Source organism: Pinus tabuliformis, chromosome X (genome assembly GCF_031772625.1).
Source record: "Pinus tabuliformis cultivar Carrire ecotype Pingquan chromosome X, CPIR1, whole genome shotgun sequence".
NCBI lineage: Eukaryota > Viridiplantae > Streptophyta > Pinopsida > Pinales > Pinaceae > Pinus > Pinus tabuliformis.
This window is the reverse complement of record NC_142308.1, coordinates 1180841247-1180913335: the sequence shown is the minus strand read 5'-3', so window position 1 is coordinate 1180913335 and position 72089 is coordinate 1180841247.

Below are 72089 nucleotides of genomic sequence, written 5' to 3'. Positions count from 1 at the left end.
TGAAGTATTCCATCATTGTAATAATGTATCTAGCCCCCAGATTTTTTCCCTATTGATTGTATTGGACCCATATAGTTTATTGCTCACTTATCAAACACGTAGAATGTCACTTGTGGATTTAGGGGAAATTCATCTCTTGGCGATGGTCTCCCTGTCCTTTGAAAAAAATCGCACACCCTGCAATAGGTCTTAGAGTTCTTATGCACAATAGGCCACCACAGTCTTGCACGTAGGATTACCTGTGCAGTTTCTCATCTTGTGTAATGGCCTCCTGCTATTCCTCCACATGCTTCTGCAAGAATTCTTGGCTGCTCATACTCTGGGACATATCTCCGCAATATTTAATCAGAGCCCATTTTGTGTAAGTGTCCGGAAATCACAGAAAAATCAGCTGCCTAGACCACTAGTCCTTTCTTTTGTTGCATTGAATATCCTTCTAGGGCTATACCTATAAACAAAAACTGAATTATATCTATGAAGTGATTGTCTACAACGCGAACAACAAATAGTTGCACATCGGGCAATCCTTCCTCCAAACCCGTAGGATCATCATTAGTCTCAATCCATGAGAGGTGATTAGGACCAACATTTAGGAATCCTAGCTTCACAATTACCTCAAAATTGTATTCCTGGAACAAAAACAACCACCTGCAAATATTCCCCCCCAACACATGCTTGTTGAACAAGTATTTCAAAGCAGAATGGTCTGTATACATCTTGAAGTGTGCTCCTAATAGATAGTTCCAAAATTTCTACAGTGCATAGACCATCACTAGTCCTTTGTGCTTTGTGGTCGAGTAGTTCTTTTCTACCTTCAACAACTTCCTACTCACATATTCTATTGGGTGGTCAATATCTCCTTCACTTGGTTAGGTCAGTACCAAACCTAGCACAATATAGGACATGTCTACATGAACATGAAACTCCTTCTTCCAATCCGAGAATACTAAAATCGGCGTGGTGACCATTTTCTCCTTTAAAATATCCAAACTTCTCTGATAATCCTCGTCCCAACAAAAGGTCACATCCTTTTTCAACAGTTTCTCCATTGGTGAAATTATTTGTGCATACACTTTGATGAACTTCCCATTATACCCAGTATGGCCCAACGTTGCACACATTTGCTTAACATTCTTCGGGGCCTCAAAATTAATAATGACTTCTATCTTGGAAGGGTCGACCATCAATCCCTGCTTACAAACCACGTGACCCAAGAGTATCCCATAACGTACATAGAAGATGTACTTCTTCATATTAAGGGCTATGTGATGTCTTCGATAGGTATCCAACGTGAGGTGCAGACTAGCAACAAGGCACTTTACTAATCCAAACACTGTCCAGTCATCAAAGTAGACCTCCAAATATTTGTGGATAAATTCCTTGAAGACCTAAATTACCACTCACGAAAAGATTGTGGGCACATTCTTCAATACAAAAGGTATCACTGTGTATTGAAAACAACCCCACTCAGTGACGAAGGTAGTCTTACTCTGATCCTCCGGTGCAATCTTGATTTAATGGTACCTTGAGAGCCCATATGTGAACGAGTAGACTTCCTGCCCTACAACATTCTCCACTACCTCGTCTGTAAATGGTGTAGGGAATGGATCATGGATGCACGTGTCATTCAACTTCCTCAAGTCTACGCACATCCAAATATCATCCTGCTTCTTTTCTTGAACCACCATGGGGCTCACCCAATCTGAATCCTACACAGGTTCAATGATCCCAACTTTCAGAATCTTATCTAACTCCTTACGCACATTTTCTTTATACTTGGGATTTAATCAATAGGACGCTTCTTTATTGGCTTCACATCTAGCTTCAAAATGATCTTCATGACATCTAAATCCCCTACTATCCCTTTCAGATCAAATAACTTGGTGGGAAACAAGTCCTGATATTCGTGAGATTACTCCATGACTTTATCAACTGTATCTTCATCCTAATAGTCGCCTATCTTCGCAAACTTCGGTTGCACTTTTGATCCAATATTCATTTGCTTTGTCTTTAAAGGCTTTGATATATCAAGGATTTCCACCTTAGGTCCCTTAACTTCGCGTTGTCCTTCAGACTTGGGAATGTTGATGTTTTTGGGATCTTCTTCACCCTCCTCTATGGTCACATTATAACATTCAAGTGCATGACACAGTTGCATACTCCAATCTGGTTGTACCCACACAACTGGTTCTTCAGGCATCTTCAATATCACAACTTCGTTTGTCTGCAATGCTTCATTTATACATTCAAACCCATCTTCAAATCTAAAAATTAACAGAAAACTTTCTTTCAAAACATCCCATTCTGTGGTCCCATGTCGCAGCTCCATTTCCAAATACCAGTTCATTGGTATTGTATCCAACGCGTGGAAGAAGATATGAACCCACTCCAGCTATGGTTCTTCTCCCCATGTTTTCATCCGTCGTGCCAAATGCTCACGCAGATTGGCGTACCCAAACGTCAACTTCATCATTCTTTGGTACTCCTTCCAATCAGAGAAGTTGTCTTTATGCATACTCCACCATTGAGCAGGCATAGCTCGTAGCGCAATATCTAGAACTTAGAACTGATGTTCCTCCAGTACATCACTTTCAAACTTATCCAAAAACAAATTGACATCTTCTAAACCATCATAACAAGGTAAATTTCGGTACCTCAATGGATATGCATCGAAGGGACTTTGTAAGCCTATTATAGCACAATGATGATACTTCATGTAGTCGGTTCTATCAGTTCTCAAGCTCCTCATCAGAATCTAAAGTGCAGGAAATATCCTTATCCCATGTGATCCATCCATCCGCAGTGGGGTTGATCTAGTCCTCATCATGCGTAGTGATATTATATATCTAATCAAGGTTTTCTTCTTCTTCATAATCATGGACCGGTTCAATATATCATGCACCTTCAGTCGGATCTAATGGAACAATAACCCTGAGCGCCTTCCTTTCGAACGTCATTTTGATATTAATTACTACATCCATATCAAAGGCCCAATCGATGCGACATAGTGCAGGGTAAGGGTTTATATCGTCAACTATCTTGATCACTTCAAAATCATTGAGAGCGCTTGCTCCTTCAATATCTATCGTTACCCCATATAGGAAGCCCATGGGAATTATAGGAGACCATTGCAGCGCAGGTCTCCCCATTCTCTCCCAAGTTTTCTTTGGAAAAACTTTCACATCAGATCCCAGATCAAGAATTACCTGATCCATTTCGTACTCTCCAATTTGTGCAGTCAGTCTCATCTCGCCACTGGTTCACTTCTTGCTTTTTCCCACTTTGTATACTATGTGCTATTTCAGAAGAGTTTTATTTTACCTGTATAGTTATCTATTATTTCTTATAGCCCCTCTTTCACCTTCCTATCCCTTAGAAGCTTCATGAAATTCTTCAAAAATGTCGCTAGCAATGAAGGGTCTACATCCTGCATATTATCACTTCCTCTGGATTTTCCCTAACTTCCTAATGTAGAAGCTTCCGTGAAGCTCTTCTTGGCATCCATAAAGGTTTCCTTTTCTTTTCTTAAATGGAACCCAACTTATACCCATCCATCAACTTCTGGATGCTTCCCCTTATCTTCTCCAGTGGCGATACTTCTTCACGTAATGATATTAATACTAGGCTCATCTTCACGAGGCTTCGACCTCATCATTTGGATATTCTGTGTGTGCTACTGGGTTTGAGTCTTATTTTATAACACATTCACTAAAAGTATCGGGAAATCTTCTATTACATGGTCAAACTACCTACAATACTCGCTGGAGGGGTGTGTTGGATTCTGACAGTCATGCACGAAATGACCTGCTTCCCCACAGTTGTAACAGATAATATGTCCCTAACACCTTCCAACTCCTCCTCCTCGCCCTCTTCCTCGGCCTTGGAATCCTCCATGCGCCACAATTGTACCCTAATCCTAAGGCTGATTTTCTTCCTACACCCCATACGTAGCGGTCCACTCCATCATTAGTTCATAACTCTGTCAGTTGCACTCATCATGACCTACCAATTTGCAAAAAGTACAAAACATCTGTTGCGGGGTCTGTACAAACTTTTTTAGAAGATGACACTTATTTGTCACATGCTTCCCATAAATTTGACAAATAGCACACCATAATGCTACTCCTACACTTGGCCCAGTAGTATTTTCTAGCTTCAGGGGGACAGTGCCTCCCCCTATAAGATAGTTCTGATAGACCAGGAAATGGTCCTTATTGTGACCATGGACTTTGCATTTCAGACACCAGACTTCTACACGCACCTCTGGATGAACTTCATTTCCCTTCTTGGAGCTCTACAACTCCATGTGTAAGCTAGCCAACTGTGATTGAATTTGTTGCACCCCCAGATTTGTATCCTTCATGGGTGAAGCCTCCAATCTCATTACAATCTCCAAGGCTTCAGCTTGCGTTCCTATTTTCTACTCAGACAGTGGCAATATCAGATGAGGCAATAATGAAGCAATGTACCAATCTCTGTGTTAATCATCTGTGATCTTCATATTAGCCTTCTAAATCAGACACTTCAATCTTTGATCAAAGTCCAATGTAGACTCATTTACACTATGCTGTGTCTCTTTAAATTCGATCACTGACTGGGCTTGTGATTTAGGCTTCCTAAACTCATTTTTTAGCACTTGTTGTGTTTCCAGCATAGTCGCATTGGGTTTACCTGAGAAAAAATTGATATACCAGCTCAACGCTTTGTCCTATAGCACTATAACCAACTGTGCTTTCTTCATGTCATCATCCGTAATCTACTATGCCTTCCATACAACATCTGCTACAAACCAGAATTGTTCAGGGTCTTCAATCCACACACCCTTAAAGACATGCATCTTCATCATGTTTTCCATGTTGAATGATGGAGGGGTAGGTGGAGGAGGAGGTGTGGGTGTATGTGTGTGAGGCAGAGGTGATGGTGGAGGTTGAGTGGATGGATTTGTTATCCCTGTGATACCCTGTCTTACTACTTGTAGCTCACGTAGTGGTGTCCTCAGAACACTAGTTTCTTTGTCACTATCAGACACTCCTAACAAAGTTCAACACCTGAATCTAGGTCTATTTTGAATGTTTTTCCACTCCATGTAGCTCCCGTCAGATCCCTTCTAAACATTAATTTAGTGGCATAACCCTCTTTTCGCACAATAGCATTTTAATCCATGTCTTCAGGGATTTCAGATACTTACCTCTAGTTCCCTTAAAGAATCATTGTTTAGCTTCGCTATAACTTATAGATGTATCGATCACAAACTCAGTGATGAATCCATCCAAAATACTATCGGTCTAGTAGTCGACAGCTCGCACGATTTTTTTTTCTGAAGCCTCTAAGAACTTCACCAGTTCTGGGGTCCACACAATAGGGTCGTCAAGCTTCCACGTACCCTAACTATCCGCCAATTTAGACAACCAATCTTGTAATTCACATGGAAAGGAGCAGAATAATATCTCATTTTCGTCTCTGAATGGGTATCTGTTTAGCCACTCTTTTTCTGGTAGGCGTGGATTCCTGATTTCTTGAGTCACAAATCCATTCAACTTCCGATCTATCCACTTCTTGATTTCTTTCTTAGTTGCGAACATTTTATTTGACATCACACATTACTTAGATAGATCCTAGTCCCAGCAATGAAACCATTTGTTCACTTGAGGGGTCCTAACCTAGGTTTAGATTTAGCTACGCCAACCAACAAAACCCTAACTGTGGGCCCTTTTGGCAACAAGCCATGTAGAACAGGTTGCACTTTCACCCGAAGCAGTATTAGGGGATGACAAAAAAAAGTTTCTGCATCCAGAGGTCAGTGTGATGGGTTCCTGCAATTTCTAGGGCTTATTTCAACCTTTGTGAACCCCAACCATTATAATATAGATACTTTACAGTAATGCTCATAAACTGAATCTAGGTCTTCGCAAAATGTTTTAAACATTCATAACAGTAATTAAATAAGAATATCTACTACTTTCGTGAATCAATTAAGAATTTCTTAATATAATTTCAGAATAACAGAACTAATATACAAAAATTGCATAAGTAAACACAAATGCACAAATACACAATTATGGCTCAAAATAGTCTTTATTAGATGTATTCTTTGCTATTACAAAATCTTCTTCCCTGGGCACTCAGTTGCAGGGGCCTGCACACTCATCCTACAGACTTGCCAAGGTCTCTGCGCACTCACCAGTAGGAGCCTTTCCCTTCACCTAAGTACAGGAAAAAAACTTTCCTGCCTTAGCTTACTTTCCCATACAATGATCTTCTATTCTATGATGATCTCCTAGACTCGCTATGACTCCTTTATATATATTTCTCCTTTACAATACGATGGTCCGCGAACCAAGGGTGGGTCACAAAACTCCCTATTTTATAACAAATTAAGGGACTACAACCCCTTTTGACTCCTATGAGCTTCGTGCTTCGCTCCCACAACACCCGAGACTTCACAAGTATACAAAAATTAATTACAAAATTTACCCTAGGGGACCCTATCCCAACACTAGACACCTAGGGGATTGAGAAGCTAGGAAACTTCTAAAATTATGGACCCATCACCAACTCATACACAAGTGGATCAATTTGATCTCCTTGGGTATTGAAAACTATAGAAACCTTTATCGTAAATATGAACTTTTTCTCAATTATCTCAATTATGAAGTAATTATTATCTCATAATTATAATATTTTAAAAAATTAGTTATGAGAAATAACTCAATCATGTAATTCCACCCTTTTATCATAGGATAAATCTCACATAAGTAAAAGAAAAGTTGAAAAGGGATGCATTTTATCCAAACAAATGAGGTAAGTTGATATTGAGTTTTTGTCTCTATAATGGAGTGACAAATAGGGTTTTAACACCTTCTTCTTCACAAATAACACTGGTGCACCCCACAACGTTACACTTGGCCTAGTGTATCTCTTTTCAACCATTTCCTTTAGCTGCAAGTTCAATTATACTAACTCTAGAGTTATCATCGTGTAAGGTGCCTTTGATGTTGGTGCCAATCATGGTACCAACTTAATAGAAAATTCCACTTCCTAGTGAGGAGGTAACTCTGAAACTTCTACTAGAAACACATCTTGAAACTGCTGCAATACATGGTACATCTTGAAGATTTATGCATACTCAACATCCTTACCCTTGTCACTGGACATATGGAATGCAAATAGTACGCAAACCTTTCTGCGACTGCACTTAGCCTGCATAGGTGTAATCATCCTCACTGATGTAGGATTCTTCTTTCCCTGCAATATTCTCTTTTCCCCATTATCATCCAGACACTCAAAAGCCTTGTCATAGCAATCTACTTTGGTCATGTGGAGGTACAACCAATCAATACCCAAAAGCATACCATATGACCCTAATGGAACCACATTTAGATGTACTGATGTAGGCATACCATTCCGCTCAAATGAAGAAGCTTTTACCCAATGATTAACTCTCTTCTTAGTACTTGTATCCAACTGCACCAACCAAAAATTTGCATCCACTTCTTTTCTCAAACCACACTTATCCACTAGGTCAAGATTAACATAAATACAATTAGATCTAGGTTCAATCAAAATAGAAACAAATTGATGACAAATCTTACCATCCATCTCAATCATGGATGCTTGGTGATCTTCCTACTTGTTGTCCACAACTACAAAAATCCGAGGAATTCTATGGCACACATCTCCAACCGTTTGCGCCTCCCGATCGTTGTAGGTCTGAGGCCTTCCACCCTCATACAATGGACAATCCTTATTATGATGATATTTTCCACATATTTGTTAGGTCCCTATAATACTAGTGATTACCCCATTACTATTGTAGTTGTATCCCTTATTAATATTGTTGTGCCCCTATTTTCCCCATATTGTTATTACTGTGCCCCATAGAATCCCTCTATGGTTATTTGTGTGCCTTCATATTATTATTGTTAGGTCGGCCGGGTTATATTGTGACTCCTTACACTCCTATATATGGAAAGGAGGTTTTGTCATTTGAATCATCAAAGAATCATTCATTTGTGTAATGTAAAGTAGGTTGCCCCCTCGAAGAGGCTGAAATCTAAGGCATTGATCTATCTTTTCTATCTTTTTGTGAGCTGGTTTCATAACATTTGGTATTAGAGCTTTTGGATTCTAGGGTTTCGCTGCTCCAAATAGGTCATCGTGGAATTTTCACTATAATTTTTTTTGTGACGTTTCAGAAGTGAAAAAAACCCATTTGAGATGAAATCTCAATGAACCTTGAGTACGAATTTCAAAGCTTTTCGCGCAACATTTGCGGAGATATGATCTGAGGAAGTTGGTCTTTTTGCAGACTCCTGAATTACATTCCAAATAGGTGACCTGGGGAAAATCATCATAACTTTCTCTCTGAGCATCAGATTGAAATTTTGTAAGAAGGTATAGAAGGAGGATGGACTGTAGTTTCTTGTGTATATTTTTCAGAGCCAAAGGTCGAAACAGGGACACGTGGCACGTCATACAAATTCACTTTACTGAACTAGTCTATAATCAGTTCACTGTGGGAGATTTGACATAACTCTTCCTTGGAGAATCCAATTTGGATTAGACTGGTGGAATTGGAAAGAGGACACAGAGGGCTACTACAGGTCATAATTTCAAAACTAGATGATCCGAAATTACAGAGATACATTAGAGGTAATACTGAGCTACTACAAAGTGAAAAAAGTGTGTAGATTTTTTTAAATTCTTGTTTAAGCTTGGTTTGAAAAATTATTTTGAAGGAATTCAAAGGGCATAGTAGAGCATTATTATCGGTAACTGATGCCCCAAGGAAAGAAAATGCAAACACCTAGTAAGCAACCTGAAATCTCTAGCATGACTCATGAAGAAGAGGAAGAAATGCTACATGATATATCAAAATTACAAGACCAAGTGCAACAAATGTCACTCTCACAAAAGCTAACAGAAGCTAAGATAAATGGCATAGAAGCTAAGATGAATGGCATGGAAGCTAAGATGGACAACTTGAAGATAGATTTGAACACAATTTTGAAGACAGGCATGACAGATTTGACAAATTTTCTACAAGAAATACTTACTAATGGTGAAAGGGTAGTAAAGGAAACTCATGATGCGAACAAAAGAAATGTTAATCATGATTTCATAGACTCTAATGTTGGATTTAAGACCCACCATATTCCAAAAATCGATATGAGGAAGTTTGATGGCAAGGATCCTGCAACATGGATATTACAGATGGAGCAATTTTTCGATCTCAATAATGTGCAAAACACACAAAAGGTAAGTATTGCAACTTTATATTTGGAACCAAATCAGTTTGTATGGTATCAATGGTTTTGATCTCGTAAACAAATTATCACTTGGGCAATTTTTACGAAAGAATTGACAACACATTATGAGGATACAAAAAGCAACACTTTTTTTAGCCAATTGATAAGTCTCAAACAAAAGGGTTCAATAATGAAGCACATTGAGGAGTTCCAAAAATTGAACATAAGGGTAAAAAATATTCCAGAGGAGCATAGGATTGATGTGTTCATAGGGAATTTAAAGGATAATATCCAACATGATGTTTGCCTTTGGGAACCTGATTCATTAGAGAAGGCATTTAGGTTAGCAAGAAAAATGGAAAACAAAATTATGGCAACCAGGAAGAATACTACTCACAACCATAAAGATGGAAGTGTTGTTGCCCTAGTCTTCCACAACCTATAAGGTTGAAACCACAAAAATTGGAAGAAAAAAGAGCAAAAGGGCTTTGTTACAGTTGTGATAACAAATACACTAAAGGTCATAAGTGTGCTGAGAAGAAATTATTCTACATAGATTGTGAAGAGGAAGAAGAAAAGGAGCAAGAAAGGTCAAAAGAAGAGGATATACTCTAGGAACAAAGCCTAGATAAAGAAGAAATGAATCTGACCATATCTTGTAATGCATTGGCTGGAATTACCACTCCTCAAACCATCAAGATAGAAGGACAAATCAAGAAGAAAAAGGTAATAGTGTTGATTGATTCAGGAAGTACCCACAATTTTATTCATTGTAAGGTAGCAAAAGAATTGAATTGCTTCCTATATCCAGCACTAGAGTGTCAAGTGATGGTTGCAAATGGAGGAACAATAAATTTCTCTGGAAAGTGCCATAATATCAAGCTATCCATGGGAGAATATGTATTGACTAGCCCAATGCTTTCCATTCCAATGGGAGGTGCTGATGTTGTACTAGGAGTCCAATGGCTACAACCCTTGGGTACAATAGCTTTTAATTTTCAATAACTTTTCATGAATTTTTCTGCGGAAGGAAAGGAAGTTGAATTAAGGGGTATTGCAGGGAAACTGGGAAAGATAATTAGCTCTAACGATATGACAAAGCTTCTAAAAAAGGAATAAAGAGGTGTAATTGCACAATTATGTTCGCTAGATGTTTCCACATTGAAATCATCTATTTCTCCAGATCTCCAAAAAGTCTTGTACAATCATTCCAAGGTATTTGAGACTCCCAAAGGTCTCCCACCTATTCGTGATCATGATCATGCTATTCATCTGATTCCAACAAGTGTTCCTTCAAACATCAGGCCGTACAAATATCCCTATGCACAAAAGAGTGAAATTGAACGTATGGTTGCATAAATGCTAAAGACTGGTATAATTCAACCTAGTCAAAGTTCTTTCTCTGCTCCAGTAGTATTGGTGCACAAGAAGGATGGATCATGGCACATGTGTCCGGATTATAGGGAGCTCAACAAGCTCACTATTAAAGATAAGTTTCCCATTCCTGTCATTGATGAATTACTGGATGAATTGCATGGATCAATTTACTTCACCAAGTTGGATCTTCGTTCAAGATATCATCAAATTAGAATGAAGACTGAAGACATTCCGAAAATAGCATTTAGAACTCATCAGGGTCATTATGAATTTTTGGTCATGCCTTTTGGCCTTACCAGTGCACCTTCTACATTTCAAGGTTTGATGAATTCCATTTTCAAACCCTTCCTTAGAAAATTTGTGTTAGTATTTTTTGATGATATACTAATCTACAGCAAGTCTTGGAAGGATCACGTTGAACATGTTGACAGGGTGCTACAACTATTGGAGGAGAAACAATTATATGCAAAAAGATCCAAATGTTTCTTTGGAGTACAAGAGGTGAAATATCTGGGTCATATTGTATCTCATGAAGGAGTTAAGGTAGACCCTAGCAAAATTAAATCCATTAAGGAATGGAAAATCCCCACATCCATAAAGCATCTGCGAGGATTTCTCGGGTTGACAGGGTATTATCACAAGTTTGTTAAAAATTATGGGAGAATAGCAGAACCTATAACAACATTATTGAAGAAAGATGCATTTTCATGGACTCCAGAAGCAACAAAGGCCTTCGAACATCTTAAAGAGGCAATGTGCCAAGCACCGGTCTTAGTTACACCGGACTTCACAAAAACCTTTATTGTGGAATGTGATGCTTCAGGAAATGGAATTGGTGCTATTTTAATGCAAGATGAAAACCCATTGCTTTTGAAAGTCGTCCAATCAAGGGAAAGTTTTTACACAAAGCTATTTATGAGAAGGAAATGTTGGCAATACCACATGCACTTAAGAAATGGTGACCCTACCTAATGGGAAGACACTTCAAGGTAAAAACGGATCATGATAGCCTTAAATACTTTTTAGAACAAAGATTATCCTCTGAAGAGCAACAAAAGTGGGTCACAAAGATGTTGGGTTATTACTTTGAAATCATCTACCAAAAAGGGAAGCAAAATGTGGTGGCAGATGCACTCTCAAGAAAGGATGAGGATGTGGAAGCATTGTTGTGCGCCATTTCTATTATCCAACCAGATTGGATAAACGAAGCAAGGGAGGAATGGAAGAATGATGAAGAAGTGTGGGCACTTATTCGAAAGTTACAACCAGATTCCAGTACATTTGATACATTTAGCTGGCAAAATGATTCGTTAGGGTACAAAGATCGCTTATACCTCTGTAGGAATTCCCAACTCAAGCAAAAGATTCTTATGGAATTTCACACTTCTCCCTCAGGAGGGCGCTCAGGATTTTTAAAAACTTACCACAGGGTTAAGAAGGAATTTTTTTGGGATGGCCTTAAATTAGATATTCAAAAGTTTGTGGCGTAATTTTTGGTTTGCCAACAAAATAAATTTGAAACAATTAAGACCCCAGGTCTATTGCAACCTTTATCCATTCCAATCCAATGTTGGGAGGAGGTTTCAATGGATTTTATCACAGGTTTACCCAAGTTTGAGGGAAAGAGTGTAATCATGGTGGTAGTTGACAAACTTACCAAGTATGCACACTTTTGTGCATTATCACATCCATTTAAAGCCAGTACAGTTTCTACTGCATTTATGGAAACAATTCAAAAGCTACATGGAAACCCAAAGATTACTGTAAGTGACAGAGATTCCATTTTCACTGGAAATTTTTGGACATAATTATTTTCTTGTCTTGGTACTCAGTTAACTCATAGCTCATCTTATCATCCTCAATTTGATGGGCAAACTGAGATAGTAAACAAATGTTTGGAAGGATATCTTTGTTGCTTTGTATCTGATAAACAGACACAATGGGTCAAATGGTTGCCTCTGGCTGAAAGGTGGTATAACACTTCCTTCCATACAACAACAAAAATGACCCCATTTATGGCACTTTATGGATATCAACCACCATCCATCACATCATATTTAAAAGAAAATTCTAAGGTTCAAGCAGTGGAACACCACATCGAGCATCAACAACAAGTCCTCCAACTCTTAAAGGATAACCTCGTGTTGGCGTAGAATAGAATTAAACAACAGGAAGATCAACATCACAGCGAAAGAAGTTTTGATGTAGGTGATTGGGTATTCCTACGACTACAACCATATAAACAAATGTCCCTCAAGCAAGCTAAGAAGGATCATAAATGATCACCAAAGTGTTATGGTCCGTACAAGGTGTTGCAAAAGATTGGTACTATGGAATACAAATTGGAGCTTCCTGCAGCTTCTCGAGTGCACCCAGTTTTCCATGTTTCATGTTTAAAGAAGGTTATAGGCGACAAGCTCCCAGTTCAAACAATATTGCCAGAACTTGACGAGGAAGGAAAAATTATATTGGAACCAGAAGCAGTCACAGAAACAAGAACTCGACAGCTACGAAATCAATCAATTTCGGAGTATCTCATCAAGTGGAAGAACTTATCCATTGAAGATTCCACATGGGAGGATGAGAATTTTATACAAAAGAATCCAAAACTACTCAAGCGTTGGAGACAACACTTTTTTGAAGGAGAGGGGCATGTTAGATCCCTATAATACTAGTGATTACCCCATTACTATTGTAGTTGTATCCCTTATTAATATAGTTGTGCCCTTATTGTCCTGATATTGTTATTATTGTGCCCCATAGAATCCCTCTATGGTTATTTTTGTGCCTTTATATTATTATTGTTAGGTCGGCTGGGTTATATTGTGACTCCTTAGACTCCTATATATGGAGGAGGTTTTGTCATTTAAATCATCAAGGAATCATTCATTTGTGTAATGTAAAGGAGGTTGCCCCCTCGAAGAGGCTGAATTCTAAGGCGTCGATCTATATTTTCTATATTTTTGTGAGCTGGTTTCATAACAATATCCAACACTGCAAAAATCCCCTACCATCACCTTTGTTCTACTGCTCTCCAGGCTGCGACCCATGTCCCTTCTCAACTGCATTAAACTTCTTGTAAGGAGAAACATTTTCTTTCTCACCTGCATCTTTAGTTCTTCCCCACTTTGGTGCCTACTTCCCTTTAACTTTCTCATTCCCCTTCAATTCAAGCTTAGGCTCAGATTTACATTTTGACTACTTATAACAATTCTTCAGTTTCTTGATGGGTTATTCTAATGACTATGGCTCATAAAACTCAATCTAGTCTCTATATGCTGCTGGAAACCCACTGGTGAAACTTTGAATCTTCACTTTCCCATCCTTGATGCAGGGAACATACACCAATAAATCCACGAACCTGATAGTATACTTATCATCTGTCATGGAACCCATCTATAACTCATAAAACTCCTTAGCTCTGTCATCATAATATATCTCAAACATGTACTTCTTCTCGAAGAGTCACTTGAACTCATCCCAAATCAACTCTTCCTCTCGAATGCTTCTGACATTTTTCACATATTCCCACTAGATATATTCTTTCACTTTAAAACTGAAGGTGGCTATTTTGGATTTCATGTTCTCTGAGTAGTTATGAAATATGAATAATTTCTTCATCCCAAACAACCATTCCTCTTTATCTTTTGACTTTTTGATCTCTCCATCAAATGTAGGCAGCTTAACTTTCTTGAATTCCTCAGGAAAGTGCTTACTCCTCCTTTAAGGATGATGGTGGTGATGAGGATGTATCCTATAAGAGGAACTAGATTGATACCCATACATACCAATCCTCCTATCATGTGTGTCCAATGATTTTCTACATCTGACTGTGTCCCCTCTATCCAACATGCATCTTGATTGAGACCTACTACCATAGGCACCATTAATCTTCTCTTCCTATTCTTGACTAATCCTTAACTGCCCCTATCTTTGCAAGTATGACAAAATATGAAGGATGATTTCATTAACCTCTTCCTTCTTTTCCTGATCTCGTGCAAGTATTTCGAGATCCTTAACCAACTTGTATTTGTCTACTTTGCAACTCGTTATTTCTGCTTTCAAAATCCTCAACGTATCTGCTATATCAGGAGAATACTCATCTCCTTGCTACCCAACTGATCTGTAGGGAGAGTCACATGAACTGTAGTGTACCATTTTTCTCATCATATTGGATTCACTTCTTCCTACAAGTGTACCATGTCAGATAACCAAATAGATACCATAATCAAAATCATACCTCAATGGCACTAAGGGGGAGCTTATCTCATATTCAAAACTAGTCCACATAGGCATTTGCAAGTATAATCATAATCATATCAATATATCAACATCATGCATGACAACCATGACCATGAAAATGCATGCATAACCACGTGCACCTATCCCATGAGGTCAAATTATTTAAACCATGCTCTGATACCACTCTGTAACATGCCTCCTCTCATATCTACCTAATTTTATTGGCTTTCCCTAGGTAAACATGAGTTGAGTGGATACTATGACATGAGTCAACCTGGTAGATGACCTTAAGGAAATGGAGCTGACAAAACAAGACCTTACAGACTTCCCTTAGGTGCTACAAGACCCTCAAGAACCAACCAATAATTCCAGGTGTTCGAACCCTGAGATAACTTTATTTTTTAGTGAATTAGACCCTAAGTCGCTCCCATGACAAGGCCTCCAAGTGACTGTGACCCTCCATTCACTCCCATGGGCCTACTTCCTAGTCATTGTAGTCTCTTTTAGGTAGTTATGTGCTAACAACTGTGAGATTTAAGCCACTTTTTCAGGGCTAGGATCCAAACTCTTTCCTAGAACTTGATGAAACTTCCAGAAATGATAAATAAGATAGAGACAAAGTGTTTAACATAAAACTTACTCAAGGAATTAACCTAACCTGGTTTAACCATGACAATCATTTCACCAAACACATAATGAACATGCAACTTACAGGTCATGAATGCATATAGGAACATAGAGATCTGAAACTTATCTGAGGTTTACCAATAAGGAATAATGCCATCTCACAATAGTTGCAATAATACCAATTAGGTCATACATTCATTAACTAGTCATTCAACAATTAAAATGTGATAAGAGCCATACTTAAACTGTCATAAAACCATGCTTATAACTAACATATAACCAAATAAATAACAATGATAAAACAATTATTAAATCCACATAATAATAATTACATTTACTGATAAAGATAAGAGAAATTAACTCTTATTAATCATATGCAAACACCAACCAAGCCAAGGACTTCCATGTACCACCCGATAATAGATTGGGATGAACCAAATCTTTCTTTCATCCAATCATCCCCGTGCCATATTCTAAGCATGAATGTGGGATCTCGTGGGATAAACCAATCCATAAACAATGAAGGGAACCTAGAGGTTAAACCATCTCCACTCTCAAACTATCATGATATAACCTAAATCGGTCTCGTGATCACAAAACCAAACTGAGATTGAATGCTTCAGAATTCCTTCACCATCCCTTGAGAAAGTTTTCTATCTCCACACACCTATTAAGGGCTCCCTAGAGAAAACCATCTCCACCCCCAACCCTTGGGATTTTCCTGAGACCACCTCACTCGGATCCAAAACCTATCGGTAACCCAAAGCTCAACCAAGAATGAATCCCATCACACCACGGTTATCTGAAAATGGTAAGGAAAGGCTAAAACCATTGTCGAAACCTGGAAAATACATGCCAATGACAAAAAATGAACGAAATACACACATGCATATACCATGCATGCTAAAACTAGCTAAGAAATCATAGAGGCACCCTATTATTCGCAAGTATTCCCACTAAAGTCACTTGATCCAACCTTTCCTTGCTTGATATTGCTTTCCTTGTCCTTCCTTTGCTTGTTTGATTTCCTTCTCCTCTTGGTGCTCTTCTCCTTTCTAAGACTAATTCCAAAACTAAACTGACAAAAGAGGCCCCAAATTGGTTTAGAGATGTCCTTTTATTTTTTGTTTGTCTCTAATTTCTTCATTTTCCATTATTTTTCCTTCAATTTTCCTCTCATGCAAAGTTGCGACTCTTCACCTTCCTTTTCTCCTATTTTCCTAAAATAAATTCCAATAATGCCTTATTTCCTTTTCAAATCCTTGTCCATTTCCTTTACCAATTTCCCTTAGCCATAATAAACAACAAGTGATGTCCACTAGGATGCTTTTTCCAACATTCATGTTGGAATATGTGGCCCATGACCTTGGTCTTATTTTTCTTTTATTAACTTTATTACATGAACTTTTAACTTGCGGCTATTACATAATTGAAACCCCAAAAGAAGCATAAATTCAAGAAAACATGGCTAATCTACTTTTCATTTATAAATCAACCCTTAATCACTATGATCAAAGGAACTTAGCCTTAGTGACACAATTCATTAGGCATTTCATAATAAAGTCGTCATTATTCTTCAAATTCATATATTTGTCCTCTAATCCTAATTGCATAGTTGTGTTGCAGTTTTGAAAGGGATGGTTTAAAGTGGTCTTTGGTCCTCCTTAATCATGGCTTAAGAGCCTATGGGTGATTATTTAAGCCTAATAAACAAAAATCAAGCTTTTGGAGCAAATCTGGTCGAGTTTACATGGTGCTACAAGATTGCTATAACATTGCCTTATTTTACTATAGGATTGTCCCGTTTTGCTACAGGATTAGATCTGTGAGATTTTTGAGAGTATAAAAGGTGGTATATGGGTGGTAAAGCATAGATGAAGGTATATTAATGTTGTATGAATCTTTTTCCAAGCCTAACACCCCTCAGAGGCACATCTTGCACAAAAACAAATGCACACAGTGTCCTTCAATGACCTAGAAATGAAATTTCGGTGGTAGGGTTTTGAGGCAACTGTAAGATGAGAATTAAGAGGTTGATGATGATGGAAGGAATCTAGGATGAATTTTCCAACCATGTAGGCCACTAATAGTACCTATAAACCAAACAAACAATCCTCTTTGCAACTTGAAAAGAGTGCCAAACTAATGAACACATTGCAACAATAGACACTAACTTAGAAAGGAGTTAAATTTTATGAAACTAAGTAGAAAGGAGGATGAGTTGAATTTTATTACATCAAAATACAATCTCACTTGTAGCATGCATTTGACCTACGTTGATGAAATCTTAAAGAGAAATGTGATTTAACTCCTAAGCATGCAAAAAAAGAGTATGTAAAAGAACATTAATCTAAGGTCTAATAACTACAAATGAAAATAACCACATGTTTTTGGCTTGCTAATGCATAATATTCAACCATAGTTCCCACAAGAGTGGTGGTAACCATACCTGCACCAATAAATTTTGCAAGTAAATTTCTCTCAAGTAAGACAAGAGATGTTGCTAGTCAAAGGGAATGCATGAATAAAATATAGAAAGAGAGGCTAGAGCCTCAGGGTTGGGCCCTAACCTAGGGTAACTCAACCCTTTGAAACAAACTCAGATGAAACATAACAATGATCTTTTCATTAGCATAAAACAAAGTTCAATTACATCGTGGAATGAAAATGACAGTCTCAAGCTTCCTAGCTCTCAATAGCTTTTTTTTATCTAAACATTTGAATCCTATTGAGCCCTTGGGCTTGTTTATTTATAAAAAAATGACTGAGGGGAAGCCTCCTTGGAAAGAGGATTGCTTCCCTCCAAAATCTCAAAAAAAATGGATCTAGCTCCCTTAGATCCTCACAATTCCTTGAGTGCATAAGTTGCTAGTAGATCCTTGAGCTATAGGTGAGTGATTTTAGGGATCAAGTCAAGTTGTAGGTGAATAAATGTAGGGGACAAACCTCCTACATATCCTCTAGCTACCTCTAATGTACCTCTGCATAGTAAATGCACTCAAAAATTCTATTTTCATGCATATTAACCACATTAGGCCATGAAGTATGAAAAACATCCTTTTATCTCCCTATTAAGCACATTAGAGCCAAAAAGATGTTAATTAATGTAAGAAAATAGGAAATTATAGGCTGGAGGATAACAAAATAAGCCTTATAATATCCCTATTAACAGGGCTCATCACCTGCCTATGCAGGAATTTAGCAATTGATTTGCATATTGACCACTATTAGTTTTGTATTAACCATGGAAAGTTATAATGTTTAACTTTATAAATAATCAAAATATATATATTTTTAATTAAAAAGAATAATTTGTTAGCATTTCATTGGCTTAAAAATTTGTATGTCTTATTTGAGGGTTCTTGACATGTGTCCCATGTCATCCATGAAATTTTCTCACCCTAGGAACTCACTAGTTTTTATTGGAATAACCAATTATCATAAGATCTTGTAACATGATTAAACAAATTGATAAAACACAATACATATATGAGCATATATTATTAGCTTGACAGTCATAGTCTTCCCAATTTTTGAACCAAATCATAGCGGAGGTCGTTACTTCATTAATGTAATTGAAATTCAATTTCTTATATCCAAACTTGTGTTTTTATAATTCAATTAAGTTTGACTGTGAAGTGAAAATTGATGCTACTAAAAGGTAATGCCATTGACTGCAGATTGTTGGAGAGTATTATGGGAAATAATGTATTCTATAGATCCGAGAGCTAGCAATGTAAATGTTTTTTCTGATGTAGTGTGGTCCACTACACCATAGTGATTGATTCAATTTGTAGTGATTCAATCCTAATTCATTCGCCAATAAGGAAGGCTAGGCATTATCCAAATCGAAAATGGCATCTACCCATGGTATTCATCAACCCATTGTATTCATCCACCCATGGTATTGTAAGTGGCATCCACTCATGCTATTCATTCACCCATGGTATTTTCTCATGGTATTGTATGTGACATCAACCTATGGTATTCATTCACCCATGGAATTTACCTGTGGTATTGTAACAAAAAAGACTATAAGTAACAAGTCACATTTGTAAAAGGACGGATTGTCCACCACAATGCAACTTTTATAATTATTCTCTATTTTAATAAAAAATTTCTTGGTGATTTTGTTTAATCCGTGTTCTCCCCTTTTTTTCTTGCATCTCAGTTTTTCAAATCTTGAAATTCTTTTCCCCCAAAATCCATTTCAATTTTTTAGATCTTGAGACCCTCCTCCAAGATCCATTTCAATTTTTTAGATTTTGAGGCTCTCCCCAAAATCCAAATCAACAAGCACATCTTTCTTTCTACTAAACATGATTTTTGCAAGATAAGTAGATCTATAAATTAAAAAAATCTCATGCTTACCTTTGTTGATCTTCAATGAAGCAACTATAATGCAATATGGAGTTGATAAAATGACCAAAAGAATTACTTGCCTGTGTTGCGTGACAACTTTTGGCCATTAAAAAATTGTTGTAAGATTTGTTTTTGCCCGGATTAATACAAAAGTGTGATTTGAATTTTCAAGTTTCAACTAACTTGCCTAAGCCGTTTATTATTTATAAATAATAATACACGATGTTTCTCGATTGAGTGTGGAATAGATTGTCATCACTGTGTAAATCCATTGATGCCTTGTCTAATTCAATCTTTTATTATAATACAAACTATGCAAATTTAATATTATTAGGCAATTACATCTCATAAATTTCATGTTTTCCATAGTTTGTAGTTAATAATCCACCAATTGAAAATAAAAAATTCTTTACTGTCACACTCACTCAACTATTTAGAAACAAAGGATACCGTTAATAAACTAAAAACATATTTTCCATAGTTTGTAGTTAATAATCCACCAATTAAAAATAAAAATTCTTTCCTGTCACACTCACTCAACTATTTAGAAACAAAGGATACTGTTGATAAATTAAAAACATAGAGACAAAAAAAAATTGTGATGTTTAAGTCATAGAATGACCCAACAAGAATCTGCATGCTCATAATATTGCTTAACTGGTACCATATATGATGCAATTCATGAGATTTAGATGCATATTATGCATTGGCGGAATGCCCACACATGGATGTGGTAAACCAATTCTTGCGAGAGAAACCAGAGAAACATGGTGTGGAGCATCCTTCCTTTTGTATTCTTCTTGATTGTTGCAAGGATGCATTCTTTTACCCTAACGAATATATATATACTTTTAATTTCTACCAGAATAATGTATATACTTTTAATTTTTACAAGCATAATGTATTTGCACACATTTATAAAAAAATTGGAAATATTTTGTGTAAGTTTTTTTTTCAAAAGAATTATGCTTGCAATTGTATTTCAAATTTTTTATAGAAGTTCACCTTATATATTTATTTGCGAGTGTTATTTTATAATTTGTCTATATTTTAATTTATATTATTGCTTTGTAAGCATTTTCTTAAAGAATAATATTCTAGTCATGTTTTATTTTAATAAATAATTTTATTTCATGACTTTTTCGTCTAATTTAGTTATTTAATTTTAGTTAAATAAAGAATTTTAATCCTGGATCTTCTTTATCTAATTTTCAATTATTTTATTTTATATGTTTATAGTTATTAAGTGTTACAAATAATTTTTATAATATCGATAGGATTTTTATATATTTTGAAATTTGTTAGCAATTTTACTTAGGTTCATGATATGAATGGATATTTTTTTTAGCATTTATGATATTTCTTAATTTGCATGCAAATTTTCTATATATTTTCCTTCTCCTTGAGCACATTTTTTTTCTCTTTTAATTTATGGACTACTTTAATTAATTTAACTTGTAAGCATTTTTTAATTTTTAACGATTTTTTATGATTATTTATTTTTTTCCAACCATTTAATTTAGTTTATATAATCAGATGTGATTTTGTATTTCATTATTCCCTTGATGGTCACAAAGTTTATGTACAAGAATATTGAATATTGAAAATTAGGTTGAAATAGAAACCATACAACTAAATAAATTATAATGTTTATGCTAGTATTATATTTAACAATTTTTATTTCACTTTTGCATATATATATATATATATATATATATGGGGTGCTACATCCAACCACACTTGTTCTTATTACGAAGTAATTGATGTTTTTAATTTTATTTTTAACTTTCAATTACTTTTTTCCTTTAGCCATGGAATATTTTATTATATACATTATTAAAAAAACTTTTAATATACATAAAGTTGATATCGATATAAATTAATTAACATATATATTCAGATAGTTTATTTAAGTCTTGCGTTGAAATCATTTTGAAAAGTATAATATCTAAACATCTGACTCATATTTTTTATAACTTAGAGTGAATAAAATATTCTTACCACATTGAGTTCTAAATATCAACAAGAAATGGAGTGACAATAATGAGATTGGGATTATTGATGTTTTATAATGCTTTTAATTAAAACTAACTAAAAGCATATATTCATTTTTATTTTTTATTATAGCTAACATTTCTTTTCTATTTACAATTTCTTTTTCTAAATTTGAAGAGGGACATGTGTCAACTCTAAGTTGAGCACTGATAGAAGCACTTATCGCCCCCATAATGGGGTGTACAATGTGCCTATCAAAGCAATAATTTATCATCTATTTTAATATTTACTACATTTTAGATGGAAAAAATTGGAGCTAAAAAATAGCAGGGTCCATTTTAAATGTTTTTCTTGTTTTGGTGATTTTAGACTAAAGACCATTTGAGGCATTAAATGGTTGTTTTAGGGTCAAACTTTATAAAAAGAAATTCTAGCCCCTCAATATTGTGCTACACATTGAGACGTTTTAGCAATCAAATGTTAAATTTGTAGAAATTAGGTTGTAGATTTTCAACTGCTCATGAAATTTTAATCAAAATCACAAGACACAAACCTACTATACTACGTTGTGGACATTAATTCACAATATAGAACAAAAATTTCAGAAATTCAATAAGAAATCACACACAAGCAAATAGTATTTTTCCCAGGAAAAAGAAAATTGCTAAAAGCCCCAATGTCTGCTTGCATTAATCAAATAAATAGAGATGTATTACAATTTATTTACTCAACTGAGCTCACCCTACAAGTGCACAACCTATCTCTCTACTCACTAAAAGCCTCTTATCTAGGCTTAGTCAAAATTTTCCTCTACTTGAGCCCCTAATTTCTTGCACAATTAATAAGGAAATAGGCCCCTATTAATGAGAAATTTCCTCCAAAATGTTTGTGAAATTCCTCGAGGTTGATCACCCAACCTCATGCAACACCTATACACTCAACTAGTTTACAACTGCCTATTATCTTCCTTGGAAACTCCACCACAATTAGGAAACTCATATTCTTTGCACGCATGAGCTAATTATGAGTTGATTGATCAGTTAACTAGATGATGTATGAGTTAGATTGATGTCCCACTACTTGACTAACCACCAAGTAGTTCTATTAAGAGTTAGAACTAGTTTAACTGATTACAACTAAAATTAACTCAACCTAAGCTCCTAAAATTTAGGAATCACTACATATAACTGAACTTCATGCCCCTAATTCGAATTAACTGAGCTAGACTCTTATTTCTTAGGAATAAACACAAGCAGATTGAACTTCAACTCATTAAATTGAATTGAGTATTCGTAACTGAGTGACAAGAGCCATGTGATCTCAATTAACTCCTCCAAATTGTCTGTTGATGTGGAATTTTGAATTTCCTTAATTAAATTAAGGCAAAATCAAAATTAAGACTTTCTTGCTACATTTTCAACACTCCATGTTAACAAGAAATAGATTATCAACCACCCCTATCCTACACCTGTGGAATGTACTACATGCAACACCTCTCACTATTGTTGCTTCTACTGCAACATCTGTAACTGAGAAGCATCCAGAAAAATGAATCAATTGTGTCTGCAACTATCTACTAGGAAAACTTTGCTATTGTTGACTCTGCTACTAAGCCTCTTGCTCTACTATTAACACTCCTCTTCACTCCTCAGTATTTGACTGACAAAGATCCTCTTGCTACTGAATATTGTGGGCCCCTATAGAAAGGTAATGATCCATGAGGATAATGCCTCAATGGATCTTGTCCAAATTTCTACAACTCTTGGACTAAGAATCTACATCACTCCACCTCACTTTTAGTGGTATAGCTGCATGTAATGCCTCTACCCACTTGGCTCAAACTATCCCCTTACTGGAGGTATTTTCTTTAGTGGATGTTTCCATACGTCCTCATCTCTGCCTCTCCATTTGTGGCTGCTCATCAACTTCTTGAGGCTCCTTTTGAGGTTGCATGTTGAGAGGTCTAACATGCTCCATATCAACCACCAAATTTCTATTCTCTGCCTTGCTCCTCAAGGTTGTGCATGCATCTTCTACCTCAAATTCATACAGGTTCTTGACTCGAACCCTGATTTTCTTCACTTGTCGCATGGATATGTGTCTCAGGAATGCCTTTCCTTTGTTGAAGGTCACATCATAACCACGGTCTTCCATAACTGTAACATAGATGAGATTTTTATTTAACCCTGGGATGAACATGACATACTTGAGCTTGAGGAGGGAGCCCAAATCCCTTTGAAAGGTGACTATACCAATCTTGGTCATTTTGTACCTTTCATTGTCTCCAAACTCAATATTCATCTGGAGATCTTTCTCCTCCCGGTCACTCAAAAATATCTACACCCAATAATGTGGAACGAGGCACTCGAATCCAAGTACCACACACTCTCCATCATAGTGTTGTCCATGCATATGATAAGGGTGATATCTAGCTCAAATTGTGAATCCAAAGCTTAACCTACTGTTTATACTACAACCTCCTTCTTGCTAGACATTTTTTGTGGACACTTAGTAGCATAGTGCCCAAATTCATGACAATTGAAGCATTTAATTTTTGATGAATCTTTGTTCTTGCCCTCTTGGATGGACTCAGCTTCACCTTGGGACTTATTTCCCTTGGCCTTCATTCCTTTGCTGACTAGAGAAACATCCTCTTCCTCTTCTTTGGATGAGGTCCTATATCTGGCATTCTGCCTTATTTCCTCATGTACAAAATTAGACCATAAGCGCTTCCAATTCAGTGGTTTCTACCCCCTGTTCACCGAATATTGATAGATATGCCAACTCTTAGGAAGGACCAGAAGAGATAGGCTTAGCAAGTCATCTTCAGGTATAGTAACACCAACCCCACCTAGTTCATCATGACATTGTGTGAACCTGCTCAAATACTGCAGTATAGTGACATTCTTCTGCATGTTCATACTTCGAATTTTATCCTTGAGCACCAACTTCCCATGGTCACTACTATTCTCAAACAATTTTGTCAATTCTTTCCACATCATGAACGAAGTTTCTTTTCCATGGAGATTCGAGACAATATGATCTCGTTGTCCCTTCAATATTATTCTTCTTTCCTTGGCTACATCTTTCTTCCACTGAGCAAGTTTTTGGGGATTAGATGCCTGAGGTTTCACAACATATGTCTTGATATATTCTAGAAATCCATTGTCATCCAATACTACCTCCATGCGGTCCTTCCATGCAACAAAATTTGAGGTGCCTTCCAAAGCATACGATAGCCTTAATCCATTGAAGGCCATCTTCTCAGCTCTGAAGTAATCCTGCTACACTAATCTTAAAATTTGAACCTCTAAAAAACAACTTCAAATTTCCTGCTCTAATGTGAATGCAACTTTGATACCATGTAGAAATTAGTTTGTATGTTTGCAACTTCTCATGAAATTTTAATCAAAATCACAAGACACAAACCTACTCTACTTCTCTGTGGACATTAATTCACAATTTATAATAAAAATCTTAGACATGCAATATGAAATCACACACATGCAAGTAGTATTTTCCCTGGGGAAAGAAAACTACTAAAAACCCCAATGCATGCTTGCATTAATAAAATTAATAGATATTTATTACAATTTCTTTGCTCAATTGATCTGACCCTATAAGTGCACAACCTATCTCTTTTCTCATTGAAAGCCTCAGACAGAGACTTAGTCAAAATTTCCTCCGCTTGAGCCCCTATTTTCTCGTGCAATTCTTGAGGAAATAGGCCCCTATTAATTAGGAATTTTCTCCAAAATTCTTGTACAATTACTCAGAGTTGATCACCTGACCTCATGCAACACCTGTACACTCAACTAGTTTACAACTACTAGTTAACTACCTTGGAAACTCCACCACAACTGGGAAACTCGTATTATTTAGATGCAAGAGCTAATTATTAGTTGATTGATCAGTTAGCTAGATGATCTATGAGTTAGACTGATGTCCCACTACTTAACTGACCACCAACTAGTTCTATTAACATTTATAGCTAGTTTAATTGATTACAACTAAAATTAACTCAAGTTAGGCTCCTAAAATTTAGGAATTACTACATACAATTGAACTTCATGCCCTTAACTTGAATTAACTAAGCTATACTCCTATTTTTTAGGAATCAACACAAGCAAACTGAACTTCAACTCATTAACATGAATTGAGTGTTCTCTACTGAGTGACAAGAGCCATGTCACCTCAATTAACTCCTCCAAGTTGTTTGGTGATGTGGAAATTCGAATTTCCTCAATTTGATTAAGGAAAAATCAAAATTAACACTTTCTTGCTACATTTTCAACAAAATTTTTAGATTGTTCTATGTTGTACCAATTACTTTAGCCCAATTCAATAATTCAATTACCAATATTTCCAATAACAATTAGTCTTTCCATTCATCAATAATAATTGAAGATAGAACAATAAATGCAATGACAAAGGAGACAATAAACACATCCTCAAGAGATACCAGGCTTGGTCAAAGACCTGGGAAAACCCATGCAAGGGGGAAAACCCTTTTAAATTCTTCTTCTATTAGATTGTCATAAAATGTTCCGCAAAGAGTAAAATGAGACCAATATAATATCATCCAACAAAATAACCCAATAACATTCATAAATAAGTTTCTGGCATCAGAATATATCAGAGACAACGTTTCCTGTCTCCGATCAACTGTAGTCAACTTTGGTCAATGATTAAACTTCATTAAAACTTTTCGGTCGCTTGGAGGAGTTGTGTGAGTGAAAGAAGGTTTTAATTCGCTCCCTTGATCCTGCAAGCTAGCAACCATGGTCAAATTTTCCTTGTGACGAGCCAGAAACTGTAACCCAAAACACTAGAAACATATGCGAGCCTCGGACCTTTCAATTTTAGACTTTTGCAAACTTCTTTTGTTGACCGAGCCTCAGAACTTTGTGAACAACCAATGAAGAAGAGAATAAGAAGATGCTTAGTGATGTCCAAATGAGCTTGTGGTCACTTGTATTTTTAGGCTTCCAAGGGTGACCAATTTACCATTAGGGTCAACCTATGAAAATGTGCATATATGGGATTTTCTTCATCAGTACACTTCTCCTTGTCCAAATTTCATGATCTCTAGGTTAATTGTGGTCCTCTAGAAAAGAGGAATTCAATGTAATCATCATCTCCATCAAATGATCCATCCAAAGTGGAATTTTAGCCTAGTTGCATAATTTAACACCCCCTCTCAACTAGGGATAATTCCACCTATCAATATCAGATCATTGATCAACATGTCATCCTGTCATCATATCATGTCCCATCTCTACTCAAATCCATATGCCACAACATTATCAAATATAAAGAAGAAGAATAATTGGGGAGGAAATGTTATCACCCCCTACATCATCAGAGAGCACATATCAATCTGAAACAACATCAAGGAGTACATCTCAAACGAGAATCTCAAGGGGGAGCTAAATATCTTGACCCAATATCGAGCAATAGGTGATATAGGGGAGAATATCTCAACCCATCCTATTACCTATTGATCTTCCCAACAATGGACCTGAATAGTCACGTGGTAGAACACTTGCATCATAATCTAAGCTTGAGCTAGATACCCAATTTACCAAAAGGTAAGGATCGTGTGCCTGAAGCCTCCTCAACCCATTGGCCATACATGGAGGGACAATCATAACAAGTGCAACTTGTGGGTATGATGAGAACTGGTGTATACTCTGCAAACACCAAGATAGGGGAGAAACATATCCAACCCTATGACTAGCATATAGGGGTGATACCCCATTGTCCAGAGATCCGTCAACCCCAAGATCCCTCCATCTCAATTCCACACTGCGAGAGCTCAAACAGGGGGGAAGAGTTGGCTCAGTTTCCTCAATTAGTGATAGCCCTTATCAGAAGGGGTCATATCTGTTAGTCCAAGATGCTCTCTAAAGAACAAGAATTTCCCTTTCTGCAAAGCCTTGGTGAGAATATCTAGAATCTTCTCATATGTTGATATGTGATGGAGTCTAATGGCTCCTCTCTGCACCATGTGTCTAATGAAGTGATATCTATATATATATATATATATATATATATATATATATATATATATATATATATATATATATATATATATATATATATATATATATATATATATATATATATATATATATATATATATATATATATATATATATATATATATATATATATATATATATATATATATATATATATATATATATATATGCTTGGACTTGTCATGAAATACATGATTTTCTGCCAAATGGATCCCTCTCTTGTTATCACAATATATCACTATAGTGTCTAGGACCCACTCAAATAAATCTCCAAATAACTTCCTTAACCAAAATACTTCGCAACTAGCCATGCTAGCGGAAATATAATTTGTCTCAGTGGTACTCAATGCTACATACTTATGCTTCCTACTCATCCATGATGGTAGAACCAAGGCTAAAGCAACATCCAAATGTACTCTTCATGTCGACAATGTTTCTTTCCTAGTCAACATTGGTGTATCCATGAAGTCAAACATCTTTGATAGAATATCTTATACCAACTTTGATGATCCCATGCAAATATATCAAAATGTGTTTGGCATCGATCCAATGTGCATGGAGAGGCTTGGTCATGAATTGACTCAACGTCTTAACTGTGTAGCATATGTATGGACGGGTGTTCACTAGGAACACTAGATCCCCAATCACCTATCAATACTTGGATGGATTCACCAAATCGGATCCCGTTGCCTCTCCACATAACTTCTTGAAGTTCATTTCCATCGGTGTGGGTAGGAACTTGCATTCTATCATTCCAAATCTTTCCAACATCTTCATAACATATTTTCCTTGTGAAAGGAAAATCTCACTAGGCCTTTGCCACACCTCAAGACCTAGAAACTAGTGCATGAGTCCAAGGTCCTTCATATTGAATTTAGAGTCTAGCTCCCTCTTACACTTGATTATCAGGGGCTCACTACTTGTCAAGAATAGATTGTCAATATATAAAACAAAAATAAACGACATACCTTGGACTACCTTGAAGTAGAGGTTGGGATCGACATTGCTTCTTGTAAATCCTAGCTTCACCAAATAACTGTCTATAGGGACATAGCATGCTTTGGGGTCTTACTTCATACCATACAATTCCTTCTTACATCTGCAAACATGTGTGTTTCGATCCTCTACTTTGAATACTTGTGGCTACTCAACGTACACTTATTCTTATAACATGTCATGAAGGAATGTAGTATTCACATCCATCTAATGAAGGATCCATCCTTGATTTGTGACAAGGTAAACTATCAAACAAATGGTTGTATATAAAGCCAAAGGTGCAAATATATCATCATAATCTTCTCCCTCTTTCTAGGAGAATCCTCGATCCATGAACCTTACCTTGTATTTCTCAATGCTACCATCAACTCCATGCTTGATCTTGAATAGCCACTTTGAAGTCACCACGGATTTTCCCTTTGGTCTCAACACAACATCCCATTCATCATTCTTCATGATTGAATCATATTTTTCAGCCATAACAACTTTCCAAACTTGTTCTTTTACGACTTCTTCAAAGGTGGGAGTTTCAGCTGAAATCATAGTGCTCATGGCTGCAACATATCCTTGGTACTTGCATGGCTTCTTTATTTCTCTAAATGATCTTCAAATGGGAGCTTGTATCTCACCACCTTGTAATGGGTCTCAAAGCCAAAGTGGCCTCTTCCTGGTGAGAGGATCACATGGAGGAGGATCTAGGGGATCCATGGGTTCCATGGGATCATCAACAATGTATGTCTCATATTCGGGCACGAAATGACCATCTAAAATATCCATATCATAATTATTCTTAGGAAGAGGAGGTGGAGGAAGGTTCCTTTCTTTTCGAAGGGTTGCACATTCATCGAATGTGACATCCATATTAATTTCACCCTTCCTTTGACCAAGAATATATATTCTAAATGCTTTAGAATTTTCACAATATACAATAACCATACCTTTTCTTCCCGAGGCTTACAAGTTGTTTCTTTTGTCCTTTGGCACATGAAAATATATGGGGCAACCAAAGATATGAAGATGGCCAACATTGGTCTTGACACCTGTGAATACTTCCAAGGTGGCCTTGTTGTCTAATGACTGATGAGGCACCTTGTTTTGAACATGTATGACAACATTTGTTGCTTCTCCCCAAAGGAAATTTGAATTTTTTTGATCATGGAGCATGACACAAGAAAATTATATAATGGACCCGTTCTTTATTTCAACCACTACATTTTGTTCAAGAGTATATGGAACAATTTTCTCTTTCTTGATACCTTCTTACAAAAATCAATGAATTCCTTTAATATGTACGCTCCACCATTTTCGGACTTGAATATTTTGATTTTCTTCCTTGTTTGATTTTCGATCAAATATTTGAACTCATTGAACATTTTAAAGGCTTCATCCTTATGCTTCAAATAATATATCCATGTCTTTCGTGAGAAGTCATCAATGAAGGTGATGTATTAAAGATTGCCACCAATAAAATGCATGGACATTAGACCACATATATCGGAATCAATGAGATGGAGGATGCCATTTTTCTTGTTCTCACTAGAGGGGAATGGTCCCCTTGTCTTCTTTCCACTAGCGCAACCTGGACATACTCCATCATGATGGGATTGAACCTTGGGAATCCCTAAGACTAATTTCTCCAATTTCGGAAGAACATCATAATGTAGATGGGTGAACCTTTGATGCCATAGCTCACTTAGATGATTAGTATCATGGACCAATGTTAGAATAGGTCTTCTAATAACCCTGTAGAGTTGTTGGGTCCCTATAATACTAGTGATTACCCTATTACTATTGTAGTTATACCCCTTATTGATATTGTTGTGCCCCTATTTCCCCCATATTGTTATTACTGTGCCCCATAGAATCCCTCTATTGTTATTTTTGTGGCTTTATATTATTATTGTTAGGTCGGCTGGATTATATTGTGACTCCTTAGACTCCTATATATAGAAAGGAGGTTTTGTCATTTGAATCATCCAAGAATTGTTCATTTATGTAATGTAAAGGAGGTTGCCCCCTCGAAGAGGCTGAATTCTAAGGCGTTGATCTATCTTTTCTATCTTTTCTTGAGCTGGTTTTATAACATTTGGTATCAGAGCTTTGGATTCTAGGGTTTCGCTGCTCCAAACAGGTCATCGTGGCATTTTCGCTATAACTTTTTTTCTGTGACGTTTCAGAAGTCGCAAAAAAACCCATTTGAGAAGAAATCGTGCTAAACCTTGGGTCCAAATTTCAGAACTTTTCGCATGATATTTGCGGAGATATGATCTGAGGAAGTTGGTCTTTTTGCAGACTCCTGAATTACATTCAAAACAGGTGACCTGGGGAAAATCGTCATAACTTTCTCTCTGGGGATCAGATTGAAATTTCGTAAGAAGGTACAGAAAGAGGACGGACTGTAGTTTCTTGTATGCATTGTTCAGATCCAAAGGTCGAAACAGTGACTCGTGGCACGTCGTACAAGTTCGCTCTACTGAACTAGTCTATAATCAAGTCACTGCGGGAGATTTCGCATAACTCTTCCTTGGAGAATCCAATTTGGATCAGACTTGTGGAATTGGAAAGAGGACACAGAGGGCTACTGCAGGTCACAAATTCATAACTAGATGATCGAAAAGTACAGAGATACATCAGAGGCAATATCGAGCTCCTACAAAGTGAAAAAAGGTGTGTAGATTTTCTTAAATTTTTGCTTAAGCTTGGTTTGAAAATTTATTTTGAAGGAATTCAAAGGGCATAATAGAGCATTATTATCGGTAACTGATGTCCCGAGGAAAGAAAATGCAAACACCTAGTAAGGAACCTGAAAGCTCTATCATCACTCATGAAGAAGAAGAAGAAATGCTATATGATATATCAAAATTACAAGAACAAGTGCAACGAGTGTCACTTGCACAAAAAGCAACAGAATCTAAAATGGATGGTTTAAGGAAAGATGTAGAAGCTAAGATGGATGGTTTAAAGAAAGGTGTAGAAGCTAAGATGGATGGCATGGAAGCTAAGGTGAATGGCATGGACGCTAAAATTGATGGCATGGATGATAAGATGGAAGAATTGAAGATAAATATGAATAAGTTGCTACAAGAAATGGTCACTAAGGGTGAAAGGGTACTAAAGGAAACTCATGATGAGAACAAAAGAAATGTTAATCATGATTCCATAGACTCTAATGTTGGATCAAAGACTCACCATGTTCCAAAAATCGATATGAGGAAGTTTGATGGCAAGGATCCCGCCACATGGATATTACAGATGGAGCAATTCTTCGATCTCAATAATGTGCAAAACACACAAAAGGTACGTATGGAAACTTTATATTTGGAACCAAATCAGTTTGTATGGTATCAATGGCTTTGCTCTCGTAAACAATTTATCACTTGGGCAATTTTTACGGAAGAATTGATAGCACATTATGAGGATACAAAAAGCAACACTTTTTTTAGCCAACTGATAAGTCTCAAACAAAAGGGTTCAATAATGGAGCACATTGAGGAGTTCCAAAAATTGAACATAAGAGTAAAAGATATTCTAGAGGAGCATAGGATTGATGTGTTCATAGGGTCTTTAAAGAATAATATCCAACATGATGTTCGCCTTTGGGAACCTGATTCATTAGAGAAGGCATTCAGGTTAGAAAGAAAAATGGAAAGCAAAATTATGGCAACCAGGAAGCATACCACTCACAACTATAAAGACGGAAGTGTTGTTGCCCCTAGTCTTCCACAACCTATAAGGTTGACACCACAACAATTAGAAGAAAAAAGAGCAAAAGGGCTTTGTTACAGTTGTGATAGCAAGTACACTAAAGGTCATAAGTGTGCTGAGAAGAAATTATTCTACATAGATTGTGAAGAGGAAGAAGAAAAGGAGCAAGAAAGGTCAAAAGAAGAGGATATACTCCAGGAACAAAGCCTAGATGAAGAACAAATAAATCCGACCATATCTTGTAATGCATTGGCAGGAATTACCACTCCTCAAACCATCAAGATACAAGGACAAATCAAGAAGAAAAAGGTAATAGTGTTGATTGATTCAGGAAGCACCCACAATTTTATTCATTGTAAGGTAGCAAAAGAATTGAATTGCTTCTTATATCCAGCACCAGAGTGTCAAGTGATGATTGCAAATGGAGGAACAATAAATTGCTCTGGAAAGTGCCATAATATTAAGCTATCCATGGGAGAATATGTATTGACTAGCCCAATGCTTTCCATTCCAATGGGAGGTGCTGATGTTGTACTAGGAGTCCAATGGCTACAATCCTTGGGTACAATAGCTTTTAATTTTCAAGAACTTTTCATCAAATTCTCTACGGAAGGAAAGGAAGTTGAATTAAGGGGTATTGCAGGGAAACCAAGAAAGATAATCAGCTCTAATGGTATGACAAAGCTTCTAAAAAAGGAGCAAAGAGGTGTAATTGCACAATTATGTTCACTAGATGTTTCCACATCGGAATCATCTATTTCTCCAGATCTCCAAAAAGTCCTGGACAATCATTCCAAGGTATTTGAGACTCCTAAAGGTCTCCCACCTATGCGTGATCATGATCATGCTATTCATATGATTCCAGGAAGTGTTCCTCCAAACATCAGGCCGTACAGATATCCCTATGTCCAAAAGAGTGAAATTGAACGTATGGTTGCAGAAATGCTAGAGGCTGGTATAATTCAACCGAGTCAAAGTTCTTTCTCTGCTCCAGTAGTATTGGTGCACAAGAAGGATGGATCATGGCGCATGTGTCCAGATTATAGGGAGCTCAACAAGCTCACTATTAAAGATAAGTTCCCCATTCCTGTCATTGATGAATTACTGGATGAATTGCATGGATCAATTTACTTCACCAAGTTGGATCTTCGTTCAGGATATCATCAAATCAGAATGAAGACTGAAGACATTCTGAAAACAGCATTTAGAACTCATGAGGGTCATTATGAATTTTTGGTCATGCCTTTTGGCCTTACCAATGCACCTACAACATTTCAAGGTTTGATGAATTCAATTTTCAAACCATTCCTTAGAAAATTTGTGTTAGTATTTTTTGATGATATACTAATCTACAGCAAGTCTTGGAAGGATCATGTTAAACATGTTGACAGGGTGCTACAAATATTGGAGGAGAAACAATTATATGCAAAAAGATCCAAATGTTTCTTTGGAGTCCAGGAGGTGGAATATCTGGGTCATATTGTATCTCATGAAGGAGTTAAGGTAGACCCTAGCAAAATTAAAGCCATTAAGGAATGGAAAATCCCCACATCCATAAAGCATCTGCGAGGATTTCTCGGGTTGACAGGGTATTATCGCAAGTTTGTTAAGAATTATGGGAGAATAGCAGCACCTCTAACAACATTATTGAAGAAAGATGCATTTTCATGGACTCTAGAAGTAACAAAGGCTTTTGAACATCTTAAAGAGGCAATGTGCCAAGCACCGGTCTTAGCTACACCGGATTTCACAAAAACCTTTATTGTGGAATGTGATGCTTCAGGAAATGGAATTGGTGCTGTTCTAATGCAAGATGAAAGACCCATTGCTTTTGAAAGTCGTCCAATCAAGGGAAAGTTTTTAAGCAAAGCTATTTATGAGAAGGAAATGTTGGCAATACTCCATGCACTTAAGAAATGGCGACCCTACCTAATGGGAAGACACTTCAAGGTACAAAACGGATCATGATAGCCTTAAATACTTTTTAGAACAAAGATTATCCTCTGAAGAGAAACAAAAGTGGGTCACAAAGATGTTGGGTTATGACTTTGAAATCATCTACAAAAAAGGGAAGCAAAATGTGGTGGCAGATGCACTCTCAAGAAAGGATGAGGATGTGGAAGCATTGTTGTGCGCCATTTCTATTATCCAACCAGATTGGATAAACGAAGCAAGGGAGGAATGGAAGAATGACGAAGAAGTGTGGGCACTTATTCGAAAGTTACAACAAGATTCCAGTACGTCTGATACATTTAGCTGGCAAAATGATTCATTATGGTACAAAGATCGCTTATACCTCTGTAAGAATTCCCAGCTAAAATAAAAGATTCTTATGGAATTGCACACTTCCCCCTTAGGAGGGCACTCAGGATTTTTAAAAACTTACCACAGGGTTAAGAAGGAATTTTTTTGGGATGGCCTTAAATCAGATATTCAAAAGTTTGTGGCAGAATGTTTGGTTTGCCAACAAAATAAAGTTGAAACAATTAAGACACCAGGTCTATTACAACCTTTATCCATTCCAAGCCAACGTTGGGAGGAGGTTTCAATGGATTTTATCACAGGTTTACCCAAGTCTGAGGGAAAGAGTGTCATCATGGTGGTAGTTGACAGACTTACCAAGTATGCACACTTTTGTGCATTATCACATCCATTTAAAGCCAGTACAGTTTCTACTGCATTTATGGAAACAATTCAAAAGCTACATGGAAACCCAAAGATTATTGTAAGTGACAGAGATCCCATTTTCACTGGAAATTTTTGGACAGAATTATTTTCTTGTCTTGGTACTCAGTTAGCTCATAGCTCATCTTATCATCCTCAATCTGATGGGCAAATTGAGATAGTAAACAAATGTTTGGAAGGATATCTTCGTTGCTTTGTATCTGATAAACAGACACAATGGGTCAAATGGTTGCCTCTGGCTGAATGGTGGTATAACACTTCCTTCCATATAGCAACAAAAATGACCCCATTTATGGCACTTTATGGGTATCAACCACCATCCATCACATCATATTTAAGAGAAAATTCTAAGGTTCAGACAGTGGAACATCACATCGAACATCAACAACAAGTCCTCCAACTCTTAAAGGATAACCTCGTGTTGGCACAGAATAGAATGAAACAACAGGCAGATCAACATCACAGTGAAAGAAGTTTTGATGTAGGGGATTGGGTATTCCTACGGCTACAACCATATAAGCAAATGTCCCTCAAGCAAGCTAAGAAGGATAATAAATTATCACCAAAGTATTATGGTCCGTACAAGGTGTTGCAAAAGATTGGTACTATGGCATACAAATTGGATCTTCCTACAACTTCTTGATTGCACCCAGTTTTCCATGTTTCATGTTTAAAGAAGGTTATAGGCGACAAGCTCCCAGTTCAAACAATATTGCCAGAACTTGACGAGGAAGGAAAAATTATATTGGAACCGGAAGCAGTCACAGAAACAAGAACTCGACAGCTACGAAATCGATCAATTTCAGAGTATCTTATCAAGTGGAAGAACTTATCCGCTGAAGATTCCACATGGGAGGATGAGAATTTTATGCAGAAGTATCCAGAACTACTCAAGCATTGAGGACAACACTTTTTTGAAGGAGAGGGGCATGTTGGGTCCCTATAATACTAGTGATTACCCTATTACTATTGTAGTTATACCCCTTATTAATATTGTTGTGCCCCTATTGCCCCCATATTGTTATTACTGTGCCCCATAGAATCCCTCTATTGTTATTTTTGTGGCTTTATATTATTATTGTTAGGTCGGCTGGATTATATTGTGACTCCTTAGACTCCTATATATAGAAAGGAGGTTTTGTCATTTGAATCATCCAAGAATTGTTCATTTATGTAATGTAAAGGAGGTTGCCCCCTCGAAGAGGCTGAATTCTAAGGCGTTGATCTATCTTTTCTATCTTTTCTTGAGCTGGTTTCATAACAAGAGTCCTTCATATCTTGATCCCAATGTGAATGCATCTCTCATAGGTGATATAACATGCCAAGTATGAACCATTCCCTTGATGAATGGAACCCTAATCCCTTTATCTTCCAAAGCAGATATTGATACCAAATTCTTCTTCAATATTGGCTTATACATCACATCATGAAGAAAAATAGATTCCCCGAAATTGAAATGAAATTTAACAGACCCAAAACCTTTAACGAGATGAGTGGAGTTGTCTTCATGAATAATTTTCAAATTTGACTCCCTCTCTACCAAATTAGAGATAATGTCCTTATAACTAGAGAAGTGATTAGTGGCCCAATTATCAACTAACCAACTATCCCACGAATCCAAAGGAGATGAACTAGTAAGGGTAGAGATAAGAATATATTTAGATTTATTTGCAACATTACTTCCATACCTAGAGAATCTAGACTTCTTTTGTGGATGACGGTCTTCTTCATGATCACTTGGAGAATAACTTTTTTTATTTCATTTATTTCATTGCAATTGTTGGGTCTTGAAAATGTTATTCATTTCCATTACACTTTCATTATTATGTCCATTATATCACCTCCATTTCACTACTATGTCACCACATTCATCCCACTTTCATTATCATTGGGCCACATTTATGTTTTTCCAAACTTTATTAATTCTAAGCCTTTTTAAGTGAATTTGTGGTTAAGAATTAGAAAATAATGTGCATATGCTTATACGTAACAAGTGGGTTGAGATTGTTGATATGTGTAGGTTAAAAGGAGGCTTCTAGAAGACCTTTATGTGGCACCCTAAGGCCAAATTCGAATTTGAGTGGAGAGAATCATAAGATCATGAGGATATGTGTCACATCTCCTAAATGTATTGAAACTCTAAGAAGACATGTGTCTTATCAGTTCCTATTTTGATTAGGACTCTAGAGTTAAAGGGAGAGATTCATGGACTCTCATTAATGAGATGGCTTCTCATGTTTTTGTATAAATAGGAGATCTCTCTCCTTCATTTGTTAGCTTAGCTTGGCTTTTTAGTTCTTTGGCTTAGAGTTTAAAGTTGGTATCTTAGAGCTTGTAGTTATTCTTTGATGGCTTTGGAAAGCTTTAGAGAGCTTTGTTGTACTTTGTGATTTTGAAGAATTTGAATAAAGCTTTGATGTTCTCAACATAGAAGGAGATGTGAAGTAGATGTCATGGAGCATATTAGAATGTAAGGTAGAGTAGATTTTGCTTTGTAGTTTTGTTTTGATTTCATTCAAGTATGTCATTTTATTGCTTTCAAGCTTGATAGTCTAGAGTTTCCATTGATGCAATTTTAATTAATGCAAGTGTGTTCAACCGGTTCATTGTAGAATAGTTTTTCTTTACATGTTCTTGTATTTTCTTATTAGTTTTTGCTCAAGCTTTTTAATGTAGTTTTTGCATCAAGTAGTGATATGAGATTTGCTTCTCTGCTAAACTTTAGCTTTTAAATTTCAGTTGTTATGCTTTGATTTCAATGAGATTTGTTTGCTGCTATTAGCTAGTTTAGATATCAAGTTTTTCATGTTATTTGACGTTATCTCCGGTGCCATGGCTTAACCCAAGAAGTTAATTGGCGAGCTATCATATTATAAGTGAAGTAATTTGATTTTGCTTTCATTAGTCTGCAAATAGATAGTTTAAATGTCATTCTTTCATGCCATATGATGTTATTTCCGGTGTCTTTAGCTTAACCCCGTTTTAGAAGTTAATTGACGAAATATCGGAATTATGGATGAAATCAGTGACTAGTTTCCAGCTTCTTTATTTTTGGTTTTGAGTGCAGTAGTTTAGATTTTATTTCTGTAATTAGATGGACAACAGAGACAGTAACCTCATTTTCAGTACTTCATCTTTATCTTGATTTATGTAGCTGCATATTTACACTTTTGTTCAAGTTCTGATTTTATAGATAGCATGTTTTGAGATCTTTGAAGTGCTAAGTTAGGAAATTATCATAAGAAACATAAACCTTGTCTTCAACTTAACATCCACACTTGATCTTTAAAAACATTCTTAAAACTTTAAACTAGGATTTCCATTGCATTCGAATACTTTAGGAGACCAAAAAACACAAAACCCCAAAACAACATAAACTATAAAACAATGAAGTAAAAAAAAGGGTTAAATAAGCACATATGGTGCACCACACTTCATCAGTTTACGATACCCAGATTGATAATTTATGTAGAGCAATTTAAGACGTTAAATTGACTAGACATTTTGGCGCCGCTATCGGGGAAGTGTAATTAGGAGACCTTATTTCTTGCATCTAAAAAAAAATTAATAATTTCTTGAGTATGCTCTCCTCCTGCACTTTGTCTCATCTGGAGGATCAGAAAAAGAATTGTTATGTTAAAAAGAAAAAGGAAAAAAAAGGGGGACAAGATAAACTTCATCATTTCATTTGATTCACTAATAATAATAGTAAAAAAAAAATGAAACCCAACTGCTTTGCTTTGATAGGTTCAGTTGTCCAAGATTGATTGGTTATGGTTTTTAGTGGTCCTCAAAACATTGTGTCCTATTTCAATAAGATTCTGTAAATTAGCTGCGGAATGCAGCCTAATTCCGTAGCTAATTGTGAAATCCATAGCTAATTCCAAGGTTTAGCATGTTACAAGCATCCAATGAAGAAACCGACCACATGGGCATCTCTGGAAACATCCCGACATGGATCCTATCCTAGTCACCCAGTCTAGATCGATAAAAAATCAGCTTAAGACTTCAGTCAAAGTCCTGTTTTTAGCATATTTTACTTAAAGTCTTTGCTGCCTGAAATTGAAAATCATTAATCATTCTTATAAATTTCACAATTTCAGAGAAAAAGAAATAATCAATGGCTATCTCCAATTCCAGTTTCCACTGTGGCCTCAATAGAAAACCTACATTCCTGTTTGAAGCTTTGGCCTTGAAATAAACCTATAATATGAATGCATAACATGTTAAAAAGTTGTCCCAACTGTTTTGACCAGTACCTGCTCAGAACTCTCATGGTCCACAAGACACTAGACCTAGGAAACTTGTTGGTGATAATGCTAGGGCACCAAGACGTGTACCATTTGTTGATTAGATTCCCCAAGTTCCATTATATCGACCTGACACAGTATTGCCTTAGCGTGCACCATTGCTTGATGCTTATGCTTTGCAAGCATCATATCTGTATGTTTCTGTGTATCAAAGGCAGGCCTTACTGTGAGGAATGGGTTGTTATTTGATATTGATTATCGTGGGGTAGATCCAGGGCTTGAATATTTACACCGTCGGAGAATAAGAGAACATGTTTTAAGAGCAGAATTATCTCGATGAGATTAACAGGCCTTATGTGCCAAGAGAGGTTGACTACGCTGATGTTGCCCTTTGTAGAGCTGACTTCACATCTCCTCCTGGAAGTTCATATCCTTCACTCTTAGAGTCATCTTCGCTGCTAGGGTCATCTTCATTGTATCTGTACTGATTCGAAACTTTACAGCCGAATGAAGCAATTCAGGAAAACGTAAAACACTGAAAATCATCAAACTTTAACTACATGATCCAGCCAAAAAGAGATGAATTTTGAAAAACTAAAACATGTGTTTTTTGGTAATAGGGTCAATTAGATAACCCAGAAACAGTTTTAAGAAATTCATAGCGGTTTGGGATAAATTATCAGTTCTCTAAAGCCTCTTTTTGCATGCCGCGTGAAGAAAAATGAGTTTAAATTAATGAACAGGCTGTGATTTAATTCGGTAAGGGAATGCCGATTTAGGAATCAACTGTGTGCTGGCATCCAAAACCTGATTACATGCCTTCCATCTTTAATAAACTCGCACTTCACTGTTTTAACGGTTAATTACATGACATGAACCAGTTGAATACGACTCTTCATAGCCGACTGATAGACGTGGCTTTTCCTCACCGAAACTCTCGACTTCTACTCCCACAGCCTTTTTCTTATGAACTCAAACCACTCGAACTCTATTCAGTCTCGCGGTTCTATTCATGAGGGATACTCTGCCTCTACACAGTCTGTCTGTACACCAAGTTTTACAGCCTTCATCTATTTCTATTCATACAAGTCTTCTTGCTTTGAAATTCTTTCTTCATTTCATACTCAGCATTTTTCCAGTTCCATACCCATCATTTTTCTCCACGGTATTCTTCATTTCCTATTCATACAACCGTTTTGATTCCACATGACCACTCTGTTTTCATATATCCGTCTTCTACCTTGGTGTTTACACAATAAAAAAGGAAAAATGGGTCTCATTGTGAGGACAGAGCTCGAAGGAGTCATCAAAGCTGTTGAAAAGATCATACATTTCCATTACTCTAATATATTTTCATCACTAAAAATGTTTTGCTTCATATACCATTTACAAAGTTTTTATTTTTCAGGCAGACAGTGAAGAAAATTAATATATATATATATATATATATATATATATATATATATATATATATATATATATATATATATATATATATATATATATATATATATATATATATCAGATCATGAATAATTGGTCTTGTGCACCAGCTATGATCTTAGGCTCTCTCTCCCTGGTACTTGGCTGCATAAAATCTCTTTTCCAATAACTTAAATCAGAAAACTGATGGTTGGTTGTCTTTTAGCAGCTTGATTCTGCAGCTAACTAGCAATTTCGCAGCCATTTTCATACTTTTATAGGTTATAGGTGTTAAGAGACGAAATGAGCCACATGGGTAGCTGAGAAAATGTCAGTACATGGATGGTGTCCTATTCATTTGATCTAAATCAATGAAAAGACCCTAGTCAAAGGGAAGTCAAGGTGTGTGTTATCACTAAGTCGCGACACTAAGTCGCCGCATGTCAAGAAAATAAAAATAAAAAATTGAATCAATGAAATGAATAAGTTATTTGCTCACTTTTATGAAGGTATTGATTAATTTTAGACTAATGATGAAAGATGAATGGCTAACTTTTTATTCAAGATTTTTAGCTACAGAAATTGCATGTGTTCCGCAGCTAAAGTCATTCCGCAGCTAAAGCCATTCCGCAGCTGAAAAATCTCATTGTTCAAATCAGCCTAAATTTCTCATACAAAATCAGATTTTGATGATTCAAGTGTCATTGGAAAGATCTCAACAAGATCTACACAATGAGAAATCCATTATCAGAATTTGAAATGGTAAATAATGAAATAAATTGCTGAAAAAAAGCAACATCAATTTGAGGCACTAATTCCAAAACAGGTTCCAGGAGGAAGGACAAATGACTACAAGTGAATGGTGTCTCTCTAAGAGACCAATCTGTTTCATAAGAGGATGATCAACAACAAAGAGGAAATATGTTGATGCAAAATCAGATCCAAACACTTGAAAAAATTTCAGATACTATTGTCTCCATCACATCCATACCTCATAATAAACTATTCATCCCATTTTCTTCCATATTTTCCATTTACATTCACATCCACTTTCTATTACTTTTTCTCCATTTATAACCAACAAATAAAAGCAAGAGGCTCATTCACATGCTTATTTCCGATTGCCATTTCTGCTCTCCATTGCCATCTTTCATTTTCATCTTTCATTTCCTGTCATTTTCATTTCGCAAATAAGCTCTACTTCAATGCAAATTATTGAGTCCATGGTCCTTTGAGTCTAAGTTCCTTGTAAAGACACCATGAGACTTTCATGCCTTAATGGCAAGTTCTCATGCTGACAAACAATGGGAATATATTAATGTCCCTTGTTCATCAGATCTTCTAGGTGACTTGACATCGGCAAAACTATTCGTACCTAGCAAGATGTGTTTGGACATCTTGACTCTCATTGTCATCAATGGTGACAGTTCTCGTGTTGACTAGTGGCATCCATTAATGGCCACTAAGTCAACAATTTCCTGATATGTTTGACATCAGAACATATTTTCACGTGGTAGGAATTGTACCAATGAGTTTTGAAGACATGAAGACTATTATTTTCAGCATTTTGGAGCAGATTCAGCGAGTTTTCGTAGAAACAATAAAAGGTCATCTTAACTCTTTATCCATGACTCTTCTTGTTCAACCACTTGAAGAATAATATGATCAGAATTTTGCAGCTACCACACATACAACTCATCCATTCCAAAGGGTAAGTTAAGGTATATCATTTTCTAACTTTTGACCATAGAATTCCATAAAAAGCTAGAATGATAATTGTTGGAAAAACATTTCTTTTCCTCATTTCATAAAATTGCCAATACCATCAGTTGTGGGGGGGGGGGAATACATTCATATTCATATCTTGCCATGTCCATATCATATTCAGGAGCCCACATACTTCCAACATATATTAACTATTACATTGTTATTATGAGCATACAATGGCTTTTCAAAAAGTGCTTAAAGGATAAATTGGATACAAACAAAATCATGGTTGTCACACAAGAACCAACCATCATGCAATCCAATAAAGATATACTTTGCAACAATAATCAAAATATCATTATGCAAAGTTCAAAGATCAAAATAGAATGCAACAAAAAAAAATGGTTGTAACACAAGAACCAACCATGTTGCAATTCAAGTAAAACACTTTGCAGAAATATGAAGTTATCAAATGATATTATGCAAAGTTAAGCCAAAGCTCAAGGATCAAAAGAATTAATGTAATATATATTGCATGAGGACATGCAATAGCTTCAGTTGGGGGTATGTTGGGTCTTGAAAATCTCATTCATTTTCATTACACTTTCACTATTATGTCCATTATATCACCTCCATTTCACTACTATGTCACCACATTCATCCCACTTTTATTATCATTGGGCCACATTTATGTTTTTCCAAACTTTATTAATTCTAAGCTTTTTAAAGTGAATTTGTGGTTAAAAATTAGAAAATAATGTGCATATGCTTATACCTAACAAGTGGATTGAGATTGTTGACATGTGTAGGTTAAAAGGAGGCTTCTAGAAGACCTTTATGTGGCACCCTAAGGCCAAATTCGAATTTGAGTGGAGAGAATCATGAGATCATGAAGATATGTGTCACATCTCCTAATTGTATTGAAACTCTAAGATGACATGTGTCTTATCAGTTCCTATTTTGATTAGGACTCTAGAGGTAGAGGGAGAGATTCATGGACTCTCATTAATGAGATGGCTTCTCATCTTTTTGTATAAATATGAGATCTCTCTCCTTCATTTGTTAGCTTAGCTTGGCTTTTTAGTTCTTTAGCTTAGAGTTTAGAGTTGGTAGCTTGGAGCTTGTAGTTCTTCTTTGATGGCTTTGGAAAGCTTTAGAGAGCTTTGTTGTACTTTGTAATTTTGAAGAATTTGAATAAAGCTTTGATGTTCTCAACATGGAAGGAAATGTGAAGTAGATGTCATGAAGCATATTAGAATGTAAGGTAGAGTAGATTTTGCTTTGTAGTTTTGTTTTGATTTCATTCAAGTATGTCATTTTATTGCTTTGAAGTTTGATAGTTTAGAATTTCCATTCATGCAATTTTAATTCATGCAAGTGTGTTCAACCAGTTGATTGTAGATTAGTTTTTCTTTACATGTTCTTGTATTTGCTTATTAGTTTTTGCTTGAGCTTTTTAATGTAGTTTTTGCATCAAGTAGTGATCTGAGGTTTGCTTCTATGCTGAACTTTAGCTTTTAAATTTCAGTTGTTATGCTTTGATTTCAGTGAGATTTGTTTGCTGCTATTAGCTAGTTTAGATATCAAGTTCTTCATATTATTTGATGTTATTTCCGGTGCCATGGCTTAATCCGAGAAGTTAATTGGCGAGCTATCAGATTATAAGTGAAGTAATTTGATTTTGCTTTCATTAGTCTGCAAATAGATAGTTTAAATGTCATTCTTTCATGCCATATGACGTTATTTCCGGTGTCTTTAGCTTAACCCCGTTTTAGAAGTTAATTGACGAAATATCGGAATTATTTATGAAATCAGTGACTAGTTTCCAACTTCTTTATTTTTGGTTTTGAGTGCAGTAGTTTAGATTTTATTTCTGTAATTAGATGGACAGCAGAGACAGTAACCTCATTTTCAGTACTTCATCTTTAGCTTGATTTATGTAGCTGCATGTTTACACTTTTGTTCAAGTTCTGATTTTATAGATAACATGTTTTGAGATCTTTGAAGTGCTAAGTTTGGAAATTATCATAAGAAACATAAACCTTGTCTTCAACTATACATCCACATTTGATCTTTAAAAGCATTCTTAAAACTTTAAACTAGGATTTCCATTGTATTATAATACTTTAGGAGACCAACAAAAACAAAACCCCAAAACAACATAAACTATAAAACAACGAAGTAAGAAAAAGGGTTAACTAAGTACATATGGTGCACCACACTTCATCAGTTTACGATACCCGGATTGATAATTTATGTATAGCAATTTAAGACATTAAATTGACTAGACAACAATCATTCCTTCGGTCATTTCTTATTATTTGATCATTAAACCTATTATTACTGCTTTAAGTATTGTAGTGTGGTCGATTTTTCTTCTTTGGGAAATCTTGAGCATATTGGCCTTTCTTTTGACAATTGTAGCATTTAATGTGCAATAATTCCTTCCTTTTATTTGAATTTTGAGGAGGAGGATTTCTTGAATTTGATGGACCTTCTTTTCCTTTCTTGTTCTTTTTGTCATGATGGTTGAATAAAATGGGATCTCCTTCTTCATGCTTTTGAATCCTCCCTTTTGATATCATTCTTGATTCTTCTTGAGCGAGCTTTCCAAAAATTTCATCAAATGATGGGAGGACATTGTTGTTGGTTATAGTAGTAATAGAGGTTTCCAAAATAGGAAGGAGACCTATTAGAGTCACAATAACCAATTCCCTATTAGGCACAAATTCCCCAACTCTTTGCAATTGATCTCTAAAATGATATATCCTCATTATGTAGGATTTCACGGACTCTCCTTTGTTCATATTCGTATCTTTAAGTTGATATTTCAAGAAGATGATTTCATTCAAACTGTTGGCTTCATACATGCCAACTATCTTATCATACATGTCCTTAGCCTTCCTCAAATTTCCAACATATGCAAGTAAGTTATCTTGTGAACCCACAACTATAATTTGTTTTGCTTTCAACTCACCTTTCTTCTACTTGTTTTTGGCAGCAACAAAAGCATTTGCTGGAGGTTTAGGTACTTTTCCTTGAATGTATTCCAAAACATCATTGTTATCAGCTATAATATCCAACCTGACTTTCCATGCAACAAAATTGGATGAGTCACCCAACTTCTCATTTTCCTTGAAGATGGAAGACATCTTGACTTGACTAGATTGGCTCCTTAAACTTTCCCAAAGATGATTTCTTCAATGCATGTCTCCTTTCAGGCTTGTCCTTTACCTTAGCTCTAATTTCAAGTTAAATTTTGAGATTATTCTATGCTGTATAAATTACTTTAGCCCAATTCAATACTTCAATTATAAATCTTTCCAATAAAAATTAGTCTTTCCATTCATAAACAATAATTAAATATAGAATAATAAATGCAATGACAAAAGAGACAATCAACACATCAACAAGAGACACTAGGTTTGGTCAAAGACCAAGGCAAAACCCCACAAGGGCTAAAACCCTCTGAAGTTATTCTTCTATTAGATTTTTACAAAAAGTTCAACAAAGAATACAATGAGCCCAATAAAATATCATCCAAAAAATAACCCAATAACATTCAAAAATAAGTTTCTAGCATCAGAATATATGAGAGACAACTTTTCTTGTCTGCGGTCAACTGCGGTCAATTATGGCAGGGAAAATTTTAAGAACCCCCCCTAAATTTATAAATATAATAAATGGGCGAATCTCCATGGTATATAGGAAAAATGGAAGGCGATTTTATCAATAATATAATATGTATATATAATTTTTTGGCTAATCTCTCACCAGGCATGGCGAATATTTTACTCAATTATAAAATCTTGTAAGATCTTGGCGAGTCTTTCACTAAATAATAAAACTTTGTAAAGTCCTAGTGAATCTTAGCATAGGCTACATGCTGGTTTAATTCCCCCATTTAAATAGGCTACATTCCAGGTGAATACCATGGGTCAATACCATGTGCTATTTTGGTGAATACCATGGGTCAATACCATGTGCCATTTTTATTTTTATTAATTCTAATATTAGGGTTAATAATGGTTTTTTGCATGGTATTAATAACAATCTAGTCCATGGTATTTGTCCTATAGTATTTTGGCCATAGGTTTCACCTAAATATAACCCATTTTTTGAGTGTTCGTAAATATAAGGTGACTTATGGAGTAAATATAAAAAAATGTTTTATTTGTTTACCATACCTGTCGTTTATTTATATTTTTATTAATTTACCATACCTCTTTTACAAATATGGTATTTGGCCCATAGGATTCACTTAAATAAAACTTCTTTCGTGAGCCTTCATAAATAGAACGAGGGTTATGGACTAAATATAAAAAGAGGTTTTATTTATTTACGATACGTCTAGTTTATTTATATTTTTATTTATTTACCATACCGTTTAAGTATAAAAAGACGTTTTATTTATTTACCATACCTCCACTTTACTTATATTTTTATTTGTTTACACCATTACATGTATATAAGGTGACTTATGAAGTAAATATAAAAAATGTTTTATTTATTTACCATACCTCTTTTATAAATATGGTATTTGGCCCATAGGATTCACTTAAATAAAACCTATTCTTGAAAATGGGCGAATGGATTCACTTAAATAAAACCTATTCTTGAAAATGGGTGAATGGAAGGTTGTAAGTCCTAATTTCAAGGGCTAAATTTACCTTTTTTACCCTCTCCCTTAAAATAAGGTGGGCTATTTGAGGTGATTTGTAAAAATGTACTATGATACAAAGTATTCGCCCACTAAAAATTTAGAACCCCATAATTTCGCCAAAGGGCGAACATTTGCCCCTAAAATTATCCTTGAATTATGGTCAATGGTCAAGCTTTAGTAAAACTTTCCGGATGCTTAGAGGAGGAGGTGTCCTAGCGATTGAATATTTCTAGTCACTCCTTTGAGTATGCAAGCCAACTAATGTAACCCAAAACCATAAAAACATATGCAGGCTTCGGATCCTATAATTTCAGACTTTTGTGAACTTATCTTTTCGACCCAACTTCAGACCTATGCGAAACAATCAATAAAGATGAGAAGAAGAAGATGCTTAGTGATGTCCAAATTAGCTTGAGGTCACTTCTATTTATAGGCTTCCAAGGGTGACTAATTTGCCATTAGGGCTTAACTATCCAAATGTGCATATGTGGGTTTTTCTTCATAAATACACTTTCCCTTGTCCAAATTTGATGACTTTTAGGTCGATTTTGGTCCTCTCGAAGAGAGAAATTAAATGCAATAATCATATATATCAACTAAGTTGTCTAAAGTGGAATTTGACCCTAGTTTCATAATTTAACATCAAAGAACACCTCAATCATAGTTTGTACGAGGGCATTATGCCTCCTTCAAAGTAGCCTATGTTGTTAATCACTATGGTATTGAGAGGATATATAGCTCCCATTACCCACACACCTGTTTCAAGTCATGTGTGGAATTTCAAGAAAATTTTAGGGAGTCCCAAACCCTAACCCAATGGAGTTTTGAGGTATGGACAAATTTCAACCCTAACCCTAAATTGTTACAAGAACATGTTAAATACTAGGCTAGTAGGAAAGGAATGGATTCCATGTTTGTTTTATTAATCTATTTTCCATACTTGAGAAAAACAAGGGAGTAGGATATTGGAGCAGAACAAAATAAGTAGAAGATTCTATAGCAATAATATAATTCATGTTCATACTAACTCCATAATGAGTTTACCTTTCTTCATATTTTTATTTAAGAAGTCCCATTTTTGTTTATTAATTTATTTTCTATAGTTGAGAAAAATAAGGGAGTGGGATATTGGAGCAGAAAAAAAAGAGGAGAAGACTCTATAGAAATAATATAAGTAATAATGTCAATAGCAACTACATCACGAGTTTACCTTTCTTCACATTTTTATATAAACAATGGCTAATTTTTAATTGTTTAAATTGTATTTTTGAATATTATATAGAGTACATAAATTAAACTTGTAAGTCCAAAATATTTGCTTGATTTTAGGGAAAATTAAAAATATATATATAAAAAGGGATCAAAATGTAAAATAATTAGACTACTTCAAACGTTTTAACCATAAACTTATCTTTTTAATTTGCTTTATATGATACATACATGATTTTTTTAACAATATATAACATATACATAGTTGACATAAAATATTTTACATAACATGTGCATTGATACATTTTATCTATGCACTATATTGTGTAAATTAAAGTGGTCTTTTTGTTATTAATTTATTTTTATATATATGTCAATATTGTTAAAGAGTGAAACCATACAGGTTGGTAGAATTTAAAATATTTGTGGGAAAAAACCTATTATCATTTTATAACCAATGTTTCAGACTAACTAAGTGAGTCCATCATCAGGGCAATGTGTTATGCATTTTAAGAAGAGAGAGTGTGAAAGCATGGAGCAATTAATAGTTATCTCTTGACATTCTCATCTTCTCAAAATTTAGAGCATTGTTCATTATGTCCCTTCCATGGTGGGACTTAATGGTGTTAAAGAGTGAATCCATACAGGTTGGTAGAATTTGAAAATATTTGTGGAAAAAACCTCTTATCATTTTTATAACCAACATTTCGAACTAAGTGAGTCCATCATCATGGCAATGTGATCTGCATTTTGATAAGAGAGAGTGTGAAAGCATGGAGCAATTAATAGTTAGCTCTTGATATTCTCAGCTTCTCAAAATTTAGAGCATTGTTCATTATGTCCCTTCCATGGTGAGACTTAATGGTGTTAAAGAGTGAATCCATATAGGTTGGTAGAATTTAAAAATATTTGTGGAAAAAACCTGTTATCATTTTTATAACCAACATTTCAGACTAACTAAGTGAGTCTATCATCAGGGAAATGTGATCTGCATTTTGAGAAGAGAGAGTGCGAAAGCATGAATAAATTAATAGTTAGCTCTTGATATTCTTAGCTTCTCAAAATTTAGAGCATTGTTCATTATGTCCCTTCCATGGTGGGACTTAATGGTGTTAAAGAGTGAATCCATACAGGTTGGTAGAATTTAAAAATATTTGTGGAAAAACCCTGTTATCATTTTTATAACCAATGTTTTGGACTAACTAAGTGAGTCCAACATCATGGCAATGTGATCTGCATTTTGAGAAGAGAGAGTGTGAATGATATTCTCAGCTTCTCAAATTTTAGTGCATTGTTCATTATGTCCCTTCCATGGTGGGACTTAATGGTGTTGAAGAGTGAATCCATATAGGTTGGTAGAATTTAAAAATATTTGTGGAAAAAACCTGTTATCCTTTTTATAACCAACATTTCGGACTAACTAAGTGAGTCCATCATCAGGGAAATGTGATCTGCATTTTGAGAAGAGAGAGTGTGAAAGCATGAATAAATTAATAGTTAGCGCTTGGTATTCTCAGCTTCTCAAAATTTAAAGCATTGCTCATTATTTCCCTTCCATGGTGGGACTTAATGGTGTTAAAGAGTGAATCCATGCAGGTTGGTAGAATTTAAAAATATTTGTGGAAAACACCTGTTATCATTTTTATAACCAATGTTTTGGACTAATTAAGTGAGTCCATCATTAGGGCAATGTGATTTGCATTTTGAGAAGAGAGAGCGTGAAAGCATGGAGCAATTAATAGTTAGCTCTTGATATTCTCAGCTTCTCAAAATTTAGAGCATTGTTCATTATGTCCCTTAAGGTTTAAACATATTACTCACTTTTTTTTTACTTCTAATTACTTTATCTCTTTTTAAAGCTGATATCAAATTATATTACATTATGTGGATATTGAAATATTTTAGTTATGACTGAGAGTGAGCGAAATATTCTTACCACATTGGGTCATAATATCAACAAAAAATAGTGAAAATAGTGAGGTTGGGATTATTGATATGCGATAACGTTTTTTATTAAATCTAATTAAAAGCACATATTTATTGTTATTTTTTATTATAGCTTACATTGCTTTTCTATTTAGAGAATATTTTAATTTTATTTTAAGAGGCACTCTGTCATGAACATATAGATGGAATCACACATCGCACTCATATTGGGTCGTAGAATGTGCCTATCAGCCCAATAATCTATCATCTATTTTGATATTTTAATATATTTTAGGTGGTAAAAATTGGAGCTAAAAAATTGTAGGGTCCATTATAAAGGTGAGTCTTATTTTAGTGATTTGTATTCCATACCTCAAAAGTAGGATCCATTTTAAAGGTTATTCTTATTTTGGTGATTTTAGACTAAAGCCCATTTGAGACATTAAATCATTGTTTTGAGGTCAAACTTTATAAAAATAAATTCTAGCCTCTCAATGTTGTGCTAAGGTGTATGGATGGAGATGGGTTATACTTTTTTCGCAAAGAGAGTGCACGTTTTGGTGAAAAAAGGATGATCAATCGATCCTTTTAAAGCACTTGATCAAGAAAATTTTAAGCGCTCAATCGAGTAATTTTTAAGCACTTGATTGAGAAAATTTTAAGCGCCCGGTCAAGTAATTTTTAAGCGCTTGATCAAGCTGTTTAGGGGCTTAAAAATAGCTCAATCAAGTATTTAATCAAACCCTCAATCAAGCTCCTTTCTAACCCGAGTTAGGAGCTTGATCGAGAGTTAGGGCTCAATCATGCTATATGGTTCGATCAAGCTTCATGGCTCGATTGAGCCCTATTTCTTACTTGAAAACCTAGGCCACAACCTCCATAAACCGTTTTGCATAGACTGTGAGGAAAAAGGAATTCAAGGAGGATTTCTAAGGTTGACCAAGATGGAGGAACTCAATCGAGTTGCCCATGAACCCTGCCAATGCCCCAGAGGCTCAAGCCAAGATAGATTTCCTATTTTTCATTTATTTTTATTTAATTTTTCTTGCAAAATAAATAAATTAATTTGGAAAAAAACCCCATTATACAAAAACCACCATGAAAATCACAAAAAAATAAGATGAAAACCCTTGAAAACCACCCAAAAGAAAACTATAATTTAGATTTTTTTTTTTTTTTTTTTATAATTTCATTGTATAAGTATCATGTTTATTATGAATATCTTCTATGGTAAAATCTTTATTTTTTAATTATTTTATGTTTTAAAGTTTTTTCTTAGGAATTTAGTGAAATAAATTTTCAAATATAATTGATTTTTTGTTATTTAAAATGAATTTTAAACTTCAAACAAATTTCACAAGAAATATGCCAAAAAAAATCCAAAATAGTAAACAACTAAACTATAACAAATACATAAATGAATTAGGAGCTTGAGATCGACTTAATAAATATGGTTACTCATGGTGAACCTATTTTAAATCAAATAAGAAATTTATTTTATTTTTTATTTTAATTTATTTATATTTTAAATATTTTTTAGTAATAAATAAGTAACTTGTTTTAAAACAATAATTGTACTTAAATAAAATATTAACTAAATTAAAAATCCAAAACGAGTTTATATATATATATATATATATATATATATATGACATAACATAATTATATATATAGTTCTTTAAAAAATAACTATATAATTATAACTAAAATAAAACTATATAAAATTATAATATTTAACTATATATAACATCACTATCTCTCTCTCTCTCTCTCTCTCTCTCTCTCACAGACACACAGATATATATATATATATATATATATAACATTTAACATAGTTTTATAACTATTTAGCATAATGTTTTTTTCATAATAACATAAGATTGGTGATTCTCAACAATTCTTTAAGACTCAAGTTTATCTATAAACTGTAATTTTCCTTAAAATTTCAACTACTCATATTTTTAGAATTATTTTAATTTAATGATATGACATCTATATATTTCTTAGTTCCCACCCTTATTAAATTTATTAGTTGAGTAATTATTTTGTAACTTACACTTCCTACATTTTTATTTAACTATATATATATATATATATATATATATATATATATATATATATATATATATATATATATATATATATATATATATATATATACATACACACACAATTTCAAGTTTTAACAATGCATCATTGATACATACATTTAATCCATGATGAAATGTTCATTTAAAGTGAATATAATCATTTTGACTTTTTTTGTCTAATTTTTACCATATTGTTTCATTATATAGTGTATTGTACTAGAAACATTGTCTTCATGTTCTTGCACCTAATACATGTCATGGGTTAAAGTCCAACATTCTAAGAATTTGTCTTATGGAGTATTTGGTTGGCATGAGATTTTATTGGTTTTGCATATATGATTATTTCAATTACTTTACATATATTTACATTTTTTCTCTATGAATAAAATGCATTATTTAGAAATGGGAAAAAGTGTAAGTTAGATTTGATCACTTCTTTTGATTGTGTTTACATGGAACTCAATACTATGGTTGATAATTTATCAAAATGAGACTCTAAAGTTTAGGACTTCATCCTAGATTTTTCTATTTGAGTTTATAAATGGTTTTCTTGTCAACTTTTTTCTTAGATTAGTTTATATGTATTATATATGTAATTTGCATATCCATCTCCAATATGCCCCTCAACCGTAACCCATTAGAGTGTTAGGGTATCTGCTATACATGGTCGGGCTCGTGATAAATCACATATCCCAACTAGAGTGTGTGTTCCACTCATAGATCCTCCCTTTAACACTAATCAGGGTGTCAAAGGTAATGCTTTTGTCTCTGTTGATGATCTTGCTACCGATAGTGGACCTTCTTCACATGTTGTAAGTACACCTCTTAAATTTTAATTCCTTTTTAAACTTTATGCGTTTATGTCTTGAAATTGTCTTTAATTTTTAAATCATCTTCAATTGATGTATTTGAATTTACTGTATATGTTATTATGCTTCTAGTTTGTTATATATGCTAAATTATGTTTATGATTTGCAAACCCTTAGAAGGGAGATGCTGAGGATCACAGTGCAACGTCGATCACTTCATTGAATGACATTATAGCCAGTATCAGAGTTAAGGATGTCAGGGCCCAACAGGGATGGATCACACGACAATTAGATAAAATCTTTGCTAGTTCACGTACTAGGTGTAGTTTGTCTTTGATGTTAGATAACATCAATAGGTTAATTAAGACATATAAGAGGGTGGACCCACAGAGCCACCTTCTATATTCCATACATAGGATTATGAGGATGGAGGTTAGAGGCCTGCATATTTGGAAGGTGGTGAAAGATGCCACTAAGAACATTGATTTTCATGAGGAGTTCTTTGACACCCTCCGAACTATCGTGCTAGACATGCTGGTCTGATTCCGCTAAAATGTTTTAAGAATGTTAATGTGACCCCTTTTGCTTAAGATCGATTCATTGGAGCTTTCGGCAAGTTCCCTCACCATGAACAGGTCCCCATTTACTTTATAAATCATATATATGTGAATTTCGTGCTATACATGAGGCTAGATTACACCAACACTATATCTAAGTTTTATGGACCCAACTTGGAACATATCTATGATCATGTGGGGATAGTAGGGACCCTACACATGTAGCACCACCTTCGAGATTATTTCCATGACCATCTCAGAGCGTGATATTGCCGACGGAGCTAGAGTAGTTGTCGCAACTCGACACTGAGACAAGACATACAATTGCAGATAGTATGTAAAGGACATTGACCATTGTACATGTCACATTGTGTGGAGAGATGAGTAGACCACCTTCATTTCCACATGACCCACCAATCCCATTACATGATGATTCATATCTCGAGAGTCTAGGGTGTGACCAACTTTCGTCATATGCATGTATGTGTCGTGATACCATCTGTGACACTTGGAGGGTGCATGACCCACGTGACACGCACCAGGTACACATATACAAATTTTTTGAATCTTATTATCAAATTATACATTATTTACATTAATAACTTCATATCAGATTTCATTTATATTAATAAGTTCACGATAACATGCATACACAACCCAACTACATAGATGAGATTTTGAGGTCATCTAAGGGAGAAGTCGATAAGCTAGAAAAACCTCTTGTAGTGCATGTTTCCATGACTTAGTCTCCTCCAACTCCACCTCATAACACTCATGTGGATGAGAGTCACTCTGTACAACCACATGGACCAACAACTGAGGTGAATTATTTCAACATTTTCTTTTCTTAAGTTACATGTATGCATGCTAATTAATTCATATACTAATTGTAATTTTTTTTTGCCATTGTGTACACAAGATCAGATGTAGTAGTGTTGATGCCATAGTTATGTGGACACATGAGTGGTATGTTGGGTATGGAGCCATTGAGCCATAGGATGGGGAGCATAAAACCTAGATTGATCAAACCCCCATCCCACCTGACTTCCATTTGCACTCGACTGAGCCATAGGTAGGGGACTAATTAAATGAAAAGTTCAAAATCATTTATTTCCATATTGTTTATTTTGTACAATTAATGTTCTAATTAATTTGAATTTGAATATGTTATATTATAGTATCGGATTATGGAAACTTACTTTGCGCAACAGAACACACATAAGAGTTTTAGAAGTGATACTTTCTAGAGTGGATCATAGATAGTTTGTATATTTTCAAGCCCATTTCATAGGGCACATTCAAATGTGATACAAACTTTGTATATTTTCATACGTGGGAAGTTTATGGATGCATGAACATCATTTCAGTTTATGGGTTCTTATTATTTACATTTATGGATGCTCTTTTTTTCTCGTAGAAAAAGTCGTAATTTATATTCATATTGAAATAAATTACATTTTGTAGATGCTTAGCGCATATGCAGATAGCTGTCCATGAAAAAAGGACAAACAAACACTAATAAAAATAACAAATTATGTTTACAACTACATCAAGCCTATACTTTTCTGCCCTTTTTCTTCTCCACCCTACGCCAACCCTGTGAGTCAGAAGGGGGAACAATGATGGCCTGTTGGTATACTTGTGTGTTCGCTGGAGGTTCTTTGTCGGATTCTGATCCTTCAGATCCATGAGTTCTTTTGTTGCCACTAACTTCCTGTTGTGGAATTTTCTGGTGCTGATAATGATCCTCCATTTGTGGGTCTGGTGCTTTTTTTTCCTGTGTGCCGTTCTGTTCCATATTTATGTCCGGTTCCTTTTGGTTTGCTGTGTGCTCTGTCTGAATGTTCTCTTCTTCCAGCGGTTCTGTATTCTGCCACCCATTTGGCTTTTTTTGCTGTTTCTTGTTTCCTTTTGGATTCTTTCTGGCCAAAGGGCAAGAATTTTGGAGGTGTCCTGTTTGCCGACAGCTGCGGCATCTGAATGCAGTGTTTTCATAGTCGAGGGGTTGTATCCATTCCGTGTTGTTATAGTTTAATGAAATTTTATCTGACAGCCCCTGACTCAAGTCCACTGCGACGCAAATTCTGGCAAAAGTGAAAATCCCTCTACTATATCTGTCTTCGTCAATTTTTAGGAATTTCCCCAAGGAATCCCCAATCGCATATAGTACAGAATGATGCCAGAAATGTAATGGGAGGTTGTGAAGCCTCACCCAAACAGGTGTTGTTGTGATTTTCATAGTTTTTGCGTCAAATTCAGCAAACCAAGGGGTAACAAAGAGGCCTGCATTACCCCAAAACCAAGGCCCCTCCTTGATGATACTATCCCTTTCTTCCTCTGTGTGGAAATTTACAATGAAAAACCCTTTTGAACATAGGTATATATCGCATTCTGGTGTCCAGTGGGGTACATTTATGGATGCTCATGTACAATGTAATTTGTATATATTTTCACCTGGAAAATTTATTATCATACATTATTTTAAGGATGTTTATTAATATGGTTTATGGATTTGCTAATTATTTTGCTATTTCAATTTTTTTATGTAGTATAACTTTTATTTAATAAAATGAGACTTTTGACTTCTCGCTTCATAGACTAAGAAAATAAGTACAATCTTAGATTATGATGCAAGTCAATTTGATACTTAAAATGGACTAAAATATATCATGGTTCAATTAAAAAATACAAATAGGATTGAAATAAGTTTTAAATTCAGTTTTAAAAGATGTCTTCAACCAATAAACAACAATTAAGTTTTATTCAATTTTATTTCTTTTGAGGTCATCTATAGGAGCTCAACCATAACATCATATAAATAATATGTATTGGAATTTAATATATCATAGAACAATTAATGATATATGTTTTTAGATAATTAATATAATTTTATGAACTTTCCTAAATTTAATTGGCTATCAAAATATTTCAATCTATTCCTTATCCAAATACCTTCAATTAAGAACATTCAAGAAGTAAAATTTTACAAAATAACAATTTTGATTTCAAGTTTCCTAGGATAAAGACATTACTACAATCTTACCATGATGTAAGTAACTTTGATATTTAAAATTGTAACAACCCTAGTAAAAAATTCATGTAAAAATACAAGACCATGGTCATGACACACATATTCCAAGCTAAATGGTGGGAAAAACATCTTAGTGGGTATTAATTTCGGTTATTATGGCTAAAGAAAATTGGCAATGGAAAAGGATTTAGAAAGGCAAGAGGAATTAATTGGCATTTTATTTATGATAATAAAGAAAATTAGGAGAAAAGGAAGGTGAAAAGTCATGGGTAGCATGTAAGGAGGAAATTGAAGGAAAATAATGGAAAATAAGGAAAATAGAGGCCTCATTAATAAAAAGGCTTATGAGAATCAATTGGTACATTTTTTTAGTTCAGTTTTGGAGCTCTATATCTATTCTCTTTCTCTCTCTCACTCTTGGACACTTAGATTTTTGTTGGAGAACTTCAACATTAGATCAAGAAAAGAGAAGAAGGCAAGAGGAAGAAAAGATCAAGCAAGGAAGAGCAAGATCTAGCAACTACAATGGGATTATTTGTAGGTATCGATTTTCATGTGTGATTTCCTTGCTATATTCAGCATGCATGGTTATGCATGTGTGTTCTTGGTTCTCTTATTATCATAGGCATGGGTTTTGCCAGGTTTGATAGTGTTTTTCAGCCTAGCCTTTCCATTTCCAGATAATTATGGTGTGGTGGATTATTTTTTATGTGGTTGAGATGGATTTCCAGATGAAATCGACGCTGAGTGGGGCAGTCCTAGGATTATTCACAAGGCCAGGAATCCTAAGATGGGAAACACGATAAAGCCTAAACGTGAACACCTAGATTGAGCCTAGGAATTCCTTAATCCTTGAATGGAGGGATACATGGTAAAGATCAATGGTGAGTAACCTTGACTGGACCTGGGAATCTCGGAATGGGATACACGGTAAAGTTGAGAGGGTGGAGACCTCGTAGGTATAGGAATCCCTTGACCGGTAATGGCAAGATACATGGGAAAGCCGAGAGGTTGGCACAAAAAAATCTCTGATAGTGTAGGTGTAGAGATATAGTGGCATCCATGCTTTTTTTGGCCTAGTGGTCAAGTGAGGATTGCAGTAAAGCTCGGTATTATATGTTTATTTTTTATGGCCTAGTGATCCTGTGGGGATTGCGGTAAAGCCTAGTTTTATTGTTGAGGGTGAGGTGGTGTAGCCTCGGGAAGCCATGGTTTATTTTGTTTATAATTACCACATTCATGCTTGGAATATGGCACCATGGAAAATTTTAAGAACCCCACTAAATTTATATGTGTAATAAATGGGAGAATCTCCATGATACATGGAACAATGAAAGGTGATTTTATCAATAATATAATATGTGTATATAATTTTTTGGCGAATCTCTCACAAGATTATATTATCTTGTAAAATCATGTCTAATCTCTCACCAAATTATATTATCTTGTAAAATCATGGTGAATCTTTCACTGAATTATAAAATACTGTAAGATCTTGGAGAATCTTTCACTAAATAATAAAAACTTTGTAAAGGGCTAACAAAGTTCATAATGAGTATTTATTGTAATGACTTGAAGACGTGTTAATCAATCCATCAAGAAAAGAAACAAGTATATTCCTTATATGGAATATAAAGATATTTCTCACGGAAAGTCAACTAGGTTTAACATAGGTGGTAGGGGAAAATCCTACATGTGACAATGTGTTAACTCATAATGAGTATTTACTGTAATGGCTATGAGCCTTGTTGTCTAAGTAATCCCTCGAGGACTGAAATATGTGTATTCCTCATATGGAATATAAAGATATTTCTTATGTATTAAAAAAAGGGAGGATATGAGATGAATGATATAATTACAAAGTCGTGTGGTGGTGTACTTAATATGGACTATTCATAATGGTTGAGAGGTTAGTCGTGTACTTTAGTTAATATGTGTCAATTCATTTATTATTTTAATTGTTATATTATAGTTATTGTGTGTTTATTACAACTTGGTACCAACACACATAATTTTGGTAAGGAAATCTGTGGTCTAGTTCCAAGTTAAAGTGTTTGTCATTTTGCCTTTGGGCTAAGATTCACCCATAAAATTTTCTATGGATACAAAATATCAATCCAATAAACATAACAAGTTCAAGTATTGGCAAGATATCAACTACCCTGCATGGGGTCTGCCATATTATAGGGGCATGTGGCCTCTCAGATGTAGCCACAATTTGTGTCTAGCATTATTGTTGCCTTGTTATAGCGTACAAGAAATTAATACATAATTTACATTGACCTACCTAGTACCACTAGTCCTAGCTTGGATCTCAGGGTTTACCTTTCATATCTTCCAGAACTTAGGTGGAACTTAGACTGCTTGGAAAGAACAATTTGTACCAAGCATTGGTGTTGCCTTGTTGTAGCTTGCAAGCAATTAATACATAATTTGCATTGACCTAACTAATACCACTATTTCTCAAATCTTAGTGTTTACCCTTTGTATCTTCCTGAGCACAACTTGCTTGGAAAAGGTACTTTAATGCCCTCCTACCCCACAATAAAAAGGCCAAGATTCAATAGATATATGACACAACATGATTAAATATTGGCAAGCTATCAACTACCATCCATGGGGTCTGCCATATTATAGGGGAATGTGGCCTCTCAAATCATCTTGAAGAAGCGGATCAAGCTAAATGTTTTCGCTAAGAATACACTCATTAATATAAATGTTAAATATGGGAATATGAAATTTGTACACCAATAATTGTTTGAAAAATAGTTACACACAGATGTGACATCATGGACTACCATAATTAAAGGGTACAACATGGAGGGTAATGGAAATGATTTACATATAGATATATCTCCAAAATGTTAACCCCAAGGGTTGGCTCAATGGTCTAGAGTAGATTCATACATGTCATGTGAAGTTCTTTACTATTGTTGCTAGTTGTTGCTGATTCGACTCTCTTTGATTCCCTTGGAGTGAGACCCCATGATCAGGGCCAATGGTTTTCTCGGTTTACCATCCATGAAATGTGGGGAAGTACTCCGGGGTTTCCATGCTTTCATTCCAAGTAAGAAAAAACAAAAGATATATCTCCCAAAGAATTTATTATTGTTCCCTTTATTATATGTGTAATACCATTTCCCTTGGTCATATAGAAGTGGATTCGTGGAAGTACTTCGTGGTTTTCCATGCTTTCATTCTAGGTAAAAAAAGGAAAAGATGTATCTCTGAAACAATTGATTGTTGTTCCCTATCTTATATGTGTAATACCATTGCCCTTGTTCATATAGATGTGGATTCATGGCCTCTTTCTGTAGGTGATTTGTATTGTTTTCCTTCCTGCTATGGTGGCAGCCAAAAACCAAATTAAACCTATGTACACAAGAAGGTTAATGTAGAAGTTTCCATATTTTCTAATTTTTCAGGGTTATTACAGATTGATGGTTTACCGAAAATAAAATCCAACTAGTTTTTTTGATGGATTGAATATAAATTATCAATTATTACTACAAGGATATTGAAATATAGGCTAACTTTTCTAATAAAAAATAAAAAATCTGTGGTGGCCCCTTTTAATATTCAGTGTACAATTTAGTTTAAGGAAACTCAAATATTTATGATCAATGTTGAAATTGAGTTGTGCATCTAAATGGATTGACTTGTGAAAAATTGATTCAATGGGAGGGAGGGGGGTATAGAAATTTTACAGAATTAAGGGAAGTATTGCAAAATATACAAATTCGTTGAAGATTATTGAATTCTTTTTCAGTAGAGAAGGGAATACATTCCACATGTGGGCAATCATTGTTACTGTCACTTATGTACTTATTGCGCTCTCTTTGAATGTTCCTTCTCTTTGAGCATCTCTTAGCTTACAAGAATCCTGAGTTGAATAATTTTCCACATTAGAAAAACCTGCAATTGATGTTGATGTTGAAATCCAGTAGGACTATTATGAGTCCTTTGCCATGTATTGTGTTGGAGGGTGGGGAGGAAAGAACTATTGAGTTCACAAAGAGGCAAGGGAATCCAAATGCCACAATTCCCCTATTGGAGCATTTGTGGAAAGGGATTTGTAAAGAAACCCTTTCCTCTGAATTATTTCTTTAATCCAAGGGGGATTGGGAAGTGGCTCTTCCAAGTTGTTAAATTTGGCATTGTTCAATATATGATTATAAAGCCTCTTTCTACAATTATAGCAGTGATGATTGAATTATTTGGTGTTTATGGGGAAGGAGAGTTCAAGTTGTATTACATGTTAACTGAAGGTGGCACTGGGGACGTTGACAGATACCTCACAAATTCAAGGCTAATAAACCATATCATAAATTTTAGTGTTTAATAAAACATATCAGAAATTTCCCTTTTTGCATTAGAAATCTTGTAGAGTTGGTACATTGACAACAAGTTAGTATCTAACAAAACATATTAGAAACCTACTATCTTTTATGGAACAAAAGACACATGAAAAGACAATATGTCCATATTCATTATAGTAAAGGTTTCAGAACTGGAAATACTATTTGAGGTATTGCCCATTGGCAGGTAGCTGTAAAGTTTCACCATCAAGATCCTCCAGGAAGAATGTATTATTTTCCCTTTCTTCTATAATTTTGAATGGACCATACCAGAGATGATCAAACTTCCCATGTTTGCCCTTATCTTCTCTTCTAGTATCCCACCTTAATACTAGGTCTCCAACTTTAAAATCAATTTCTTTGGCTTTTCTGTCAAAAATACCATTCATCTTTGATTGATACATAATTAAATTATCTCTTACCTTATCCCTACTTTCACTCAACTCCACTACCTTATGCATACTTCTTATCAGATCATTGGGTTCTTCTTTTGCCTCATGAATCATTGCAATCACAGGCTTCACAAGCTAACTTGGGAACAGAGCTTGAGTTCCATACACTAACTCAAAAGGTGATTTGCTTGTAGACCTTCTTGTAGTCACTCCGACAACCCATAGAGCAAACTTTAATTTTGAATCCCGGTATTTTTGATTCTCTGCAATGGTTTTCTTAAGAATTCTCATCAATGTTTTGTTAGTGGATTCAACCAATCCATTTCCCTGTGGATGATAAGCTATTGAATGAGATAAAATAACATTATACTTCTGACAAAAAGAAAAAAACTTACTTGAACTGAACACTTGAGCATTGTCTATTATGATTTTGACAGGGCATCCAAATCTGCTGAAAATATTTTCCTCTAAAAACTTCATCACCACCTGGTCATTTTCCCTTTTAGTAGGTATAGCTTCTACCCACTTGGTGAAATAATCAGTAGTTGTAAGAACCCACTTGTGCTGTCCACTTGAAGGTGGGTTAATTTCTCCAACAAAATCTAGTTCCCATTGTCTGAATGGTTCTTCTATGAAGATTGGGATCAAAGGAAAGGGAGAAAACCTATTCTTCTCAGCAAAAAGCTGACACTTCTGACAAACTTATATATATCACCAAATAGGGTGGGCCAATAAAACCCCAATTGGAGGATTTTATGTGCGATAGCTTTCCAACTATAATGTCCACCACATAACTTCTCATAATAATCTTTAATGGTCTCTGTAAATTCATCCTCTGTTAAACATAACAATAAAATTCCTACATGATCCTTCCAATACAATATGCCCTCAACAATCACATATGGTTGTGCTTTGATTTTTAATGGTTTATATTTTGCTCTATACAAAGACTGAGGACAAGAGAGAAAACATAAGTAATGGACTATGTGCTTGTATGACTCTGAACATAAAAACTTAAATCAGATCTTCATACCTGGGTTTGATTTTTCTTCACCTTCTTCAATTATTTCCTCATTTGCAGGTGTTAGCATGTTGATTCCCAATGCTTGAAAATTTGACTTTATCAACATCTTTGCCAATCCCTGCCCTCTCACCAGCTTTGTGGGCTTTATGTCGAGGTCATACTCTTGAATCTTGGCTATCCATTTTCCTCTTTTTCCTTCCACATGACTCTAGACTAAGACATCCTTTACTATAGCATTTGGCACATAAGCAATGATCTGTGACTGCAACTAAGTCCTGAAGGCATTTAGGCCTTTTACCAAAGCATATACATGATTTTCAAGAATATTGAACTTTAGTTTAGCATCTCTGAGAATCTTGCTAAAGAAAGCAACTGGCTGTTCTTTTTCTTAATCATTTTTCTGTAACAAAACAACAACTATTGAATTAAGTGATGCAAATGAAAAAAAATGAAAAGGCTTTTGATAATCAGAGCTAATTAAAACTGGAACTACTTGTAATGCTTATTTAATCCTGGACAATGACTCTTTGGCTTCCTTGGTCCAATGCACCTCATTTTCCTTCTTCAACATATTGGTAATTTCTTTTACAATTTCAGCATAATTGGACACAAACCTCCTTAAAAAAATTATTTTTCCCAGAAATTTTTGAATGTCTTTCTTACTCCTGGGTAGGGGTATTTCTGCATAGCTTGCACCCTTGCTAGATCTATCTTCACTCCATCTCTAGAAACAATGTGCCCCGATAGTTTGCCCTCTTCTACAATGAAAATAGACTTCTTAGGATTCAAAGAAAGCCCAAATTTCCTACATTTCTCAAAAGTATTTTTAAGATGGTCCAGATGCTCTTCATCAAACTTAGAGAAAACAATGATGTCATCCAAGTATATCACTACAAACTTATCACCTACAAATGCAATGTCCATAGCCCTCTGAAATGTTGCACCTGCATTCATCAACCCAAAATGCATTCGAGCATACATGAAGGTTCCCCAAGGAGGTGTGAATGAAGTGTTTTTCTGATCTTCTTTATCAACAACCACCTAGTTATACCCAGAGAACCCATCCAGCATTGACATTCTGAATGATCATGTTACCTTCTGCAGCACATGATCCATTTTAGGTAACAGATAGTTATCTTTCAAGGAAGCCCTATTTAGATTTCTGAAATCCACACATAATCTTATTTCTCCATTTTTCTTCCTTACAGACACTAAATTGGCCACCCAGTCAGAGTACCTGAGTGGAACTATTATCTTGGCATCAAGTAGCATTTTGAATTCTTTCTCAATCAATGGTAAAAGCATGAGGTTTATCTGCCCAATTTTCTACTTAAATGGTTTAATCCCTTCTTTCAAGGGAATCTTGTGCTAAATAATACTTACATCATATGTTTTGAGATCCTTATAGGACCAAGAAAAAACATCAATATAGTCCTTGAAAAGCTTAATATATCTCTCCTTATAATTAAGTGGAACTCCATTAAATAATTTGACTAACTTAGGCTCCTTCTGGGTTCCAATATTGTGATCTTGAATCTGTTCATCCTGTGGAATTTTCTCTGAACTAACAGCTACATCATTGGAGTTAAAAAGTATTTCAAGAGGGACAAGCCCCCTTGGCAAAATATTATCTTTCAATTGAATAATTTTTTGATTAACTATGGAATTTTTAAAACCACTTACTTCTACACCTTCTGTTGCTTCATCTTCATCTTGATCAATCTCGGTGCCCTGAAAATATTCAATCATAGTCAAGAATTCCTTAATCTGTTGATCATCCTCAAAAATCTGCCAGTGTTTTATATTATCCAAAACAGAAGGCCCATGCCTCATTTCATCCTCATATCTTAGCTTTGGATTTATAGGAGGCCTAAATATACTAGCAGCCATAACCAAAGAGTCTGCTAGTCTGTTTCCATCTCTTGCAATGAACTGTATGTTGAAAGCCTAAAAGAAGTTCTCAACCAAATCCCACACTTCATTTCTCTATGTCCTAAGCCTAGGGTGTTTTGTTTGATAGTGGTTCTTTATTTGATTTATAATCACCTCTGAATCTCCAAAAACAGAAATTTATTGGACTCCCATTTGTTTTTCTCTTTGCAAAGCCATGATCAAGGATTCATATTTTGCCACATTGTTATGTGCTTCGAACTCCAATTTAAAAGAAAAATGGATCATATTACCTCCAGGTGTAATTAAAAGGAAACCAACACTTGTTCCTTCTTTAGAATAGGATCCATCAAAGAAGCACTTCCACACCCCTTCTATTTGTAGCTCTATATTTACACTGGTTGAAGTAATTTGCCTCTGGTTATCTTCAGCCAATTTTGCATTTTCATGCAGCATGAAGCAAGAAAAGTCATCTTTCTCTTGGCTATATACAGGTGAATTACTTTCTTCGTTCTTTGTGATTTCTTTAACAAATCTTGTTTCTTTGTACAACCTCCTTTCTTCTCCACCAAAAATTGGTATGATAGCATAAGTAAAATCCATTTTCAAAACACCACCCAATTTAAACCCCCATGACCTAGATAGAAACATTCCAAACCTGGCAAGGATATCTGCTACCACTACATCCATTACCAAGCTTCTAGTTAGGATTTGGGCTAGTGACACCACCATATCTTTAATGACCCCCAGACACTTGACTTTATTTGAATCAAAAGAATACAGGTCTCTGTAAGGTTTAGTAACTTGTAGGTTTAGTTTTTTCATTACTAATAGTGGCATAAGGTTATGTGAATCTCTTGAATCAAACATACAATTATGCAAGAGTAAATCATGAATCAATAAAGAAATGTAGAAGGAGGTGTTGAAGAATCTACCTCCTCCACGTGTACCAAAAACCACTACTGGTTTATCTTCTTGCAAATTCACAGTGTCATTTACATTCACATTCTGAGACAGGTTGATAAACTCAGCAATCTCCCTTTGATAAACTGGTGTTTTGACCAACTCTGTGAGGGGCACCTCAATTCTGATTTTTTCTAACTCTTTAGTGAGACTAATCACATGAACCTGTCTAGTATTCCTTTCATTTTCATATTCAATTTTCTTCATCGCTAAAATATCTAGTGGAATGGAAAAAATTCTTTCTAAAGGGATTTTGTCACTTTTATCTTGAGAAGACTCACCTTGAAGTATTTGAGTCTTGCTATTTGTATTTTGTTGTTGCTTTCCTTTATTTAATTGTTTTGCAGGTTGTGGTTCTTGTGGAGTCGCCTTTTGTAGGGGAGCTGGAACTTGCTGCTCACCTTCTTAAATTCTAGATCTTTTCCTTGATCTCAAGTCATATTTCTTATGTAATTTTGTCTGCATAAAATTAGTAAACTGCTTCCAATATTCATCAATTTCATTCTCATCATAAATGGCGTCTGTTTCACTATATTCTTCTCCCTCAACACCTAGTTCATATTCATCTACTGCATACAATGTGGAAATATGATCATCATGGTCCCTGGAATGCTCTGGTACTTCATCAGGATCTGCCTCTAAATAAAGTGGTGCTTGAACCTGATCTTGGTCTTTTCTCTCCTTCTGCCAAATTTGCAGAGGTTGTCTTCTATATTGAGGATTAAAGTTTCTATTCTGTTGTGCTTGCCTCTGAGAATTCTTACTCTCCAGTTCCAATTTAATCAATTTATTAGAAAAAAATTAATTACATTATTCATATCCTCTAATGGTTGACTTTGAGAGGATTCCACTTTAGCCTTTCCCTTACCTTGGGTAGGCTGTGTCTCTAGTGCTTTACCTGCAACCACCAGATTTGCTTCTATTTCTAAAGCATCAGTTTGGATCTGATCAAGGGTTGTGGATCTTCTCTCCCTCAATGTGAACCCCAAATGTGATTCAAATACCCCTGCAAAAGTTATTTTGCATGAGCATGAGGGGGATTGATCTCCACTGGAAGACTGTTGTAAAGTTTATTGAACCTTTTAATGAACTCAACAACACTTTCATCAGATTTCTTTTTAATAGCATTAAACTCTATGAGTGAATACCCATGGTCTCTTTTATCTCCCCATGTTTGGGTGAACAGGCATTCCATCTCTTCCCATGTAGGAATAGAGTTATTAGGAAGCCCTTTAAACCATTTTCTTTCTTCTCCAACCAAGGATTGCATAAAAAGTCTTAAAACAACATCCAAGTTCTCAACATTAAGGTATTCTACAAAATTACAAAACACTACTATATGCTTCTCTGTTGTTTGTTCATCCTCCCCTAAGAAACAAGGAAGAATTTTTAAGTATTCTTGAGGCATTTGATTCAACTATTGTGGCAACTGAATAGGTGCATACCTATTCAACAAGAATGCAGGTGATGCCATGTTTTTTCCTGAACTTACTGAACCTTAAGTACCAACAGATGTAGAACCTAAATGATGAGTAAATGAAGTTTGACAAGGTGGCAATGTATTTATAGGTTTAGGTTGAATAACTATAGTAGATACTGAGAAAGAAACAAGCTCTAAAGACTATTCTTGATAGTTGGGTTCTTGAAATGAAGTGGATGTAAAAGGTAGCTCTTGATCAATAAAAGGTGAATGTTTGGATGAAAGATGTGTTGAACTACTGCCAGGTGCAGATAGTGTAGGACTTGGTGTAAATGGAGTTTTTGGCCTTCCAACCCTCTTGGAAACTAGTCTCTCAGGGTCTAAAAGGGCTTGAACTTTTTGCTATGAAGTATCTGACCTCGTATGAGGCCTCTTTGAAGCCAGAGTTATTGTTTTATGTTCAATACAACCAAATATTTCGTCCTCACTGAAAAACCAAAGGAAAATATTAAAAACCCAGGGAAAAGTGTTCTTGACTTCGTTCCCTAGCAACGGCACCAATTAATGTTGTCCCTTAAGAAACCAATTTCTTGGCTGTGTAGAAATTGTGCTTAAGACATTAATGTTTATTATTCTTGTCACTTATTTGTTTGATGTATCCTCAAGTGAAGGGCCTGAAGGACCTGACTTTTAATCCTTAATACTTAGGTGATATGAAAGTCTTAGAATGCCATATGATTGTTGAATATAAATGTTGAGTGAAGAATGCTTTGAGAAGTTAGAGACAATATGTTGTTTTTCACAGAAACTATTATCTGTAACGCTTTGAGAAGTTAAAGACAATATGTTGTTTTTCACAGAAACTATTATCTGTAACTTAGAAGAAATGTAGAAGTAGGGACTTTAAGTACATGAGCGCTCTTTTAAGGAATTTTAACTTCATTCACATAAGTAAACAAAGACCTGCAGCTTCATTACCATACTTAAAGAAAGGAAGATACATGATGACACATAATAGAGAAATTACAAATCATACCCAACAATGTCTGGAAAACTCCTAATTCTTTCATTAATCATCAGTTTTATCAAGAATACAATAGCCTAGTCTCCAGGTTCTTCAAAATTTGAACCCTTTTTCTATAATTTTCCCTCTTTTTATACATCATGGGACAGTTGATAATCACCAAAACTGTCAAACTGCTTAACTATCTCCTAATTGTCTAAAGTAAAAGTCATTACAAAATATTACATTGGAGGGTAAAAGACACCTCAAGAAAACAAAATAACAAGAAGTAACAAAAATTAGAATATGACTAGTGATGGTTGCTCGTTGTTTGAATCTGTGGCTTGAGTATCTGGTCTGATGACAACTAAATTTTTTTAACACAAAAAAGTTGCATCTTCACAAAATTCCGTGCGTGGACCTATGGGTTATGGGCCCACGTATATATCAGAAGCACTCTAATTGGCGGAATCACAAAGAAACCCGACCAATCACCCTTCCTTTGGAGTTTCAGTCATCTGCCTCTAATTTTAATTATTCTGCTAAAACAATGGAATTGGTTGATTTACGAAAACCTTTGGTTACCACAGAACCAAAGGAATTAAGACTTCGGTTCATAATCTTATCACGTCCACCCTTTCTACAAACCTTTTCCTTCCCCACGGAATCGAAAGGAAACAAAACTGTAGTTTATAGACTTCTCGGGTTCGAAATTTATAATAAATCCCGTGCACTTTTTGACGCGATATCCGTCGGATCTCGTCCCTTCTTGATGAGTGATTGTTATTGATCCAGACTTCAATGGATTAAATCACATTCCATAAACCATCACGTTCACTTTCTGGATTAAACCTCGTCCTTGTTAATGACAAGATTACCATCGAATATGTATCCTTCAAGTGGAAAGCCCCGATTAATTGAGGTTTCAACTCAATTTTATAATTTCTCGTGTCAGATTTTGGAGTTAACCTCCATGCTTGCGAGCACATGATTACCGTTAGATCTATTTCCTATCGATCGGACGGGTCAGATATTCTCCTGGGTTTCTCATGTTCAAAAGCCATCAATAATATAAAATAAATCATTCTTTCAGATTTCCACATTTTCTTTTAATTCCATTAGAACATAATATTTTATTTTTTATTTTTTTTTTTAATTTTTGCAATAAAACTAAAAAATAAAATTAAAATGACAATGGATGCTATAATAACGAGTATGTCTCAAATGAGTTTAAGAACTTTTGTGCATTAGAAGGCATTAAATGGGAGTTAACGACACACTAGAATGGGGTCACCGAGACGAATAATAGAAGCATTGTAGGGGCAACATGGGCGATGTTGCATGATCAAGGCCTACCACTACACTTTTGGGCTGAGGCATGCAACACAACAGTTTATTTGCAAACCGTAGCCCACATCAGATTCTTGGGATGAAGACACCAGAGGAGGCTTATTTCTGTAAGAGACCAGATGTTGGTCACTTCAAGATTTTTGGGTCATTGGTATATTTCCATGTAACCAAAGATGCACAGAAGAAGCTTGAGTTGACAACAAAGTTTGGGATATCTGTGGGGTACACTGGTACACATCATAACTATTAGGTTTGCTTTCCAACCAACAGGATGATAGTGGTTCACAGGGATGTCAAATTTGATGAGGAGAAGACCATGCGTGTTTCCCTTGAGAAGGAGCTTGAGCTACATGTAGTTTAGGATCTTTTATCTCATAAGTTTGAGGAGCCTTAGATTGATGTGGAGCAGCGACATTCAGAGGATCCGGGAGTGGAGACATCCACTTAGGTAGAGTCTTCCAGAGATAGGAGAAAGTGCACCAGAGAGGCTGATAGGTTATTGCATGATGCACAAGAGAATGTGGGAGTACCCACATCTCAGTGTAGGAAGACAAGGTCACCTGAGAGGTACAGTGGATACATCACTCTTATGAGTCGATGTGTTGAGACAGAAACATATTTCTTTGAGGAGGTAGTGTAGCAACTGGTTTTGGTTGATGCCATGGTGGAGGAGCATGAATCCATAGTTTGTAACAGTGTTTGGGATGTGGTCTCGAGATCGGAGGAGAAGTCAGTGGTGAGCTCCCGATGTATTTACAAGGTAAAGAAAGCAGCAGATGGTATTATGGAGAATCATAATGGTAGGTTTGTGGTCATGGCTTTTCACAGGTAGAGGGGATTGACTATGATTAAACCTTTGCTCCTGTTGCAAGGTACTCACCGATCAGATCTATATTGGTACTATCAGTGTAGATGGGTTGGAAGATACATCAAATGGATGCAAATACAACCTTCCTTAATGGCACGATTGAGTAAGAGGTGTACGTAGAGCATCCTGAAGGCTTTGAGACCTTTGACTGTGAGTCCCATGTGTGTCAGATCAAGAGAGCGTTGTATGGGCAAAAGAAATCACCTCGTGCTTGGTACACCAGGATTGATAGCTACTTCATCGGATTAGGCTTCACCAAGAGTGAAGCGGATGCAAACCTATACCACATAGTGATGGAAGGTAAATTGTTTATCATTGTGTTATATGTTGACAATTTGATTTTGACAAGTGATGATCAGCTGATCAAGTCTTGCAAGGAGGACCTTGCAAGAGAGTTTTAGATTAAGGACATGGGGCTCATGCATTAATTTATGGGCATGGAAGTATGGTAGGGTGATGGGGAGCTATTTGTGTATCAAGGAAATTATGCCAATGGGATACTCAGGAGGTTTCACATGGAGAACAACAAACCCATGGAGACTCCTCTAGTAGGTAACTGGAAGAAAGAGGGTGCTACTTCTGGGGAAGTAGTGGAAGCTATTGTTTACAAGAAGCTTGTGGGTTCACTCATGTACTTGATGAACACATGACTGGATATGTGCTATGCATTTAACCAGCTTAGTTAAGCGATGGTTAGGCCTACCAAGATGTATTGGAAGGCAAAAAAGCATGTGTTGAGATACCTCAAGGGCACTACTCAGTATGGATTGTGGTATAGATGGATAGAGGGAGTGAAGCTTCAAGGCTTCATCGATGCAGATTGGGCAGGGAGTCCATCTGATAGGAAGAGCACATCAGGAGGGATCTTCAGTATTGGGTCAGCAACAGTTTCTTGGTACAACAGGAAACAAAGATCGGTTGCACTCAGTTCGGTAGAGGCAGAGTACATGGTTGCAAGTCAGGCAGCATGTGAGGACATCTAGATGAGGAAGATTTTGGTTGGTTTATTTGGTTAGTATATGGATCCAACTATGATTTACTGCGATAATTAGAGTTGTATCAAACTCTATGAAAATACAATTTTTCATGATCAGTGCAAGCATATTGATATTTGATATCATCATCTTCGAGATTGCGTATTGACGAGGATTATGTTGTTGAAGTATATTCCCACAGAGGAGAAAGTTGCTGACATTTTGACAAAGGCATTTTCAAGATGTAAATTCAAGTTTCATAGAGACAGGATTGGGGTAGCTAATAATCCCTTTCTTGTTGAGAGGGAGTGTTGAGAAATGGCAACAAGAAATTCCATTTTAATTTATCCTTGAATGAAACTGTGAATTAAAATTGAATTCTATTCTCATAGACAACTTGTAAAAAGTTAATTAAGTTTAATTAACTTAATTAGCTTAGGAATTTCAAGTTGGAAGTCTTTCTGTAGTCATGTATACGTTCTCCCTAAATTTTAGGGACCCATGATAAGTTTATTTGAGTTGTAATTATATAACTTAGTTTGACTGAGTTATGGTTAGTTAAACTAGTTCTAACTATTGGAGGAACCAATAGAGGTCTAGTAGTGAGTTGGTACATTGGTGCATCCTCAGTGCTACACCATCTAACTGAAGATTCCCTCATGTAAAACTCATTAATTTCAGTTCAGAGAAAGACGTAGTTGAGACTAGAGTGCAGGGACAATGTACTATTAGTTGTAGAATGATCTGAGTTGTACAGATCATGCACACAATTAGAAGAGGACCTAGACTTGGATCGTGCAGTTATTGATGAAGGAATTCCCAATTAAATATGGGCTATTCCTCTAAGGAATTATGTAAGGAAATAGGGGCTCAACAGGCAGCAGAAATTGGCTAAGTGTTGG